The sequence below is a fragment of the Chrysemys picta genome, chromosome 1 (assembly GCF_011386835.1).
Source record: "Chrysemys picta bellii isolate R12L10 chromosome 1, ASM1138683v2, whole genome shotgun sequence".
Lineage (NCBI taxonomy): Eukaryota > Metazoa > Chordata > Testudines > Emydidae > Chrysemys > Chrysemys picta.
Genome location: NC_088791.1, coordinates 321,709,838 through 321,780,216, shown reverse-complemented (window position 1 = coordinate 321,780,216; position 70,379 = coordinate 321,709,838). Strand labels below are relative to the sequence as shown.

At 41.7% G+C, this 70,379-nt stretch overlaps 4 protein-coding genes across 4 annotated transcripts in view; all 4 read right to left on the bottom strand.

Moving 5' to 3' along the window:
* Nucleotides 1-9,889: 9,889 nt before the first annotated feature.
* On the bottom strand, nt 9,890-20,312 carry LOC101931498 (stromelysin-1). The gene is made up of 11 exons (XM_065583112.1): nt 20,229-20,312; nt 19,566-19,694; nt 19,162-19,406; nt 18,695-18,843; nt 18,476-18,601; nt 16,009-16,170; nt 14,917-15,061; nt 13,689-13,822; nt 12,917-13,076; nt 10,413-10,516; nt 9,890-10,221 (listed from the first exon to the last, which is right to left on the bottom strand). The coding sequence occupies exons 1-11, from the start codon at nt 20,310-20,312 to the stop codon at nt 10,118-10,120; spliced, it is 1,542 nt and encodes a 513-aa protein (XP_065439184.1). The 3' UTR covers nt 9,890-10,117.
* A 9,904-nt stretch (nt 20,313-30,216) lies between these two features.
* On the bottom strand, nt 30,217-39,431 carry LOC101949502 (matrix metalloproteinase-18-like). The gene is made up of 10 exons (XM_024099585.3): nt 39,212-39,431; nt 37,957-38,201; nt 37,297-37,445; nt 37,076-37,201; nt 36,350-36,511; nt 35,785-35,902; nt 34,866-34,999; nt 32,566-32,725; nt 30,783-30,886; nt 30,217-30,545 (listed from the first exon to the last, which is right to left on the bottom strand). The coding sequence occupies exons 1-10, from the start codon at nt 39,314-39,316 to the stop codon at nt 30,445-30,447; spliced, it is 1,404 nt and encodes a 467-aa protein (XP_023955353.2). The 5' UTR covers nt 39,317-39,431; the 3' UTR covers nt 30,217-30,444.
* An 8,709-nt stretch (nt 39,432-48,140) lies between these two features.
* On the bottom strand, nt 48,141-56,545 carry LOC101931780 (stromelysin-1-like). The gene is made up of 10 exons (XM_024099592.3): nt 56,277-56,545; nt 54,977-55,221; nt 54,716-54,864; nt 53,586-53,711; nt 52,949-53,110; nt 52,605-52,761; nt 50,743-50,876; nt 49,923-50,082; nt 49,069-49,169; nt 48,141-48,468 (listed from the first exon to the last, which is right to left on the bottom strand). The coding sequence occupies exons 1-10, from the start codon at nt 56,373-56,375 to the stop codon at nt 48,368-48,370; spliced, it is 1,434 nt and encodes a 477-aa protein (XP_023955360.1). The 5' UTR covers nt 56,376-56,545; the 3' UTR covers nt 48,141-48,367.
* Nucleotides 56,546-66,377: 9,832 nt separating this feature from the next.
* Nucleotides 66,378-70,379, bottom strand: part of LOC101932067 (stromelysin-1) — a 5,430-nt gene continuing 1,428 nt past the window's right edge. The window contains exons 4-7 of the mRNA XM_065583036.1: nt 70,320-70,379; nt 68,685-68,846; nt 67,702-67,846; nt 66,378-66,609 (exon numbers count right to left, since the gene is read on the bottom strand). The exon at nt 70,320-70,379 is cut by the window's right edge and continues 66 nt beyond it. Coding sequence (XP_065439108.1) covers nt 66,378-66,609; nt 67,702-67,846; nt 68,685-68,846; nt 70,320-70,379 — 599 coding nt within the window. The remainder of the gene's footprint in view (nt 66,610-67,701; nt 67,847-68,684; nt 68,847-70,319) is intronic.

Here is a 70,379-nt window from a genome sequence, read left to right as displayed (position 1 = left end):
CAAAGCATTCATGAATGGCATATTGGCCAATACTGGCTCAACCAGACACAGTCCTTCTATAGCGGAGAATATACAGTGTGAATCCCTGGCCCAACTCATGTCAGTGACAAAACATCCGTTAACTTCAGTGGGGCTAGGATTTCATCCTTAATGGTGAGTACATTTGAAAATCAAAATGGTTACTCAATTCATGTTCTAGTTTTTATTTTTCTTGTTTCTATGATGAATGTAGACATAATTTAACATTGCCATTAACAGATGCATTTGATTGTCAGCACAAACACAATAGACAAAGGAAAATTACTATTTTATCTTGAGTTTTTAAAAGCTTTTTGGTTGTTGCAAGTTAGTGTTTGAATGGACAAAGATGCAAAATAAGACCAATCTTTTTAACAGTGAGGGTGTGTTATCCCTGGAACAGTTCACCAAGGACAGTGGTCAATGCACCATCAGCTGGAGTCTTTAATTCAGTGACTGGATGTCTTTATCAAAGCTATGGCCTAGTTCAGCCACAAGTTATTGCACTTAATAGTGCTCAGTTACGTAATAGGAAACATAATTCCCTTCACTGCAGCATAAACTGGGTAAAATGTTATGGTCTGTGTTATGTAGGAAGTCAAACTAGATGATCACAAAAAGAAGAACAGGAGTACTTGTGGCACCTTAGAGACTAACAAATTTATTAGAGCATAAGCTTTTGTGGACTACAGCCCACTTCTTCGGATGCATATGCACTGTGCACTGTAGTCCACAAAAGCTTATGCTCTAATAAATTTGTTAGTCTCTAAGGTGCCACAAGTACTCCTGTTCTTCTTTTTGCGGATACAGACTAACACGGCTGCTACTCTGATAGATAATCACAGTGGTTTTGCATCCATGGATCGTATTAGCCCTTTTGGCCAAAACGTTGCACTGGGAGCTCATGTTCAGTTGACTATCCACTCCCATTTCCCCAAATCTTTTTTAAAGTCACTGCTTTCTAGGATAAAGTCCTAGGAATATAGACTACATTCTTTGTTCCAACATGTATATCTTTACATTTAGCCATATTAAAACACATGTTGTTTGCTTGCTCCCTGCTTACCAAGCGAACCAGATCGCTGAATCAGTGACTGGTCCCCTTCATTATTTGCCACTCTACCAATATTGGTGTCACCTGCAAACTTATAATATATGGAGATATCCTATCTCCTAGAACTGGAAGGGACCCCGAAAAGTCATCGAGTCCAGCCCCCTGACTTCACTAGCAGGACCAAGTACTGATTTTGCCCCAGATCCCTAAGTGGCCCCCTCAAGGATTGAACTCACAACCCTAGGTTTAGCAGGATGATTCTATGTTTTCTTCCAGGTCATTGATAAAAAAAAAGTTAAACCGCATAGGACCAAGACCCCGCTAGCAACACACCTGCTCAGTGATAATTCCCCATTTACAATTACATTATGAGACTGATCAAGTAGCCAGTTTTTAATCTATGCCATGCTAATTTTATCATTCTACTTTGTTAATCAAAATGTTACGTGGTACCAAGTCAAATGCCTTAGAGTTGTCTAGAGAGACAAGGTGGGTGAGGTAATATCTTTTATTGGGTCAACTTCTGATGGTGAGAGACACAAGCTTTTGAGTTTACACAGAGCTCTTCTTCGGGACTGGGAAATGTACTCAGAGTGTAACAGCTAAATATAAGGTGGAACAAATTTTTTAATGTAAGTAGTTAACATGTATTTGAGGGACCATTCAAGGTGAAGAGGCCTGTTAACACCTCTCTAGTCATAGGGGGAAAAGGGAGGGAAAAAAGCTGGGTGGGGGGCGCTAGTGTGTTACAGATTGTTGTAATAAGCTATAAATCCAGTGTCTCTATTCAGTCCATGATTTTTAGTGTCAGCCAAAGTAACGACAGACTCATCTTTTGAAGGTGCTGTGCAGGTTTCCTTTGAGGATGAGGACTGATAGGTCAGATACAGAGTGATTGCTTTGTGAAAAGTGTTCACGCACAGGTGGTAGGTGTTTTTTGCTTTAATCATTTTCCTGTGTGAGTTCATTTGGGAGTGTAGTGATTGTTTGCTTTCACCCACTTAGTTGCTATTGGGGCATTTAGTGCACTAGCTGAGGCATGTGTAGGACCCCTGGATCTTAAAAAGTGTGCTGTGGGGGAGTGGTGTTGATCATTGTAGAAGTGGAGATATGTCTGCAGGTTTTGCATCTGTTGTTCTGGTGCCACTTTGTGCTGGTGTGTCCTGCTCTGTGGGGATCTTGATGACGAGCTTGGAGAGGTTGGAGGGCTGTTTGAAGGCCAGACGTGGGAGTTCAGACAAGATTTCCTTCAGGATGTGGTCTCCATGGAGTACGGGTTGTAACTGTTTGATGATACCCATTTGGGTTCCAGGCCTTGTCTATACTGCCACTTTACAGCGCTGAAACTTTCTCGCTCAGGGGAGTGAAAAAATACCCCCCCGAGCGATGCAAGTTTAAGCGCTGTAAAGTGGCAATGTAGATACTGCACCAGTGCTGGGCGCCGTACCCCTAGTACTGGTAGCTACTCCTCTCATGGGGGTGGGTTTTTTACAGCATTGGGAGAGCTCTCTCCCAGGACTGGTTCTGTAACTTCAGAGCCATGTTAAAGCGTTACCGTGCTTTATCTTTGGTAGTGAAGACATACCCCAAGTGTGGGGTGATTGGTGACAACTAGGGGTGTGCAGGTGCAGAGGCTAAGTATATTACATCAACACAATTATCTTTATCTACTAAACTAGCAATCCCATCAAAGGGAGGTATCAAATTAGTTTGATAGTAGCTATTTTCCATAAACCCATGTTGATTGGCGTTAATTATATTACACTCCTTTAATTCTTTATTAACGTAGTCCCATATCAGCCGCTCCATAAGCTTGTCTGGTATCAATGTCAGACTGAGAGGACTATGATTATCCAGATCATTCCATTTATCCTTTTTAAATATTGGCACTTCTTGAGCTTTCTTTTAGTCTTCTGAAACTGTTAGTGTTCCAAGACTTATTGAAAATCAACATTCATGGTCCAGTGATCACCTCAACCAGTTCTTTTAAAACTCAAGTTATCTGGGCCCACTGATTTAAAATGTTTAACTTTAGTAAGTGCTGTTTAACATTCTCCTGGGACACTAGTGAATGGAAAGAGTGTTATTATATGTTAAGACTACATTGTCTGTTTTTTTCCAAATATAGAACATACATTTTGATTGAACACTTCTGCCTTTTCTGCATTAGTATTGATAATTCTACCCATCTAGTAAGGGGCCAATACCATTGTTAGGATTCCTGTAAATTTACCATACATTGTACATGTCTTGTGTCCCTTTGCTTCTTTTATCAATTTTCTATAATTCCTACCTTCTGATTTATATTCATTAATATCAACTTCTCCTTTTTTCCTTTGTTATATATATATATAATTTTTATAGCTACCTTCACTTCCCCTTTAAACCACGTTGTATGTTTTTTACCAATCGTCCTTCTTCCTCACTTATGGGATTTTGGTTTTTGGACATCTAGTACAGTGTTCTTAATCAATCCCCAATTATCTTTCTCATTTTTGTGATTAAATTCTTCTTCCGAGCTGATCTGGCTCATAATTGTTTTCAGCTTTCTGAAATTGGCCCTTTTAAAGCACTGGAGATATATATTTACTGGTCTGGACTTTATTCTATTTGCATATTATAAATGTGATCAAGTCCTTAGCATTTGTACCTAAGATACCATTCGTTTTTAGTTCTATGAATCAATTCCTCTTTATCTATCAAGATGAAATCTAATATAGGTCGCTTATTACTTGTGCTAAAAGAGAATCTCCTTTAACTGTTAGAAGTATATGGGCTATGACACACAAAGCTGAGCAGTTTTGATTGCATCCATAGAGAGAATGGTAAACATGCACACTAGCCAATTCACCGCAATATATAGCACATGTTTAGTGGCATAATAATGCCATCTGTTGGTAACTGGACAGAGGAATTGGGGATAATAATCTGAACTTCTTTTTAACCCCCAGAAAAGGTTCTGATAAAAACATTATGCACACTTATGACTCAGTATAATTAGGAATTATTGTTTGCTTTAAAATGTGCAGTAAAGCTTTAGATGTCTTTTTTCTATATGTAAGTAAAATAATTTAAGCAAAACTTTATTTATCTTTAAAAGAACTGTTTCACCTGCCTTTAAAGAATATTATTTTTCTACAGGCAGCGATGACAGTGTAAAAGACTGGCTAGCCAGTGTGCTACTTAAGGCATCATAAGGCAAATTAAGGATACAGTTATTGGTGATGTGGGTTTTGTTTGCTCAGAGGTCCCTATTACCTCATTCTCAAGAATGTTGAACATGAAATCTTACCTCCAATACTTGTTAGACACAAAGTAGTATGTTTTTCTATTAATTGCATTATGAAGAGCTGCATCAATTTTCTTCACACCCTTTGAGAAGCCCAAATCACGGATTTTCTTTGGTTATCCAGACAGTATAGCATCTCCTCTGACAACCCAGAATTCATTTCCTATCAAGAAAAGTTGTTGAAAACATTTTGCCAGGAACTTCTGTTGGGAATTATATTCCTGTGGCTACAGTAAACAATGGACCATCGCCTTCTGTTGTATTTTAAACACACCTGGCAAAATCCATCCCTCATGTAACTCTTCTGAATGCTAAGGATGAATTTGGGCTACTATTTTTAATTTAGACAAATAGTTCTACAGAAAAAAGTGCCATTTCACATTTCCTTGGATAGAGCTTGATTTGTTAGGGAAATTTAGCTTCATTAACATTAATCAAATAAGTGACATGCATTTTGATGCCGAGTGTGGTTTTTGTTAGCAATTTAATTGCAAAACAATACCAGTAAATTGGATTAGATCAGAGTTCATGAAATCCCATTAAAAGAGTACAAGGTTTAGTTTCCTTAGCTACACCTCTACCCCAATATAATGTGACTCGATATAACACGAATTCGGATATAACATGATAAAGCAGCACTCCGGGGGGGGGGGGGGGGGGCAGATCAAAGCAAGTTCGATATAATTGACTTCACCTATAACACGGTTTCACCTATAACACGGTAAGATTTTTTAGCTCCCGAGGACAGCGTTATATCGGGGTAGAGGTGTATTTTCAAAGCAGGTAAATTCCATTTGTGACACATGTAAGAAGAACGTAGAGAAATTCAGATGCTTACCTTTAAAAAGAAATGTCTCCTCTTTGTCCGTAATTTCATAGGCAGCATCCAAGCCAGATGGCAGAGGTGACTAGAATGAAGATATTAAATTAAAGTGAACTTCTCTGCTTGTAGGGTGTTTGCGCCAGAAGTACCTGATCCAGATACAGTACAACTTGCTTATTAATTCAAATCTTTATACATAACAATATGTGAGATTCTAACCATGGCAATAAGAGTTTACAACTTCTACAGCCCAGAGAGTATTGTATATTGGCACACATACAAATTCCATTGTTCCCAAATCATGTCTTCTATGCATTTACTTAGATTTTTGACTTTTGAATCACTTAGAGCTAAAACCTGCCTTTACCACTGAGGTTAGAGAGGGTTCCCTGGCATGGAACAAATGCAGTTCTGCTACACGAAAGGGAAATGGGACTCAGTTCTGCAGCACACTACTGAGAAAGGGAGGTGGTAGAGTTGGGTGAGACCAGAGGATTCCCCAAGATCTACTCCACATACCTGTGCTAGGCTCTGGGCTGAGGATTTTCCCCTGAGAGAGTTTATCGCTGGATAAATCTCTGGATTTCAGGGAAAGCAGATTTCACAATACTTATTTGCCTGTTCTTCTGCCATTAGTATATTTTGAATGTCAGAATACAACATTATAAACTCCTTTAGACTGTGAAGTCTTTAGGCAGAAGCAATCTACACTTTTGTGCAGCACTGAACAAGAAGATTACTTGTGTGTAAGGCTGATTATGAAGTTCCCCTTGATATCAATAAAATAATAATATTAGACAGAACAAACGATAAAATATAACCATGGTAATTGGTTTCATTATCTGAAATCATCATTGCAAAGGGTGTGCATGTAGTCTTGGAATTTGGGATGGCAAATTTTCAAAGTTTAGAAGGCTGCATTTAAAGATGGGTAAATGGCTAACTTCAGTGTCCCAAGTACTGGGTTCAGAGTCCAAAACTGAGTTCTCCATCATTCTTGTTGCTCTTCTCTGGACCCTCTCCAATTTCTTCACATCTTTCTTGAAATGCGGTGCCCAGAACTGGACATAGTACTCCAGCTGAGGCCTAACCAGCGCAGAGTTGAGAGGAAGAAAGACTTCTCGTGTCTTGCTCACAACACACCTGTTAATACATCCCAGAATCACGTTTGCTTTTTTTGCAACAGCATCACACTGTTGACTAATATTTAGCTTGTGGTCCACTATAACCCCTAGATCCCTTTCTGCCATACTCCTTCCTAGACAGTCTCTTCCCATTCTGTATGTGTGAAACTGATTTTTCCTTCCTAAGTGCAGCACTTCGCATTTGTCTTTGTTAAACTTCATCCTGTTTACCTCAGACCATTTCTCCATTTTGTCCAGAACATTTTGAATTATGATCCTGTCCTCCAAAGCAGTCGCAATCCCTCCCAGTTTTCTATCATCCACAAAGGGTATGACTAGCCCTTGGTGAATCCATGTTGACTGTTCCTTATCACCTTCCTTTCCTCCAAGTGCTTCAAAATGGATTCCTGGAGGACCTGCTCCATGATTTTACCGGGGACTGAAGTGAAGCTGACTGTTTTGCAGCTCCCCCACACACCCTGAGGCACACCCCCACCTTCACGGCAGCTCCCCATCCTCCCGGGCCCGGGGAGCCGTGCGGTAGCTCCCGACCCCAGCTGACCTCTGCTATGCCCCTTCCCCGAGCACACCGTTGCTGCTCCACTTCTCCCACCTCCCATGCTTGCAGCGCCAATCAGCTGTTTGGCACCGCAAGCCTGGGAGGGGAGGAGAAATAGAGCGGGGGCGGCGTGCTCAGGGAGGAGGCGGAGCAGAGGTGAGCTGGGGTGGGGAGCTGCCGCATGGCTCCCCAGGCCAGGGGGGTGGGGAGCTGCCGCGGGGGGGAAATTGGGGGCACCGCTTTTTGGCGACCCCAAATCTTGGTGCCCTAGGCAACCACCTAATTCGCCTTAATGGTAGCACTGGCCCTGCCCCATATCGCCACGATTTTTCAGAGATAATGGCCAATGGCTCTGCAATCACATCAGCCAACTCCCTCAGCACCCTTGGATGCATTAGATCTGAACCCATGGACATGTGCACGTCCAGCTTTTCTAAATAGTCCTTAACCTGTTCTTTCACCACTGAGGGCTGCTCACCTCCTCCCCATACTGTGTTGCCCAGTGCAGCAGTCTGGGAGCTGACATTGACTGTGAAGACCGAGGCAAAAAAAGCATTGAGTACTTCAGCTTTTTCCACGTCATCTGTCACTAAGTTGCCACCCCCATTCACTAAGGGTCTCACACTTTCCCTGACCTTCTTGTTGCTAATATACCTGTAGAAACCCTTCTTGTTATCCTTCACATCCTTTGCTAGCTGCAACTCCAGTTGTGCCTTGGCCTTCCTGAATACACCCCTGCATGCGCTAGCAATATTTTTATACTCCTTCCTAATCATCTGTCCAAATTTCCACTTCTTGTAAGCTTCCTTTTTGAGTTTAAGCTCACTGAAGATTTCACTGTTAAGCCAAGCTGGTTGCTTGCCATATTTGCTGTTCTTTCTGCACTTCAGGATGGTTTGTTCCTGTACCCACAATAAGGCTTCCTTAAAATACAGCCAGCTCTCCTGGACTCCTTTCCCCCTCATATTACCTTTCCAGGGGAACCTGCCCATCACTTCCCTAAGGGAGTCAAAGTCTGATTTTCTGAATTCCAGGGTCCATATTTTGCTACTCTCCTTTCTTCCTTTTGTGAGGATCCTGACCATCTCATGGTCACCGCTGCCACCCATTTCTACTTCCCCTAAAAAGCAACAGAGGGTCCTGTGGCACCTTTAAGACTAACAGAAGTATTGGGAGCATAAGCTTTCGTGGGTAAGAACCTCACTTCTTCAGATGCAAGTGAAGAAGTGAGGTTCTTACCCACGAAAGCTTATGCTCCCAATACTTCTGTTAGTCTTAAAGGTGCCACAGGACCCTCTGTTGCTTTTTACAGATTCAGACTAACACGGCTACCCCTCTGATACTTCCCCTACCAATTCTTCCCTTTTTTTTTTAGCAGCACGTCAAGAGGAGCATGGCCCTAGTCGGTTCCTGCAGTAGTTACCCAGGAAGTTGTCCCCAAAACTTCCTGGATTATCTGTGCATTGCTGTATTGCTCTCCCAGCAGATGTCAGGGTGATTGAAGTCCCCCATTAGTACCAGGGCCTGTGATCTGGAAACTTCAGTTAGTTCTCTGAAGAAAGCCTCATCTACATCATACTTCTGATTGGGTGGTCTATAGCACATGCCCACCACACATTCTCACAGTGCGTGTTTATTCAGGGCCTGATACTACTCTGAATGCAGTCATTAGGTTTGCACATGACTTTTGTCATCAGTGAGAGCAGAGTTGGATGCACACTACATAGACAAGATTTTCAAATGTGACTGGTGATTGTGGGTACCTTGGATTTTGGGTACTCAATTTAAGACATCACCTGATTTGGGTAAGTGCTCAGTGCTCTATCTATGAACAATTTCCACCTGGTGCTATCATAGCTATATCCAGTTCCAGTCACCAACAATAGAATCCTAGAATCATAGGACTGGAAGGGACCTCAAGAGGTCATCTAGTCCAGTCCCCTGCACTCATGGCAGGACTAAGTCTTATCTAGACAATCCCTGACAGGTTTTTGTCCAACCCAATGACAGAGATTCCGCAGCCTCCCTAGGCAATTTATTCCAGTGCCTAACTAACCTGACAGTTAGGAAGTTTGTCCTAATGTCCAATCTAAACTGCCCTTGCTGTAATTTAAGCCCATTGCTTCTTATCCTATACACAGAGGTTAATGAGAACAATTTATGTCCCTCCTCCTTGTGACAACCTTTTATGTACTAGAAAACTGTCCCCTCTCAGTCTTTTCTTTTCCAGACTAAACAAACCCAATTTTTTCAGTTTTCCCTCATAGCTCAGACTGACCTGAGCTGCATTCAGATTAGAGGCCTGAAGGATATATTCCATTGTCACTCCCCTGAGCCACCAAATCTCCCACTTTTGCCATCCGACACCCCCATCGTTCGCAATACCTTTATCTAGGGTTATGTCAGTCCCTTCTACTTCATTACAAAAGACACAAAGAAATTATAACAGTTCAGGTAGTGCGTGATGATAGGATCAGTTGTTTAGAATAATATTGTAATGAATGGGGGGGGGGGGTGACTGCCCTCTACTGGATGGAATCAGAACTACTCAACTGCGTGTCATAGGCCCTGTGCAAAATAGCTCACATAGTCGAGATGTGCTTTAGGAGTAAACATACCAGAGCACGGTGAACTTCCACATGATCACAGTGTCCGGCATAACGCTGACTGTCAAGGTCCTAGATGGTCATAGCTGTCTTAGAACTATCAACTCTTATGAAGCAGAGAGTTAACGTCTAGTTCTGTGCTTCTATCTTCTTCTTCTAATGTCTTTCCCCTTGCTTCTACCCTGGAGCTGCCCACTTCTGCCTCCCGCTCTGCCTCTCCTTTACAGCTAGTGCAGTCTCTTAAAGTCATCATATTGTCTGAAAGGCTGAGCTGGGAGTTCAGCCTGCAGGGCAATTAAATTAAATTCACTGGCCCCTTCTCTAGTGCTGCTGACCAGAAAGACCAGGAGTCTGGACCAAAAGAACCCAAGACTGTTATATACACAAACATAAAATAGCTTTATTGCTGAGTGACACATTAATAAATAGCCTAAATACAATACTAAGATAAGTTAAAACTATATACAATACATTTAACATTTCTCGGTTATTTAAAATAATATTTATCAGGGATCACAGCTCTTATGTGACTCAGACATAAAGTAAAAGATAAATAACACTGATTAGAAACAAAACATTGATGAAAAGCCATCTCTAGTGCATACAAAATTGGGTTCTGTTTCTTTTGCTTTGTGTGTCTGCTCTTATTTGCAGTCAAACCAACTATTTCTCTGCATTTCACGAATAACTTTCTTGGACTTGGTGTCTATCTCATACTGCTTTGAGCCATGGAAAAAATAGAAATTTCCTAGAAATACAAACAAAATGAATAATTACTTTGTACAAATGTATATTCATTCTCTTTCCACAAACAATGCTGCAACTTAAAATGTGTACACATAAAGAAACACCCTTACAAATGTCTGTAATGATTCTTGAATCTATGGAAATGCACATTTTCCAGCATATTCAACTATCAAAGTATTTTTTTCTATTTACCTTTTTCTTGAAAAGCAGCATCAACCTTATTGCCAATTCTTGGAAAGTCAACTGATATGCGTCTTGGATAACCCTTTTCCATGGATTTGGTGACTTCATCATAACTGAATGAAGAAATGAGATGAAAATAATACATAAGCATGTGATATTTAATATTGACTCCAACTGATCTTTACAACAAGTAAGTCCTGCCCTTAGCTAAAACTCACTAACCATGAGCTACTGTAAACTCATTGAATTGTATAAATTCTTACTATATGAATACTTTCACCTTTACTAATCTATGCACAGTTGTCCGTAGCTATTCTGACTAAATAGTTTGTTTTTCCTATTGATAGCTGTAGGAGGAGCGGTGTGGGGCCCAAGTGTGTAACATTGACATCTGGGCCCTCATCCTGCAAAGACATTTCTGTACCTGATTTGCTTTGTGCTTATGAGCTGTCAATGGGACTAGTCACCTGAGTGAAGCTAAGCATACGCATAAGACTTTGCAGGATGGGGCCTTGGTGAGCACTTAGTTATGTGATAGTCTCACCCAAGAAGAAACAGGGGTGTGTTTTTTTGTGAGGGGGAGTGGTTACAAAACCTGTCCATTTGTAGAAATATTTTCTTAATTTAATTTTAGAAAATGATTGAGTAAAGTTCCCCATTGCACGGGACAGCAGCAGTGCTGTAAAGGCCAGCCTTGCCCCAGCCCTGATCGGGTAGGGGTTGAAATAAGAGGAGGATCTGGTCTTTCCACCCTCACACAGCTATTGGTGGCTATACAGCTGATAGGAAATCCCACCTGCTACTGTAACACCAACAGGCCCCAGTCATCGGAATCAAACCTGGGACTTCTGGAGCTAAATGCATGAGCCTCTACTACATGAGCTAAAAGCCATATGGCCATTAGCTAAGGCTATAGAGCAAACTCATTAATCTCTCTCTAAGTGGTCTCGTTGCTACTTGATGTGACAGAACACCACACCCAGGAGGTGTGTGGGTTACACTACCAGCTCTCCTACCACTGGAGGCGGGGCATACCACTTGGGGGAGGCAGCTCATGGTAGGCATGAGCTGCAGGGACACCGCAGGCACAAATAGAGAACGAAGTCAGGGCCGGGAGATGGGCACAGGGAGCTGTCTAAACATGGGGTCCCTACAGGCCTGCATCACACACAAGAATCAGCCAGTGCTGAAAAGGAGGGGGGTACCTTCAACTTGGACTAAGGACAGAGACTGGAAGGGCAGTTGAGATTTTTACTGATGGATTTATGATGCACTCCTATTAACTGTTCTTTGCAATGACACCGGGGCTCAGCCTATGCTAATTAAGGTGCTGGGATGGAACTCTGCAGTAGTGCATTGGTCACAAGAACGAGAAAACAAAAATGAGTAGACAAAAAAGTGAAAGTGACGTGTCTATTCCCATTGACCCAAGTGAGAGAAAGGCAAGAAAAACAGATTTAAATGGCTGTGCTAAGCTCTGTACAAACCTGTAACACAAAGCCAGTCCCTGTCCAAATTACACTATTATACTATAATGAACTGGCCACTGTGTTGGTGTACCCTACCTTCTGCTGGGTAGAATTGGATATGTTCACCTATGTTATAGGAACATACTACAGTAAAAGCTGTGTTATTTGGCCTTGTACCAGCCGGAAAGATCTATAAACTGACATTTCTAATCTTCACCGGAAGTCCAGTTTATAGTCCAGTTGGCATGGGCCAGCAGGCTCCATACCTGGCTCCGCGTGGTTCCCTTGAAGCAGAGACATATCCCTGCTTCTCCTAGGTGGAGGAACAGCCACGAGGGGTTCGGCGTGCGGGAGAGGGGAGGGACATGGGCTCTGGGAGGGAGTGTGGGTTCAGGAGGGGGCTCCGGGCAGGGGGTTGGGACATGGGAGGGGGTTCAGGGTGACGGATCCAGGATGCGCTCACCTTCGGGGGCTTGCTGCAAGCAGCGACCTGGTCCTATTGTTCCTAGGTAGAGGCGCGGCTAGGTGGCTCTGTGTGCTGCCTCCTCTCGCATGTGCCACCCCCGCAGTTCCCATTGGCCATGGTTCCTGGCCAATGGGAGCTGCGGAGCCAGTGCTCGGGGTAGGGTGGGGGCAGAGCACGGAGCTGCCTAGCTGTGCCTCCCCCCAGGAACAGCAGGGACAGGTTACTGCTCGTAGGGAGCTGCCCATACCCCCTCCCGCACCCAAACTCCTTCCCTCTTAGTTAAACGGAATTTTTCACTTACCGGCACCCACCGTTCTCCCGCCATGCCCGATAAAAAAGCTTTTACTGTACTAGCAGCGAATGGAAAATGTTCTTTAACTCGAGTGTTTTAAGGAAAAGGAAGATCTGAGTTCTATCTTTGTTGTCATTGAAATTCTGCTTAATAATGGGGTGTGCAATATACCAGTCATGAAATCCTACTCAAGGGAGCCACAGATTTGTCATAATTCCAAATGTAAAGGCTTAATAAGGCTTTAAATAAACTGCATGGATTATTTGCTGGGAGAATTTAATCTTACCTCCAATACTTGTTACCTACAAAGAAGTACGTTTTTTTTGTATTCTCATCATAAACAGCAGCATCAATTGTCTTAACGTATCTTGGAAAGCCCAGGGTGTGGATGTTCCTAGGAAAACCTGGATGTACAGAGTATCCACTGAGAACCCAGTATTGGTTGCCTGTCAAGAAAAACAAGATAGAAAAGCTTGAGAGGTACTTCTGATGAGCTTAAGCAGTATTTAATTACAGTCGTGGAGCTTCCCCAAGGAAACTTTTCTGTTCCCTGAGGGATGTATTCCATTGATAGCATTGAATTTGAAGACACTCCTTTCTTGCAAGGCAGCTGGAATGTTTAAGGTTTCAGGACACTTGGATTTTTTGCTTTATAAATTCATTAGAGTAGTTAAAAAAAACATTTCCCCCCCATGGGAGCTGGGATTGTTCAGCACCTCTGGAAATCAGGCCACTTAGTTAGGTGCCTAAATATGAATTTAGCTGACTAAATGTAAACACTCCATTTTAAACACTTTAGCTCAGATATATAACTGATCCTCTCACCTGCCTTAAGCACATCGTTTAACTTCACTCTCAGTTTTCCTCTCAGTTATGAAATAGGCACAATATTTTATTTCACAGGACTGTTGTGAGGTTTAATTAGTTAATGACTGTGAAACTGCACTTTGAAGTGAAAAGTTATGTAAGTGCTAGGTGGTGGTGGTTATTATTAATAATAATAATTGCTTCTTCATTTCCACATGTAAGAAGAATGTCTAGGAATTCAGTAGAAATACCTTTAAAAAGAAACACTTGATCCTTTTTGTCAATTTCATAAGCAGCTTCAAAGCCAGAAGGTAGGGTTGGCCAGAAGGAAGAAATTAAATCATGCTCAATACCTGGGAAATAAGGGCTCTTGCGCCAGATGTACCTGATTGAAAAGAGAAGTTGCTTGTTTATATAATCATATTTTATCATTAATTTACGAGATCGTCAATAGGAAAATTTAATAAAAATTCCTACTACATGAGCTGTATATTTGTTCCTTAGTTGCAGGTGGTGGGACATACCCCCAACCCACAGATCATGTCCCTTTGGAGATGCAATGCCCATTTCCTAGTGCCCTCTTCAGCGCTACAGCGAAATCCCGTCCTATTTCTTTGCACTGTGGTTCTTCCACCATGCCCTTTTACCTCACCCTTTCCCTCCCATTCCTTTGGTCCCCAGTAAGGCACAGGGAAGAGCTGAAACCTATCTGTAACGCTGTGTCAGGAGGAATCCTTTTGCCCACCATGTAAATGCAGCCATCTCTTCGGTGCAATGTATCAGCTCTTTGACAATGCACAGCAACACTAAACTGCACCTTTTAGGAGGGACATTTAAGAATAATTTCTTCCATTGAATCTTCACGAAGTATTTATGCAGGCAGAATGTCCTTCCCTGAGTTGGTATTTGGCCAAAACCCTGGGGATGCCACTTTTATTCCATCTTGCAAGAAGTGCATTGGGATCTTTAAATGACCCGTTAAAGGGTTAAGTATCAGATCTCATTGAAAAGATGGCGCCTCTAACAGCAGGGTGTCGCCAAGCACTGCAGCTGGAGCCTTGATTCAATGCTGTCTGGAGGCTAAGAATGCCACCTACTGAATCACCAACAACACTTTCGATAGCCCCATAGTTTTCCCTTTAGATCTGCCATCCGCAGCCTGACACCAGTCTGTCAAGAACAATGCTTCATGTGATATGGCTGCAGGCCAAAGTACAATGCTCTGATTGCACAATTGCCATGGAAATGTAACAGACCATGCACAGGATGACTAAGGATGATTTAAAATATTAATATTTACTCACCTGTCAGAAAGCCCAGTTACTTTGCCCAGGTTACAAGGGCAAGTAGAAATTTGTGAGGTTGTGTTGACTATACATTTGGAAGGAAATCCCCCCTCTTGAACTAATTGTCAAAGCATTGCCATTACAAGTGTAGTTTAAGCAAAACTTGATGTTGACAAAACAGAAATAAATTTACCTGTCTTTAAAGAATATTATTTCCCCACGCAGGGTGGTGATGGCATCAAAAGTCATGTGAGGGTCACAGATGCCTGTTGTTGATGTTTCTGTTGGGGTTTCTGTGGGTGGTGTGGAAGCTGGTGGCTCAGTAGAGGCTGGGGGTCCTTAGGGAAGAGGTAAAAGCAGAATTGGAAAGTCAATTAGTATTGCTATTACAGCACTTGGAGAACAGCAATATTGGGCCAAATTCTCCGTTGGTTTGAAACAGTGTTTTCCCATTCTATCTAGGTAATTATATGGCCACCACTGCCATATTATCTGAATGCTTCACAATCTTTAATGTAAAAAGAAGAACAGGAGGACTTGTGGCACCTTAGAGACTAACAAATTTATTAGAGCATAAGCTTTCGTGGACTACAGCCCACTACTCTGAAATCTTTAATGTATTTACCCTCACAATATCCCTGTGGGATAGGACAATGCTATTATCCCCGTTTTACGGATGAGGGAACTGAGAGGATTAGTGACACAGAAGCTCTATGGCAGAGCAAGGAATTGAACCTGGGTTTCTGGAGTCCTAGCCTAGTGCCTTCACCACTGCCTCTCTGAACTCCTCCTTGATATTAATGGAGCTGTGCCAATTCACGTCTGCTTAGGAGCTGGCACAAGACTGTCACAAAGTTTCATACAGAAACATATTTAAACCTTTCGGATTAGTGAAGCCCAGGAAGCACTCACCTCTGCAGGGGAGGCAGGGGGTGACTAATATGCACGAAGGGGTCGCACTATGTGCTCCTCCTCATAGTTAGCCAGCTGAGCTAGCTCGTGCAGATGGAGTTAGAGTGAGCCATGGCCTTACCTGCTTCTCATCCCTTTGGCTATGATTAGCACCCAAGAGGACACAAGAGGGAACACAGTCCCTGTGTAAAGGTATGAGCAAGGACTGCAATTACAGCCAGCCCCTGTACACTGCTCTAAGGACGGAGGCGCCTTACCCCCTTCACACCCCACACAGGTAGGCCACAGTATGGCTCTTGGTTACACATTCTCATCAGATTGTTTGTAACCTGTATGAGAGAGACTTTAAAAAAAGGTGATGCTTCCTCCTTACCATATAGGGTTTGAATGCCATCAACATCGTCCTGAGGGAGCCTGTAGTTTCTGGTCTCTGTCTGCAGATAGGCTGGATACATCAAGGAGCCAAGGACATTTGAATGACCAAGACCCAATGAGTGGCCAAACTCATGAGCAGCAACAAGGAACAAGTTGAATCCTAAAAATATAAAAAGCGTAGAATGCATGTAGATTAAATAAATGTCCCCGTAAAACAATAGGAAAGGACGGGTGAGGTCCCAGAGGAGCGGAGAAGGGGGAACATAGTACCTATCTTTAAAAAAGGGAAACAACGGAAATGTCTACACTGCATTGTAAACCTGGCTCTGTGTGACCTGGGATTCTGAACACAATGTTTCCAAGCCCATGCTTAAGCATCCATACTGCATTGTAAATCTGGGTTCCCAATTGCTGGACCCAGGCCTCACAGCTGTATTAGCACATCCATATGGCACTACACACACCTTCTGACTCTGGTCTGCAGCTTGAGCTGTGTCCACCCTGCAAAATGACAGGGCTTGGATCCAGCTCACAGTGGGACTCAGGCTCTGAACCACTACCACCCCATCCCCAACACCCCTCCAACCACTTCCCCCCCACACACAGCACCAGGTCCTTAGTGCTTGCTGATCTATGTCAGATGATTTGTACATGGACAGAAGGGGGGCTTTGACGCAAACCTGAATAAGATCCCCGGCTTAGTATGCAGCATTGACGTACGCAAAGAGGACCCAGGGAATTATAGACCAGTCAGTCTAACTTCGAGTCATGGAAAGATACTGAAAAAATTCTTAAACAAACACTTTGTAAGCACCTAGAGAATAAGAAGGTTATAGGGTATAGCCAACATGGATTTGTGAAGAACAAATCATGCCAAACCAATCTCATTTCTTTCTTTGACAGAATTACTGGCCTAAGTATAGGAGGGAAGCAGTAGACGTGATATATCTTGATTTCAGAAAGACGTTTGACATAGTCCCACATGTCATTCACATCAACAAACTAGGGAAATCTGGTCTAGATTAAATTACAATAAGGTGGGTGCACAACTGGTTGAAAAACCATAATCAAAAGTAGTTACAAATGGTTCACTGTCACTGCATCTAGTGGGTTTGTCCTGAGTCTGGTACAATTCAATATTTTCATTAATTATTTGGATAATAGAGTGGAGAGTGTGCTTTTAAAATTTCTGGAGGAAAGCTTAGAATTCAAAATTACCTTTATAAATTGAAGAACTGGTTTAAAATCATCAAGATGAAATTCAATAAAGACAAGTGCAAATTACTACACTTAGGAAGGAAAAATCAAATGACAACTGCAAAATGGAGAATAACTGGCTAGGCAGTAGTACTGCAGAAAAGGTTCTGGGGTTATAGTGGATCACAAACGGAACATCAGCCAGCAATGTGATGTAGTGGTAAAAAAGATGAATATGTTTCTGGGATATATTAACAGGAGTGTCATATGTAAGACTCAAGAGGGAATTGTGCTTCTTGTGAGGCATCAGCTGGAATACTGTGTCCAGTTTTGGGTGCCACACTTTAAGAAAGATGTAGACAAATCTGAAAGCATCCAGAGCAGGGAAACCAAAACGGTAATAGGTTTACAAAACATGATCTATGAGGAAGGGTTAAAAAAAGCTGGGCATGTTTAGTCTTGAAAAAAGACTGTGAAAAGAATTAGTTTTTGATTATGTATTGGTTATTACATTTTTATTATTACAAATATGAGGCCAGCCAACATTAAAGCATCTGTTCATACTGCAGAAATATCCCTCCTTACATATAACCAAGGTTTTGTTAATATTGATGAATTCAGAGGCCAGGAGCGGCTATTATGATTGTCTCGACTGACTTTCTGAATAACACAGGCCATGGAATTTCACTCCGTAATTCCTGCATTGAGCCCCATAGCTTGTGATTCCATAATATAACCCACGATAAAGCACACTAGACAGAAGCACCCAACGTGAACCACAAATACACTCATCCACTGAACACACATTGTTTTCCCTGCACAAGGTTATTAAAAGTTATCATCACTTTATTACTTTATTTTGCTTTAAAAGTGGTGAGTTCAGTATTTTACAACTGCTAAGAGCCTCACCCTGAGGGCACAATTCTATGCCGTACACTAGTAATGCCCATTGTCTAACTCAGTCAAACCAGTCCACATCCATGGTAATTCCAGTCACTCCACGGGAGCCACAGTTGAAGTCATTGCATTGACTTCAGCGGAATTACTATGGATTGTCATGGGTGTCACTGAGCTCAGAATCTGAACCACTGATTTCAAGGCGAATTCTGCTGAGAAGTACAGCAGGTTCAGACCCTTTATAAGTAGTTATTACTAAGATGCGTTACTTTTGTGTCCCCATCTCTTTCCAGTGTCAAAATGAGCTAATAGCTCTTAAAATCAAATACTGCACAGCAGAGAATGCTAATGAAATAGTAAGGAATACCTACCTTTAAAATCTTTTGTCCAGTATTCATCCTCATCAAAGTGGGCATCTCCACCAATACCTTCGCCCGGTGCAAAGGCATGAGCGAGAGTTCCACCCGGTCCATCAAAGGAAAAGAAGTCACCATGAACTAGAAAAGGATACATAAAAGTATGATTCTTCTTAATCAGGACTGTAAGTAAAGGAGTCAATACTTATCCTTGACACATGGGGATTCTCTTACATCCAGCCACAAAGGAGATCATTATATCTGCGTTGCCTTCATAAACTCTGGTGAATTTCAGTGGGGTCACGCTGCTCCAGACGTTCCAAGCCTTCTCAATCGCTTCATCTACATCAGCTGGTTCCATGTCCGGTGTATAGTTCAAAATCCTTTAAATGCATAATAAGGAAATAAATTTAGGCAATTAAAAATGCAACTAACAGGACATGTACTTATAGTTAAACATTTTGCTTCCTTGTTGTCTGTATATTACTATTTGTATGTCTTGTCTTTTTAGACAATATGCTCCTTGATACACAATATATGTCTACCTCTGTGTTTGTTTAGTGCCTACAACAATAGGGCTTTGATCCTGATTCAGGCTCCTAGGTGCTACCATAATGATAAGAATAAATAATAATAAACATATAAAACTAATTCTTTCTGTAATTCCCAGAGGCACTCAAGGAAACACATTGAAATATTACCTATATTTCAGATCTGTTTTTGTCCATCTAGGAGACCGTGGAAAGGTGCTGAACTGACCGACATCAGGTATTCCACACCTGGGCTGCTTCATCACCTTCAGAGTACTGGAATCCAGTTCCCCAGTCACTTTCAGCCCAAAGAATTTCTGCATTTCTTGGATTTTGTCAGTTATGGGTTTGCTGTTCTTTATTTTAAAGATAGGTTCTGCCTCTGTTTTAAGTTTATAGTACTTTTCCAGATATTTCTGACGGGAAAAAAATACCCACATTTTATGACATTCATGTTTCTTTTAAAATGTATAGAATAATCTTAATAATTATATAGTTATTGCTGTGATCTTAATATGATAAAAGACTAATTCTTCCTATCAGCTTTATGCATATATACTGTCTACAGTCATTACCTCAGCAAATTGCATGTCTTCTTCATTTTTCTTCTCTGTTTCCGGAAGTAGTGGTAAAGCATAAGAAAATGCTACACAAAGTAAGATCTGGAATGAAAGACTCTTCATTTTCAAGATCGCTTCTTTTTCCTGTCACTAGTTTAACAAAATCTCTCAGTCTCTAACTTTTCTATGCATGTCTCTTCAGTGTCCTGGTATATATATCACTTGGCTGCTCTGTAAAATCAACAGTGGCATGACTCACAGTTTATAACATCCTCTGATTTTCCACAAAACATACACAATGCTACTTTTAGGAGAAGTATGACACACTACAGGTGACCTCGTCTGAAACCCCCTGATTTTGCAATGTTGTCAGAGGATGTCCAGGATACTTTCTTGTTCCTTTCCTTCCCATTTTCCCCCCTTTCCTTCGTAAATTAGGCAAACATTTTCAGACTTGAGTTCAACACCAAAAGTTATATCTAGGTTTCTGCATAAAAGTAGTCTGATTTTTCAGAGGTGCTAAAGGGCTGCAGTGTGAGAAACAATATTATGTTAGCAAATGTTAGAGTTGTCTTAATCTAGTAAGTTGTTCCAATTTGTTGTCAGTAGTTGTCTTGTTTTATAAGCTAAAATTGTAATATGAAATTATTTTGCTTTAAAATAATTTTGTTTTGTTACAAGTATAGTCTGCTTGTTAAAAGATTGTTTAACTGTTCCCTTTGCTGTTCCCTTTAATTGCTTGTTAGAAAATTGTTTAGCCATTCTTTGTGTGTGTGAGGATGCAAGTGTGTGAGTAAATAAGAAGAGATGCCAGCAGCAGATGGGCATAATCACCCAGGGAGTGAAGAAATGAAGACGTCAATATTATCTTGTCCTGTTGGCCAAAAAGTGCAGATTAACAACCCTAAAGTACAAAAGTATATGCCTCAAAACAAGAACAAAATGCCAGATAAGAAGGTGAAAGATGGTTATGTATACAACCAGTTCTGTGATAAACAATGCAAGCATGACACAAAAGCAAGACCCATAGACTTGCTTGAGAACTAACTATTATAAAAGATGGGTGAGAACAACAGAGCTTTGGGTTTGTTCTGCATTAACAACAGAGCATCAGACGTGTCCGACTTGAGGCACAGCTCCCTCCTTGTGTACAGTCTAGCTGGCCACTAGGCTGACTCGAGCAACGATAAGGACTGGGAACTATAACACAGGCTGCAGAATCTTTGTGGTGTGTGTGTGTATGTAGAAACATATACTGATTTTGATACTTGTTTAGTGTTTTAAATAAACGTGTTGTATTGCCTTGTCCCCTGAAAAAGATTCTGTGAGTTTTTATAAGCATAACAGCAGTTCCCACTAAGGTGCTCAGAGCAGGATTTTCTCCTGCGCACGGTACAATATCTGCAGAAGTTATTCCTTGACCTCTTTATGCCCTACAAGATTGACCTAGGCCTGAGGACAGGGCCTCTGTGCATCTTGAAAAGTCAGTAGGCTCCCTTCCCTCAGTCTCAGTTGTTGCTATTGATTTCAGCAATATAGGCTGCCATGCCAGTTAAGCTGCCTGTGCATACATGGTCCTTAGCATACAGCCTGGGGCAGATGTGCCTGGAGTTTGAGGGAGAGGAATCCTCTCTTGGAGTATGTTTACACAGCATTTTGGAGCGAGCCTCCCTGCCTGCATCAAGTGACTCGAGCTAGCAGGCCTTGCACTAGCACTCCAAAAACAGCACTTTGAAATTGCAGCTTAGGGATCCAAAGTCTGCAGATCCCAAGTTCCAGTCCAAGCAGCCACTTCAAAGCACAGTCTGTACAGTGAGCCCCACGAGCCCAAGACTTTTGACCAGGTTGGGCAGCTTGCTCCATAATGCTATCTGAACATACCCTATGGGGGATTCATTTAACCAAAAGGCTGGAGTAGATTCTGCTGCCCCCTTTTGTGGCAATAGTGAATTTTTGGCCCTGTCTCCTGGTCCACCCATATCTCTCCCCTCCACTCCCCCCACAGTGACATGTACGGGGCCTCAGTAGAGCACCCCAGAACTACACTGGCCCTCTGCCCAGGGAGTCTCCACATCTATGGAGGAAGGGACAGGATTTGCCCTCTGATGAGCTGAGTGAACAAATCTATGTATGCTCAGTATGTGGTTTTCAAATGTGCCTAACTAGGTCAAATCAAGACCAGTTTCCTTTGGAACAAGGCCTTGCACTGTTCCTCAAGCCAGATGTCAAGTTGCAGATCTCAGCCACTGTGGTACTAGGATTGTTTTTAAAAGGCTGTAAGAAATTTGCTATTGCTGAAAAACTATTTTCTTTCTTGCTTGCTCTCTCCTTTCTTTTCTCCCCCCCCCCCCATTCAAAAATGGCTAAGTTGTTTGTCAGATCAAATTTCCACTCCCACCCTCTCCTTCCCAAACCATATTTGTGCACAAACCAACTATGGGAAATGTCAGCTTCCAACAGTGAATATTTCAGAAAGATGCAAGCAACTAACGACAGGATTAAAATAGAAATAGTTGTGCAACCTTAAATCTGGAGCAACATGATTAGCACCCCACTATAAATAATTATATCCCCTCTGCAAGGACCAAGCATATCTAATAATGGGTGTTGCCACAATAGGTTCTGGGGAAGGTATGAGTATCCATATCATAACCTTATCCCAGTTTGATTGCTAATCCATGGGCCCTACCATAGGACTTCATGAGGGAGAGTAGGACTTTGACCTCACTTTCTTCCTGCCTCTCCACAATGCTTGAAATGCTGTATCTTATTCAATGACATTTGACACATGGGACCATAATGTTCTTATCTGTAAACTTCAGTCCCTAGGATTGGCAACTGAGCATGTTAGTAACTAAAAAAATTACAGACCAGATTGTGCTTAGCTCTTGCCCAGAGCTCTCAGAAGGTTGAGGTAGGCTAATGAATAAGTGAGTTCTGCAAGTTGTTAGAGAGCAGTTCCCACATTTCTAAGTAATGGTACAGGAACCATGGCAGGGGTATCCAGGAGGCATTGTGACTCAAATCGTCCCACTGAGGCACAGTTCCTTCTTTGCTTGCCCCTTGCTCTGGGGGTAGACAGGGAGAGCTAAGTAATCTGCTACTGGCCTATGCCCGTAACACCATTACAATTGACTGCACTGCTGTGTGTATGTGTGTGGGTGGGGGGAGACCAGGAGCCACCCTCCTGCTCCGGATGGGAGATGTACAGAGTTTAAAACATATATTTGTATAATACAGAAGTGAAAAAGCAGAAATCCCTACAGCATCAGTGACAGGCTCTCAGGAAGCAGTGCCCACTTCTACAGAAGGGACTTTCAGCGATCTAGCTTAGTTACTTATATTCATCGCTAGAGTGACTGAGCACCTCACAATCATTAATATATTCATCTTCACAGCACCGCTCTGAGGTAGAGAAGTGCTATTATCCTAATTTTATAGATGGGGAACTGAAGCTCAGAGAGGCTAAGTGACTTCTCAAGGTCTGTAGCAGAGCTAGGAATTAAACCCGGGTCTCCTGAGTCTTCAGGCTAATGTCCTAACTGCTGGACCATCCTTCCAGTATTATGGATCACCACTAGTGCAACATATTTCTCCAGTCCAACTCACATAGTTGTCTGAGGTCTCAAAATGTTGCTTTTAATTAAATTTCAACAGTACTAAATTTTTCTGCAGATAAACAAAGTCCCAGGGTTAGCTGGAAATTTTGTGATTTCTTAACTACAGATATTTGAAATTCTACCCAGAAGTAGAATTTGGCACTTTGGCAATATTGGGTTATGGAGAGAAGGAAAGGAAAGATAAATTAACACAGTTGGAAACAATCACACTCACAATCACACTCATATCTTGACTTTAGTAAGGCTTTTGATATTACCTCGCATAACATTCTCAAACAAACTAGGAAAATACAACCCAGCTACTATACAGAGGGTTCATAACTGATTGGAAAACTGTTCCCAGAGAGTAATCAGTGATTCACAATCAAGCTGGAAGCACATATCAAGTGGGGTCCTTCAGGGAACAGTTCTGGGTCCAGTTCTGTTCAATATCTTCATCAATTATTTAGATAATGACATAGAGAATACACTTATAAAAACTTATCACACAGAGAGCCACGCTGAAGAATCAAGGCCTTGGCAGGCCTAAGGATGGAAGAAGTAGCTAGGTCTTTTCACTCTATTGGAGCAGGTGGTGGCCTATATGAGAACAGGTTCCCATTGCTTTAGTGCTGTTACTACTTACTGGGTACGGGGTGAAATCACACAGGCTTTGAATGACCAGAAACTCTGAATGTCCACCTGGCAAGACAGACCCATCCTGCCATTATGCAGCCAGATTCCAAAGACCCTGCAGATGACTGAGGTGTCCAGAAGGACAGGGACAATCTTATTTATTGGAACCTATGGGGACCCCACCAGTTCTCACAGCTCTCTCTACACGCAGTCTCCCTCTACCCTATATAATGGTGTCTTCCTGCCGGAAAGATGGACTATTGCCTTCTTCTGTATCTTCTTTGGAGCAAGAACTGTGCTTCCCTCTGAAGAGGAATGCTAAGCAGGACCACTGCCTGCCTATAATCCTAAGGGATGGAGATAATCTACTCTCTCCACTGTACTGCAGCCAGGAGGGACATGGATCACCCCACCACCACCAACAGCCATTGTTGCTGGCCATCTGAGAGAGAACATACTAAATGCAGCCACTCCATCTGAGGAAATTAATTAAAATGGCTTTAACTATTTGTCCTGCTGACTGCCTAGGGTAGACTCATCCAGTCAGGAAAACAGGGCCAATATCATGCGGCAACAATGAAGACCAGCTAACCCAGTGCAAAATTTGAAAAAGCAGTCTGAAATTTTGTTTCTAGTGCCCAGAAATTTTCAAGTTTCTGAAAAATGGCTTCCCATTTGATAAAGGTTCCATAAAATTCAAACACAGATACATCTTAATAAAACAGTCTGATATCAAAGAGACTACAGCTGGACAAATCATCCACTTTAAGTAAATTACCTGATGAATTTAACCCTTTTTGTGTGTGTGTGTGTGTTTGAGAATTTTGTGTGAACAAATTCTGATTTCTGCAAATATCTTAGCTATTCACAAATATGACCCGAATGGGTGGAATTAACATGTGCCAGGCTATGGCTTGCTTGAAAACCCTTCATTTTAACTACCCATTCCTTGTCATGTGAGACTGGTCTGCTGTCACATGGCATCATTTTGGCTTCCTAATTGGTTGACCGAGACTTTAGAAAAGGAATAAAAATTAACAAATTGTGAATAACAAGCAGTGAATAATGAAAAGAGGACCATCTTGGATACACATGTGAATGTGGGCATTTGTATGAAGAACAGACATTCATATGAACAAAAGCTGCTCATGTGAATGTTCCTGAATAGCGTTTACTCATGTAAGGGTCTAAATGTACTGAATGAATGCTTCCCTGACAGCTAGCTGGGAGGGGGAGAGAATTTGGGTGTGTTTATAAAAATACAGTTTGCTCCTGCTCTACTGAGATATCCAGCAGATAGAGCAGTGTTTTGCTCAAAGTAATCAACTTTGGCTGGTGTTGGGTTACAAATCACTTTAGTACTGAATGCAGGGGTCGTGAAATGCAGTTACCAATGTTGTAATTATTATAGGAATACAGGGAAGCAGGACTGTGCTTAACCTGTCCAAAATGAGGGGCGCCACCCTTAGCTGAAAGGACCTTGTGTAGCCAGGGGCTTGAATGCCAGAGCCCCTGTAAAAATAATAGTGGGGACAGGTGTCTCAACCAGGAGGATTGCAAACCCACCCCAAGAGTTCCCCATAGAATATTAGGGTTGGAAGAGACCTCAGGCGGTCATCTAGTCCAATCCCCTGCTCAAAGCAGGACCAATACCCACACCCTGGTCTGGTTTAACCTGTTCCTCTCCACTGATCAAAGAAAGAGCTACCAAGGCTTCATTAGGAGCCTCTTTTGGTTATTTTAAATGCTCAATCAGAGCCAAAATCACTTGATATGGGGCAGTGTTTCTGCCCAGCCTGCAAAGAGCTGAAAATCATTAAGAGAGTGATGTTCAGTGGTCACAGCAGAAAGGCAGGTGGTAGCAGAAGGTGACTGACAGTCAGCTGGCGAATGAGTGGCTGGAGAGGTGCAGCGAGCGGCTAGCAGGGCGGCTGGTGGGGAGGCATAGGGAGTAAGGTGCCTCCTTATCTCCACCCAGGGTGGGAGGTGAACTCTGCAGATGCACCTCTGAACTCTGTGTCTGCACTGACCAAGGTCTCTCGCACCAACAGAAGTTGTTCCAATAAAAGGTACTAAGTTACCCACCGTGTCTCTCTAATTTCTTAAATAGTCATCATTAAAAAAACAGTTGAAGAACGAGTGAGGATTTTGTTTCTCTACCCACACACAGATAGGATGAAGAACAAAGCCATGACTTTTAGCTTCTATTATTATACACGCTTTAAAGTAGCCAAAGAATATTTGTTAGGGTGATTTTTGTGGCTGAAAAAAGCCGACTCACTTTCTGTCTGTATTTTTGGTGGTACTGTGACTATCCCAAAATTCAGCCTCAAATTACTATTGTTCTGAATTCCAGCTAAATTCTGACACCCAGCTTTAGGTAAATACATTTTTCAGTACCTGTTTGAAAGTGAATGGTAAGGAGGCAACACAGCTTAGTCCCTGTGTCTTTTCCTGATGGCAAGTCAGCATGGTTTGTTCTGTTCCCTTTTGGTCTCTCCTCACATCACCAACTATTTCTTCTCCCCTTCTCCTTATGGTTTATTAAGGACAGCTCCCCTATTGTGCGGTTCCCCTGTCTCATTCAGGCACTTCTTCCTCCCTTCTCACGGTTATTGCTGTACCACTCCCTTCCCCAATGTCAGATTGCTCCCTACTTGTGAGCCAGGCAGACTGAAAGGAAGCTGTGTGGGATGGGACTGAGACTATTTGAAATGGAAAGATGGCCTATGATAAAACCAATGATGTGGAAGTCAAGATCTGGGTTCCATATGGCCAACTGCCATAAACTTCCTGCATCACCATGGGCCACTCACTCTGTCTTTCTATGCCTTGATTCCCATGTATAAAAGGGGGTTAATAATACTTCCTTTCTCTTGCAAGCATTTGCGGACAGGAATTGTCTTTTACTATGGATTTGTTCTGTCTCAGTGTTAGCTGGAGCCTCTCAATGCCATTCTAATAGTAAATAGTGATATTAATGTTTTGTATTTATTCAAATTCCAGTGGGCATATAGGCCAGGTTCCATTGTAATGATACATAAAAAATGATCTACGTGACTGTCAGTGGCTGATCTCAATTATTAGGGATGAATTCGCAGCACTGTCTTGTAAAATCAGTTTCCTCTCCTCAAGTGACATCAACAGTAACAAAGATTAAAGCAGTTCCATATTTGTATTTAGTGGACGTGTATAAACAAATTACTTGAGCCAAATTTCATTTCCCAGCAGAAATTTTAATCAGGAGGTTCTTTTCCCCAAATATGTGATCTTAAGTAGTGTTATAATTTGTTATGATTATGTCATGACTCTTAAAACCAGAGATAGGCCTAAGCCAAACACCCCACAACTTTGAGGAATGGGGAAAGGAAATCTAGATCCAAATTTTGAAACTTGAGACCTTTCAAGAGAGCTTTTCTGTGAAAAGATCCTGTCATTCATTTCAGAAGATCAGTTTATTGGAGCTAGGTATTGACTTTAGGCACAACCTGGAGAAATGGGTGGTGCAGAAAAGCAACAGGAGTTGCCTCTGAGACATAATTCATTTGCTGCTTCCTTCTTGCTCTGCTGGCCTCTTCCAGTTTCAAACTGTGCCACCCTCCCATCAAACCAGTTCAACTTTTCTGGCCACCAGCTCTGGGGTGCAGCCAAGTCACTGCCCACCTTCTCCAGCAGCAGTGGGGCGTAAGTAAACATGCAGCACCCATTTAATTTTATATACATGAATCTGGGCAGCCTGTATAGATGGGTAAGGTGAGTTCTTACTTCCCCTCACTGGTTTACAGTCCATCTGGAAAGTGGGGATAGGCTTCTTCCATGGCCCATTGTGTTCGTTGATGGGCCATCAACTTAAACATTCCCTTCACAATGTGCTGGTTAGACTGGATGTAAATACCTTGTGGGTGTCACCAGGAGCAAACACAGTTGAAATACAGTTACATAGTCAATATTCAGAACTCCAGATACAAAAATGACACATGCATACAAATAGGATAATCACATTAATCAAAGTTGGGAGCAGCTGGGCTGAATTTCTGAGCCCTGATGCTCCCCATGGGGCAGAATCCCTGAGCCCATGGGCAGAGTTGGGAGACACAGGGGTGTTGCCCCTCCCCCCCCCCAAGGAACAGTGCAAGAGCAGGCAGTCCTGGGGCAGCTACACACACCTCTCTCCACCTCCTTCTCTCCCCGCCCCCTGGCCAGGTCAGAGGCAGGAAGCTGGAGCCGGAGCCGGGCAGTGCGGGGCAGCTGCTGATTTGGCTGTTGCCATGGAACAGGCAGAAGCGATGTTCCCTCATCTCTTGCTGCTGCTGGAGGGGGTTGAAGCTGCTCCTCAGCTCCCAGCCCTCTTTGCTCAATCTTCCTTCATAGGTCATTTTTTCGAGACCTTTAATCATTTTTATTGCTCTTCTCTGGAATTTCTTCTTCCTGAAATGCTTTTTCCTCAGAAAGAAAAAAGTTGAGAACCCTGTGCTAGAGGATTTCTCAGCCGGTGTAGGGCTGGCTGGAGTACAGGGGTATGCCAAGGTGGCAGAGGCATTCCTGACCAGTGGAGTGGCAACTTCAGAGCCACTATTCACTGGTGATCCTTGCAGCATCTAAATAGGAAGAATTGCTGCATGTCATTTAATTCAGTACGGATTAAATTAATGTAATTGTAATGGCTCAAACATTGAATCTATCTCTCCTTGTAAGTATTCTCACACTTCTTATCAAACTGTCTGTACTGGGCTATCTTGATTATCAAAAGTTTTTTTTTCTCTTACTTAATTGGCCTCTCAGAGTTGGTAAGACAACTGCCACCTGTTCATGCTCTCTGTATGTGTGTATATATATCTCCTCAATATATGTTCCATTCTATATGCATCCGAAGAAGTGGGCTGTAGTCCACGAAAGCTTATGCTCTAATAAATTTGTTAGTCTCTAAGGTGCCACAAGTACTCCTGTTCTTTTTGCGGATACGGACTAACATGGCTGCTACTCTGAAACCTATGAATAAAATATGACCATGTAGATCACTGTAGCTACCACTGTTATACAATTGCAATAAATCTTGTACAAAGTATGCCATGTAAGGTGTCAATGGAAAAGTTATTTGCAGTATACTGCAAATACGGTGAGCGTTCCCTCAAATGCTGAATGGCTGTTCATTTTCACTAGGGCTGGTCAAAAACTTCCATCTAAACTATTTTTCAATGGAAAACTGGCCTTTCAATTACATAAAATCTTTCATGGAAAGTGATTTGTCACAGTAAATGGCTTTTGGCTACACGTTCAGAGTTTTTTGACCAAAAAAAAAAAAGAGAGAGAGAGAGAGAGAAGAAATTTGCACTGGGAAAAAGCTCCTATTTTCCAATCAACTCTGATTTCAACCCTTTGTTGTTTATTATTTGCTAGGAGGAACAGCTATTCTTTGTATAAATACTCAGACCCCATGCAAAGAAAAGTATGCATTTAAACAAGAATATTAACTATTTATTCATCTACTATTCATTACTCTCCCATTTTAGAAATTAGTTTTGAGGGCAACTATAGCATAGAAAAATCATCTGCACCCCAGTATTGTAGAAATAGGCTCTGGGCCACTAGGTTTGCCTGAATTTACTATTTTCATGGCTTTTCTGTGGGATCTTCTTCTCCTATTGCTTTATGTCTGTCCATTGCTTAGATCCATCACTGTTCTGCTCTCCAACTGTATCAAGTTTAAGCTACCTGTTCTCCCTTTCATGGCTCTGGACATCTCTGTTTCACCTTAACTGGTAAATGAATGGATGAATGTGTAATATGTAGGTGGCTATAAAGCATCAGGCTCTCCAGCTATTTTGCCATTTTGTTTTCTATTTTTAAAATGTGGATTCTCTTAGGCAGGGACGGGTTTTTGTCGCCCCACACAGCCCCCCCTCACCCCTCCAAAAGTGAGCGAGCGGGAGTGAGGGACCCTCCGCCGAATTGCCACCGAATAGCTGGACGTGCCGCCCCCATCTGGAGTGGCCGCCCCAAGCACCTGCTTGCTAAGCTGCTGCCTGGAGCCGGCCCTGCTCTTAGGAATTAATTCTGGGCCATAAATGTTCCAGAATGTAGAAGGAGTAATGCAGCTCCACTGTATGACAAAAAGGATGACATGAAGCGTCAGAGAAGCAGTGCTCAGCAGTTGGCCATAGAGAGAAATTTGGGGCTGGGAAGGGGAGAGGTGTGAGTATGACTAATGGATTGAAGAGAGAGGGGATATTTTGGCTCCACAGAAATTTTCCAGTGGGCCATGGATGGTAGAGAGCGGTGTGGCTGCTCCATTTTCTGCTTTTGAGTTGAGGGAAGATTTTTATCCCCTAAGACTCCATGTAATTTCCTTGGGCACAGCCCATTTACTCAGCCTGTGCTTGGGAGCAGAGTGTAGCTCTTGAGCAGTGGCAATGATCACAAGACACAGGAAGTGGTAGGACAAATATAAAATAATTTATGGGTAATCGGAAGTCCAGCCCATAATAAATCAATAAATTACATAATGACAGTACTGTAACATTCTAAAGTTATTCAGACAGAACTCCCAGAGGATCAAGCCAGAGAACAGTACAATTTTTTTGATTTTTTAAGATCTATTAATAGCTTAATACTGCATATAAAACAGTTGTAACACGCAAGAAGGAAATCAATGGAATTAATCAGCAATTAAACCAGCTATTGCTTTTCATGACACGGACAACTCTCTTGACGTTAGGATCAAACTGGAACTGTCTTGTTCCTATGAAGAAATAGATGTATCCTAGAAATAAAAATAAATTGAATCGTTATATTTCATAGGTGAAATGTTTTCCAACAAATATTTCTATAAAGCAAAATATAACATTGACAGTATCTACATATTCATTTGTGTTAATTTCTGATCTTACTACAGTAGTGAAAATATGACTAATGATTGTCTTTTAAAAGATTTCTTCAACCTAGAGAAACACAAATATTCTAGCATAGTAAACTGTTTTTAAAAATTTGTTTTACTTACTACCATCCTGGAAAGCAGCATCAATATTTTTGCTAATTCCTCGGAACTCATTGATTATGTTCTTTGGATAACCCTGATCCATGGACTGCCTGTTTTCATCATATCTGCATAGAAGAAATATATTTATAATGTATGGTATATAAATGACATTTAAAAAGTTGAAAACAAACCCTGACACATAAATGAGACTATTCTTGGTAGAAAATCCATTAAGAATGAGCTAAACAAACTGAACCCTTAAAATCCTTGCTATTCTGTTTTCAGATTTGCATACAAAACTTCCATTGAGCTTTCACCTCAGGAGTGCATGTGTGCATATGTATAGGAGTTCTGGCTGAATGGGTAGGGACAGGCAGGAACTGCATGTCTGGTAAAGATAAGCGAGAGACTGAGCTTGTGAATTTACTTGACAATTTTGCAAGGCTGCCCCAAATGAATAAAACTCTTCTTGCCTATATACATCTTTGGCCACCCCATCCTAGCCAATCAGTGCTTCTTGGGAAAGTGAAGCACCAGCACTGGGAAGCAGAAGGCCTGTATATGTAATTCTGAAATCATATTTGTCTTAGTGTCAACTGCCTAGCAGATATATTATTTATTAAGTAAAAGTCATGTGTATCTTTGAGGGGTTTACTGTTATATTATGCAGGGGCGGCACCAGCTCCCAGTGGAGGAGCTGAGGTGGGCCAGACAGAACATTGCCACAAGGCCCTGCCCCCTCCGTGGCACTTCCCCGGGGCCAGGTCAGAGGCCTGAAGCCAGAGCTGGGCAGTACAGGGTGCTGGCTGCTCGCACCTGGTAAGAGCTGCCAAGGCAGGGGGACCCAGCTCGGGGGCCAGCAGAGCCCTCGGGGAGCAGCAACTGTGGGGGGCTGGGAACAGAAGCCCAGGCCAGAGCGGTTCAGCCTGGGCTACTGTGGGTAGTCCTGGATCCTGCACCTGCCCTGTGCAATGTGCCCCAGCAGGCAGGGATGGGCTGGGGACTGCTCTCAGGCACCCCAGTACCCCTCCAGGGCTTACTTCACCGCTGCTGCTGGAGCTGGGCACCCAGCCAGCAACTGCCACTCTCTGCACTGTGCCTTCAGAGCTGGATGGCTGGAGAGCAGCAGCAGCTACAGGGTGGCTGCCGGAGGGCAAAGGCAAATTTTGGAGTGGCTATAGCCCCTGCAACACATCTCCGTCCAATGCCCCTGATATTGTGATTCCAAGAACTCCATTCTACTGAATTCTAAACTGTTTTCAGATGAGAAGCCGAAGAGCCATTGCAATGTGATGCAGGTGTTAGTTCAGTGGAGTAGTTTATTGCAAAAGATTGCTGAGCTACTATGAAATATAAAGAAACGTAACCACAAACTACTGCATAATCACACATCATAAACCCATCTGACTGTTCACACTGAAGGAACAAAAATCCAGTATATTAATACTTCTTTTAGCTTGAAGTTTGAGAGACACAGGGGTACAATTTCAGAACATTACATCCTTTGGGTAATTCTTAAAGAATTTACTAGATAATAGTGTTTCTACAGGTTTTGTGTCTCTTGCTCTAGAATATAATTAATCCCTACCACAGATTTCTACAGGATGGTTTGAAAAAACCTATAGAAAGTTTAGTATTTTCTGGCAGACTCCCTAGATTTTAAAACTAACTTCCATCAAACCCTATTCAGTTTTGTGGAATCCAATTGGTTTAATCTCTATTACATTTTATTTTATGTTTCCATATTAATCCTCCAAGCCTAAAGAGAGAATATACCTTAAGTCTGTTGAATATGAAATCTTACCTCCAGTACTTGCCACCTACAAAGAAGTATGTTTTCCCTGAATTCTCATCATTGAAAGCTGCATTAATTCTCTTAACATTTTTTGGGAAGCCCAAGTCATAGATGCTTTTTGGGTGGTTATACACTAAGTCATACCCACTGAGGACCCAATATTTGTTCTCTGCAAAGAAAAAATAGAATTAAATGTTTCACCAGCGGCTTCTGCTCATACTAAACAACATCAGATCATTGCTTCTGGCTTAGTACTTTCATTAAAATGATGATAACAAAGCAACTTAATTTTCAAGAGACAGGTATAGCTGAGTAGTGATTCTGAGATTTCGTCCTCCCCTTTACTTTCAGTAAATTAAGGAATGGCGCTGATCTTTGTATTTTAAACATAGCATAAATCCTAGGGGAGATGTCCTTCAGGTTCAGGAATTAGACCTTGGAGCAATGAGTCCAAGAAGAACCCTTCCCATACACTTATACACGTTATACATTTTGGGAGAAGACTCCTTGAATTTTACAAATTGTTAAGTAATCCACCAAGAGCAGTTTATTGGGATGCAGAAGATTAACAATACTTTGGATGTCTTCGGATACTTTGGTAATGGAGGTGTATACATGTCTAAATAGATGTATATACAGAAACTTAACTATTAATAAGTGCATAAGTGATTAAGTGATCTTATGTATCTTTTCTCTCTCTCCCTCTCCCCACTTAAGTGTATCATTATGAAAGCTGGTTGAACTATTTCAAACAGACAGCTATTCTCATCAACAAATGGCCTTTTTACTAAAATAAAACTTTTCACAAACAAGTGTCAGCATTATCAACATTTTGGGTTGGGAATGGGGATTGTGGAAAATTTTGTATCCCTTTTGATATTCTTATCAAAATTTGTAACAAAAATATTATTGAAATGCTTCTTAAAATGTTTGCTTACCGAAAGTGGTCTCTTTTGAACACTTCCAAAGAAAAACAGTTTGACATTTTTCACATAAATAGGTTTTCATTTTTTAACCACCTGTAGTATTACCCTCACCTGTACATCCTGTCTTCGCCTGGATTCTAAGAGCTCTGGAGGTCTTTTGTTCCCTATGTTCTGTAAGGTGCCTAGCAGACCTTTGGATGTGGCATCAATAATTAACCAATACCCTGCTGAATGCTTTTCAAAACAGCTGCTAGTTCTTTGACTTAATACTGAAATTAGCCTGGAGATAACGAGGTTAGTTCAATCAGGGAGGCTGAGGCTGAAGCCAGCAGTGACTCCAGGCACCAGCGCTCCAAGTGCGTGCCTGGGGCGGCAAGCCGCGGGGGGGGCGCCCTGCTGGTCCCTGCAAGGGCGGCAGTCAGGCAGACTTCGGCGGCACACCTGCGGGAGGTCCGCCAGTCCTGTGGATTTGGCAGCAATTCGGCAGCAGGTACGCCAAAGCCGCCTTCCTGCCATGCTTGGGGCGGCAAAAAAGCTAGAGCCGCCCCTGGCTGAAGCTCAGCAGTTTCTCCTTAAAATCTGCTATTGTGTGGCCAGGAAGGTTGAGCTGTAGGAGAACACTTCCACCTTCCTGGCCACACCATAGCAGATTTTAAGGTAGTCATCCTACAGCAAAAAAACGTCAGGACCAGACTTCAAAGAGAAACTACTGAGCTTCAGTTCATTTGCAAATCAACTGAGGATTAAACAAAGACTGTGAATGGCTAGCCAACTACAAAAGCAGTTTCTTCTCCCTTGGTGTTCACACCTCAGCTGCTAGAAGAGGGCCTCACCCTTCCTGATTGAACTAACCTCGTTATCTCCAGACTGATTCTTGCCTGAATATTTATACCTGCCTCTGGAAATTTCCATTACACGCGTCTGACGAAGTGGGTATTCACCCATGAAAACTTATGCTCCAATACAACTGTTAGTCTATAAGGTGCCACAGGACTCTTTGTTGCTTTTTACAGATCCAGACTAACACGGCTACCCCTCTGATACTGAGAATTAGTGTATTAATTCAAGGCTGCTAGTGATCTAGTCCACAGCACATTTTGAATTTAGCCAAAGTGCTTCTTAATCGACACATGCTATTTCCTATGATAAAACTAGATTTGAAGGAAAAGTGAAGCCATTTTCATAGCTTGCTTTTCAGAACATTTACATTAAATAGATAAGCAACCTTTAATTTCATTATTCACACATTTTGGGGGCTTTTGTAATTTGAACATTTGAGTTGTTTCGTGCAGTGTCATCTAAGGAGAATTGCACAGTCTGTGGAGCAAAGTATTCCCAGTAAATTCATATATCAGAAGAACTAACATTGTCAGATTCCGTTACCTTTAAAAAGAAAAACTTGATCCCTTTCAACATTTTCATAAGCAGCTTGAATTCCAGATGGCAGATTTGGCCAGAATAAAGAAATGAAATTGAGTTCGACCTCTGTCATCTGAGGATGCTTGCGCCAGAAATACCTGGTTTAAATAAATTTGGCAAATTATAAACTGTTCCGAAACTGCCATAAAGGTAATACGAAGGTGAAATGTGTCTGATTCTGTCTCTCTTTAGTGTTTGATCTACAGTGAGGAAAAGAGTGTGCTATGAGTGTTACCTACTAGAGCTAATCCTTTAGTAGTTTTGGTGCCGGAGGTCACAGGTTCTATCCCTGCTAATGACGTACACTGTGGCGGGGTCACGACAAAGTAGTGCCCAGTGTGTCACATAAACATACCATTGCAAAACATGAGTTTGCAGCTGCCCTCTTTTTAATTGAATCTAGACTGATAACAAACCTATCATTCCACTGATTACAGTGGCAAAGTACTTGGAATAGAATCTGAGGGGGGAGTCCTGAATCACTTTCACCAGCCTTAGCCGGTAGACCGCTGACATTTAAGCTCCTCTCTTATGATCAGAGCTGTGTATAGCAGAATCTGGGTTATAGTTCCCATTGAAAACAATTAGAATTCCTTAGAAACTACAGTACAATGGTTGGTACCCTTTAGCCATCTCACCATTTGATGCAGCCACTTTGGAAACAGCTAAAGCATTTTGTCATGCCTGAGAGAAATGTTAGGTAAAGCTAGGCAACCATCATCAGAGAATTTGGGCCACCTTTTGTATGTGATTTTTATTGTTAGCGCTACATTTCTAAGTGAGAGTTTCCCCTGAGATCTCCTGGGAATTAAATGATCTGAAATATTGTTTCCTTTTGAGTACTGTAGTTCAAAGAAATAACTCAGAAGTTCTTTGTTGTTACCTGCCCTTAAAGAACAGCAGTTCTCCACGCATGGTAGCGACAGCATCAAAAGTCAATCTGGGGTCACAAGTTACTGGTGTTGTGGGTCCAGTTGGTTGAACGGGGTTATCTGAATGTCCTACATGAAGATTAAAGAAAAATTGGCATTATATAATATGGAGAAATACAGCTGAAAACCAATGTTATGAAGGACTTGTTGCGCACACAAAATCTTCTCATGAAAAATTCGGGGGAGGTGGTCATTAATCAGGGTACTGCCAGGTAACGTCTGGTTTGTAGAGCTCCTAAACTCAGCACAGGTGAGGCTTAGCTTCTACAAAACTACTGAAGTGTGCAAAAATGGGCATGCAGAGGAGCTGAACTTCAGTGAAACCACCTTCAGGGCCATTTCCCACCTCTAGTTAACAGGAGCTCAGCAAAACTGGAATTGCTCTGTGCAGCAACACTAGAATGTTTCTAGAATTAGAAGAATGTTTCTTAAAATATACATTTTTTATTGATTAAGCAGCATTCTGCATAAAAGTGAAATTAACCCAGCATATGACTAAATGTTTATTTTTCTTACCATAGACCTTTTGAATGCCGTTAATGTCATCCTGAGGAAGGCGAAATTCGTTAGGCTCAGTGTAGGAATAGGTGGGGTACATCAGAGCACCAGGATCAGTAGAATGAGACAGACCCAGTGCATGGCCAAGTTCATGGGCTGCGACAAGGAACAAGTTGTATCCTGAGGAATTAAAAAAAAATGTATATTTAAAATAGGTGAACTGTGTTTGACTCTATAGTACAGCTGACTAAATAGGAAATACCTATACATGCCGGCCCAAAGCATATTAGAGACACTTGAGATTCTTTCAGTAATTCTGCAAACATTATAATATAAAGAAATGTAGAAGGAGAACATGCCTAATGCCACACAAAATGGCCAGCGAGAGAGGAGGAGGCAGAATCTTCCCAGAGAAATTTTAGCCCTGTGATTAGGGCATTCACTCAGGAGGTGAAAGATGCAGTTTCAATTCCCTCCTCTGCCTGATGAGAAGGGATTTGAACATGGGCTTCCCACCTCTGAACCACTGGACTGTAGAGTCACACTCCCGCTCCCTCTTGCCCAATTAATATTTAATTATTTATACACAATGGATCAGCTTCAATAGGGGAGATTGAAAGAGAGTCACATCAGAATATCCTATAGCCCAGTCTTTTGTGGGTCCGAGCCTAAGTTACAACTTCACATGAGCAAAGATTGCACAATCTGATCCTGTATAAACAGGGGTAGTAATGAATCTCCTACCATTTGAGCCTTTTGTCCAATATTCCGCCTCATCAAAGTGAACATCTCCACCAATACCATTGCCAGGCTGAAAGGCATGAGCCAGGAATCCATCAGGTCCATCAAAGGGAGAATTGTCACGATGATCTAAAAAAAAAAAAAGGATAATTAACTTAATTCTTATTGCCAAGCACTTCTACAACTGATGAAGGCTAATGTTTGTATTAGTATAATGTTCTTACCTCCAATTTCAAAAGACATCATTATATCTGCATTGCCATCGTAGATCCTTTTGAATGTTAGTGGTGACACATCGCTCCAAACTTTAAACGCCTTTTGGATTGCTTTGTCCACATCTGCTGGATGCATATCTGGTGTGTAGTTCACAATCCTTTAAAATAACCCAAAAGTAATGACAGGTTTCAGAGTAGCAGCCATGTTAGTCTGTATCCACAAAAAGAATAGTAGTACTTGTGGCACCTTAGAGACTAACAAATTTATTTGAGCATAAGCTTTCATAGGCTAAAGCTTATGCTCAAATACATTTGTTAGTCTCTAAGGTACCACAAGTACTCCTGGTCTCCATAAAGTAATGTACACGTTTTGGTATCTACACTTGTAGTTCAGGTAGAATATATTGTTTTAGGCCAAAATATTTCAAATTTGAAGCCTAAAGTTAGACACCTTAAAGCCAGATTTTGGCAGCATATTAAGTGACTTGATTTTCAAATTCTGAGCATTTACAACTCCCACAGACTTTAACGATGGTTTCATCCTCCCTTTAAAAACAGAACACTTATCTAGGTGCCTAAATATGGAATTAAGTGCCTAACTTTCGGTAAATCATATGAAAATTTTGGCCTTAACTCTTTTGCTCAATAAATTCTGTAGACAAATGTTACCTGTATGTCAGATCCTTTCTTTCCCATTTTGGATTTCCATCAAGGAGGACATACTGAGCAATATCAGGTACACCACACCTGGGCTTCTTCATCACCTCCAGAGTATCAACATCTGGTTTCCCAGTCACTTTCAGCCCAAAAAATGCCTGCATTTCTTTGAGTTTTTCAGTTAGAGGCTCAATGTTTTTACTCTTAAAGCGAGACTGCTTGTCTGTCTCAAGCTTGTAGAAATTTCGTAGATAATTCTGACAAAAACAAGAACAGTGCTTTGGGTCACTTGTATTCATTAAGTCATGCAGAACAGTTTAAACATTTACAAAATTACACCCATGTGCCTGGGGTCCATGTTTTCGAGGAGTCAAGACAGGTCACTTTCTGCAGGGATTTATTTAAACAGTAAGAGATAATACAGTACAGTTTTCTTACTGACCTCTAGAATTCCTGTTTTACAATGAAAGCTTTTGCAACATGTATCTTTAAAAATCTAAAATTTACTCTTCAGTTATTTACTCTAAATTTGTATATTGCAACCTCTCCCCACAGCCCTTTCTCTCACGAGTAATCCAGTTGACTTCTCTGGGGCTGCTCAAATCAGTAAAGGCTAATAGCATCTGTCCCTCAGCCACTACTCAGTTACGATTTCCAATGAAACCAATGGAGGATGCTGGATGCTCAGCACTTTTGAAGCCATCTAATTATCAACCAAATATGGATTTAGGAGCCTAACATTAGTTAACCATTTAAAAAAAATAAAAAGTGTTATAACATCTTAACAAGGATTATATCATTTAGTTTTTGTTCTGCTGCTCCATTAAGGCTCTGATTCAGCAAGATACTTAAACATGTGCCTCATTTTAAGTACTCCCGTTGAAGACAATGAGACTATTTATGAGCTTAAAATTAGGCACAGAGTTAAGTACCTTGCTGAATTGGGGCCTACGTTTTTATAGAACAACACAATCTGGTTGCTAGATAACATAATTAATGCCATGTGTCTGTAGTATTTTATTACTTTATTATATCACTTCTGACAGTCATAATCATAATTCAGACAAAAGTAAGCTGGTGCCAAGAGGAAATATTTCCCTTAAAACTTCTGCAACTTGATACCTCTTGAACATCAGGACTGTTTCTAAAAAATAAGAAATACAACTGCAGTTTGAAAATTATAAAATAAAATTTTGCAAAATTGATAAGAAGCCAATTCTTCCTGCCATTTAATTTATAGTGTTTGAAATTCATAGCAAATATTTACCTCCACAAGCTGGATGTTTTTGTCTTCATCTTCTGTTTCTGGAGCCACAGGTAAAGCAGAGGAGGATGCTACATATAATAACAGCAGAAGCAGAAGGGTCTTCATTCTTATCGTCACTTCTGTGCCTTGTAACACTAACACTGCTTACTCTAAAGCTGCTACATACATATCTCTCAGAGAGCCCTGCTTATATAGCAGCTGTGGACATCAGCTGTAAACTGACTCATTGTGTATAACTTCCTCTGAATAGCAAGCACAATGATACATAACAATAATTTCATCATCAAGGGGTGACACAACTAACAGAACTCCCTCCCCCCATTTTCACAATTATATAATATTAATAAGAAAGAGGTTTTCAAATGAAAGGATATGGTGGATCCAAATTCCTTTCCTTCCTCTATTAGATTATGACCCATCCAAGTGGTCCCACTTTTTCAGAAAATTCAGAAAAACATTATGGTAGCCATAGTTATGAAAATAAACACATCAACCTCCATCTAGAAGATCACCTAAGTACAAGCTTAATCTTAAACTTGAAAGCAACCCGATTGACCTCAATAAAACACCGGCAACTATATTATACTCCCCAAAGTCTTTAGTTCTTTGGGACAGGGACAATCAAAATTTACCCAGCCAGGGCTTGATTCTGATCTCACTGCAGTGTAATATTCCAATCCTGCATTTAGAGCAGACCGATGTGCTTGTGTGGAGTCCCAGTGCACTCAATTCCTGCTCCAGTAAAGCACTTAAGCAGGTGCTAAACCTTAAGTAGTCGAATGGTCTCATTGACTTCAAGAGGAGTGCTTCAAGTTACGCAATTGTGTACATATTTGACTGTCCTCATTGCAGGATCGAGTCCTAAATTAGGAATAACTCTACTGATTAAACCGTTGTAACGCATTGTAAGTGAAAGCAAAATAAAGCATCCCCATCCCTTGGCCTTTGTCAGAACTAATCTTTTTTTAAATCAAAAGTGACAGCTATCTAATCAAACTAAATCTCTCTGTATCTTTTTTCATTCTAACCACTGTAGACTAATACATTTTCTGTGAGGTAAACTGTGAGAAACTGGCACAGGAAGTTTCAGAAAAAGGGAAGGAATAAATTAATGCCAACATTTACAATTATTAGCAAAATAACACATCATGACGGATCTCCTTTTCAGCCATGCATATCTTCAGTCTCAAGATTCATCATTCAAAGAAACACAATTTTTGATTATTCTTGTTTCATCATCATTTTCAGGAATGAACAAACAGTGGCACGTATATTGGACACAACTCCAATGACATTGCATTACGTTATGTGTTCAAAGTTGTCATGCTCTTATTCATCGACTTGGGGCTGAAAAGCCGTCTTTGTTTATCTAGTCTAGTCCTGTTTGTGAAAGAGACAATTTTCCATAAACACTTCTCCTTCTTGTGTTTTATACAGGCTATTGTTGTATTTTTAGTTTTGCTCAGCTACCCCCTAAGTAACTCACTGGTTTGCCTTCTTCCTTTCTTTTATCATTTTTGCCTTCTTCCTTTCTTTTATCATTTTGCCTTTATTTGGTTTTTGAAGGAAAATTAACACATTTAAAAACACACATACATGCAGCACAAAGGATAGACAAAGATTAATGAAAAATAATGCCAGTTATTAACTTACAGGGTATTAGCAAAACACAACGATGCATCGTAGATTGCATGGAAAGACCCACACACATGACAGTTTTGGCACAAGATGCCTGTGTAAACATCAGCTCAGGCCAGATTTTAAAATATTATGACCAAAAGGATAATGACCAATGCAAAGGGAGAGAAGGAGACATGTATATTTTCCACAAGGTGTGATTTTTTTCATACAATTTTCACAGCTCACTTAAATGTTTCCGGTAGCGCTATAGATTCTGAATATGTCACCCTCACTCACAATGAGCAGCATTTGACCATACAGGTAGTCTCACTGGGTCATTACTAGTGTAGTAAGGTACTGCTGAGGATGATTAAGAGTGGCAGAGTTGGACCCATAATGAATAGCTCATGTAACCAGAATAACTAGAGGGGATTTACATTTTTCATTTCCTAAGGATTCTCAAATATTACAATCAAGAACTTTCCACCAGTAACTCTTATTCCATATGCCACATTTATATCCTATTATATCTGCATACCTTTTCATATGAATGACTTTCACAGACTCTGCCATATGCAGGACATTACACCATGCCACAAAATGCTACACATACATATCCGAGGTTGTAGAAAATGTTATATAATTACAATGCAGTATTTGAGAAACAGGTTGTGATCATGAAAGACTGTGTTTTGATGCATACATACCCTGGACAGATTTGTGCTTGCTAATTATGGAACTTGTCTTCCAACTTGCTCTTGTTCAAGTCCCATTCTCAACTGGGCAGAAAGTAGGGCTGGCCCGAAAACAGGAATTCTATTTTGTGAAATGTTTTGAAGTTTTGAAATAGGTGGAATAAAACAGACCTTTCAAAATTAAAAACACAACAAAAGAAAAGGAGGGGGGGACCTACCCAAGAACAGCCAATGGACTGATATTTAAGGCACTCCCTAGAGATGTGGGAGACACAGGTTCAAGTCTATGCACTACCCAGTTCAAAGTAGGGTCTTGAACCCACATCAGAGGTGAATGCCCCAACCTCTGGACTATTGCCTCTTCTGGAGTGGGGCGTTCTCTCTCTCACTGAAACTGATACATTTCCACACAAAGTTTGGCTTCAACGAATCAGCATTTTCCACTGATCAAAAAATTTCATCAAAACATTTCTGACCATCCCTAGCAGAGTTTCACTTAGTCTGTCCCCAGGCAGTTCAGAGTCCCCTCTCCATATTTAACGTTGACCCTACTCTAGACATACATTTCTTCACTTATAAAGTGGCACCTCTGTTATGCATATCTAGGGCACAGCTCTTTAACTGGACCCATTCTTGCTGCATTAGCTTCTTATTCCTGATACTTTAGGACCCCAGCTACATTGGAATTCAAAATTGTGTTTAAATCTGCAGGCTACTTTCCTTTGTTCCTTATTTGTAACTGATAAAATCTTTAAATGTTCTAGTGATTTTCATCCCCGAAGGGCTGGACCCAGGGCCTCTTCGTCTCAGGGGATCCTCCCCTCCCCGCCCTCACCCCGACAAAACAAGTCAGGAGAAATTCCTAAAGCGCAGCCACATTGGGGTTTCCTCCTACTGCAGGTTTTCCTTCATGAGGGGGCAATTTGGCCAGTAGTTTTTCCATTTATACCATTTTTAGTACTATGAAAATTAAGAACACTAATTTGCAATTCAAAGAGCTGGTTTTAACAATTTCAGCATTTGCTGTAGCAAGAGTTATATTCAGTTTTACCTTTCCACCAGTAGGTGGCACTAGCAAGTTCTGTATTTGTTCTAAGAGGACAATTTATACATTTTTGTGCAAACATCTTGCACTGCCATTTGTACCCTACAGTGGTCTGCTTTTAATCTCCTCTGAAGCAATAAAAATTAACATCTTCATGTAAAATAATGTTATGCTGAAACAAGCTCTTTTGCTAATGAGTCACTTTTTTATGCACAAAGTTGAACACAGAAGCCATACACTGCTATTGTCTATCAGTGTTGAATCAGTTATTATCATGCTTTCTTAAATCACTAGAAAATTCACATTGGGGTCCTGCACATTTTGATACTAACTTGAGAAAAAGGAGGCCTCCCCATGAAATGTGTCTATTTAAGAGTTGATACAAGCTCCTGGTGTGTGTTATTGTAAATGAGATGATAGCTAATGTTGGACAATTTCTTTAACCCCAAATAGTATACATTCTGCTTTAGGAGAATTATCAGTCAATCAGATAAAACAAACAAAATGCCCAGTTTTGCCAAAAAAGTCATGACTTCTGTGATGTCGGCTCAGGCCAGCCGCAAAGATAGGTGCCTCATATTCCCTCAATTCAGAGAAGTGAGGAGAGGGCAGGGGAGGAGGGAAATAGGAGCATAATGGGTCAGAGAGAAGGACAGAGAGGAGGGAAGGGAGAAAAATGAGAGGAAGAAGGACTGCGGCAGAAGGGTCTATATTCACTCCCAGTGTCTCATTTTCAGCTGAGGGAAATATGGTTACTCTATGGCACATAGAGCAAAGTACAACTTGTTACATGCTGAATCAGTATAGTCTGTTGTATTAAAACAGTAACACTCCGACAGGTGATAGATGGGGCCATCTCCTGAGTTACACCGCAATGACTTGCACAGTCTCAGACGTAACGTCATCAACTGAAATCAGTTGGACTCTATTTTAAGGATAGGCAGAGGAGTGCCACCTTTAGAAATCAACAAGCTGTTTCCTGAATACACAAACTATATGGGGCTGATTAATCATTCTTGCAGACACTCCTCTCTGTGTTAACCTGGTCTGCTGAATCCCAGGCTGGAATTTACTCAAGGGAAGACAGGTGGGGATCCCCTGGTGGAGTTTCCATCAGAGTCACGCACTTTGTTTGCCACTACGCTTCGCAGATATCCCCAGATTTGTATACATTCCAGGGAATCGACAGGAAATATGAGCCACATTCTCTATCTATTACTCCCTCTGGAATACCCACTGCATCGAAAAGAAGATCACTGCCATCTCTCTGAGATCTGGGTAACCTTCTGTGAGCCTGCGTCTACACTTACTGACGTGATATCTCCTCTCCTTATATCGCTAACCCAAAATCATCCCCAAACAACCACAGTAGGGGCCACTTCACTCCTCCCATCCCTCCTCCACTCCATTCAACTCTAATGTCCTGACAGCTTCTCTAGTAAACATATTTGCACCTTTCCCTATCACATCCCCAAAGCCCTTCCTGACCTGGTCTGCAAAGCTGAACTTTTATGTATTGTTTAGGAAAATGTAAAACATTGTAAAATGTTGACATTTAACTTGTTGTCGTTAGGCTCCAGAGTTAATCTCTATTGAGCCAAATGACAGCAATATCTTATCTTTTAGCGCTATTGCTTCTGTCCATAATTATATTCAGACAGGGTTATTATATTATATTATATTCTGCACTGGGTTCCATCTGGAAGGTCTTCTTCAGCCAGCAGCATGGCCAGAAAAGGAATTTTAATTAAAACTTAAATCCTATAGACAGTGAAGCGGCCACCAAAGCATTCATGAATGGCATATTGGCCAATACTGGCTCAACCAGATACATTCCTTCTATAGGGGAGAATATACAGTGTGAATCCCTGGCCCAACTCGTGTCAGTGACAAAACATCCGTTAACTTCAGTGGGGCTAGGATTTCATCCTTAATGGTGAGTACTTTTGAAAATCAAAATGGTTATTCAATTCATGTTCTAGTTTTTATTTTTCTTGTTTCTATGATGAATGTAGACATAATTTAACATTGCCATTAACAGATGCATTTGATTGTCAGCACAAACACAATAGACAAAGGAAAATTACTATTTTATCTTGAGTTTTTAAAAGCTTTTTGGTTGTTGCAAGTTAGTGTTTGAATGGACAAAGGTGCAAAATAAGACCAACCTTTTTAACAGTGAGGGTGTGTTATCCCTGGAACAGTTTACCAAGGAAAGTGGTCAATGCACCATCAGCTGGAGTCTTTAATTCAGTGACTGGATGTCTTTATCAAAGCTAAGGCCTACTTCAGCCACAAATTATTGCACTTAATAGTGCTCAGTTACGTAGTAGGAAACATAATTCCCTTCACTGCAGCATAAACTGGGTAAAATGTTATGGCCTGTGTTATGTAGGAAGTCAAACTAGATGATCACAGTGGTTTTGCACCCATGGATCGCATTAGCCCTTTTGGCCAAAATGTTGCACTGGGAGCTCATGTTCAGTTGACTATCCACCCCCAATTCCCCAAATCTTTTTTAAAGTCATTGCTTTCTAGGATAAAGTTCTAGGAATATAGACTACATTCTTTGTTCCAACATGTATATCTTTACATTTAGCCATATTAAAACACACGTTGTTTGCTTGCTCCCTGCTTACCAAGCGAACCAGATCACTCTGAATCAGTGACTGGTCCCCTTCATAATTTACCACTCTACCAATATTGGTGTCATCTACAAACTTAATCAGGGATGATTCCGTTTTCTTCCAGGTCATTGATAAAAAAAAGTTAAATAGCATAGGACCAAGACCCCACTAGCAACACACCTGCTCAGTGATAATTCCCCATTTACAATTACATTTTGAGACTGATCAAGTAGCCAGCTTTTAATCCATGCTGTGTTAATTTTATCATTCTACTTTGTTAATCAAAATATCATGTGGTACCAAGTCAAATCCTTAGAGTTGTCTAGAGAGACAAGGTGGGTGAGGTAATATCTTTTATTGGGTCAACTTCTGTTGGTGAGAGACACAAGATTTTGAGTTTACACAGAGCTCTTCTTCAGGTCTGGGAAATGTACTCAGAGCGTAACAGCTAAATATAAGGAGGAACAAATTATTTAATGTAAGTGGTTAACACATATTTGAGGGACCATTCAAGGTGAAGTGGCCTTCTAACCAGGGCCGGCTCCAGGGTTTTTGCCGCCCCAAGCAGCAAAAAAAAAAAAAAAAAAAGCCGTGATCGCAATCAGCTCTACCGCTGGCGCTTCAGTCTTCGGCGGCAATTTGGTGGCTGGTCCTTCGCTCCGAGAGGGAGTGAGGGACCCGCTGCTGAAGAGCCGGAAGTGCCGCCCCTCTCCGTTGGCCGCCCCAAGCACCTGGTTGCTGGGCTGGTGCCTGGAGCCGGCCCTGCTGTTAACACCTCTCTAGTCATAGGGGGAAAAGGGAGGGAGAAGAGCTGGGTGGTGGTGGTGGTGGTGGGGGGGGGCGCTAGTGTGTTACAGATTGTTGTAATAAGCTATAAATCCAGTGTCTCTATTCAGTCCATGATTTTTAGTGTCAGACAAAGTAACGACAGGCTCATCTTTTGAAGGTGCTGTGCAGGTTTCCTTTGAGGATGAGGACTGATAGGTCAGATACAGAGTGATTGCTTTGTGCAAAGTGTTCACGCACAGGTGGTAGGTGTTTTTTGCTTTAATCATTTTCCTGTGTGAGTTCATTTGGGAGTGTAGTGATTGTTTGCTTTCACCCACATAGTTGCCATTGGGGCATTTAGTGCACTAGCTGAGGCATGTGTAGGACCCCTGGATCTTAAAAAGTGTGTTGTGGGGGGGTGTTGATCATTGTAAAGTGGAGATATGTCTGCAGGTTTTGCATCTGTTGTTCTGGTGCCACTTTGTGCTGGTGTGTCCTGCTCTGTGGGGATCTTGATGACAAGCTTGGAGAGGTTGGAGGGCTATTTGAAAGCCAGACATGGGCGTTCAGGCAAGATTTCCTTCAGGATGTGGTCTCCATGGAGTACGGGTTGTAACTGTTTGATGATACCCATTTGGGTTCCAGGCCTTGTCTACACTGCCGCTTTACAGCACTGAAACTTTCTCGCTCAGGGGAGTGAAAAAATGCCCCCCTGAGCGATGCAAGTTTAAGCGCTGTAAAGTGGCAATGTAGATACTGCACCAGTGCTGGGAGCAGTACTCCTAGTACTGGTAGCTACTCCCCTCGTGGGGGTGTTTTTTTTACAGCATTGGGAGAGCTCTCTCCCAGGGCTGAGGCTGTGACTTCAGAGCCATGTTAAAGCGCTACCACGCTTTATCTTTGGTAGTGAAGACATACCCCAAGTGTGGGGTGATTGGTGACAACTAGGGGTGTGCAGGTGCAGAGGCTAAGTATATTACATCAACACAATTACCTTTATCGACTAAACTAGTAATCCCATCTAAGTGAGGTATCAAATTAGTTTGATAGTAGCTATTTTCCATAAACCCATGTTGATTGGCGTTAATTATATTACACTCCTTTAATTCTTTATTAACGTAGTCCCATATCAGCCGCTCCATCAGCTTGTCTGGGATCAATGTCAGACTGAGAGGACTATGATTATCCAGATCATCTCATTTATCCTTTTTAAATATTGGCATTTTTTGAGCTTTCCTTTAGTCTTCTGAAACTGTTAGTGTTCCAAGACTTATTGAAAATCAACATTCATGGTCCAGTGATCACCTCAACCAGTTCTTTTAAAACTCAAGTTATCTGGGCCCACTGATTTAAAATGTTTAACTTTAGTAGGTGCTGTTTAACATTCTCCTGGGATACTAGTGTAATGGAAAGAGTGTTATTATATGTTAGGACTACATTGTCTGTTTTTTTCCAAACATAGAACATAAATTTTGATTGAACACTTCTGCCTTTTCTGCATTAGTACTGATAATTCTACCCATCTAGTAATGGGCCAATACCATTGTTAGGATTCCTTTAGTTCCTAATATATTTTTAAAAACTCCTTATTGTCCTTAATTTTGCTGGCCATAGATCACTTCTTGTGTCCCTTTGCTTCTTTTATCTATAATTCCTACCTTATGATTTATATTCATTAATATCAACTTCCCCTTTTTTCCATTTGTTATATATATAATTTTTATAGCTACCTTCACTTCCCCTCTAAACCACGTTGTATGTTTTTTACCAATCATCCTTCTTCCTCACTTATGGGATTTTGGTTTTTGGACATCTAGTACAGTGTTCTTAATCAATCCCCAATTATCTTTCTCATTTTTGTGATTACATTCTTCCTCCGAGCTGATCCGGCTCATAATTGTTTTCAGCCTTCTGAAATTGGCCCTTTTAAAGCATTGGAGATATATATATATTACTGGTCTGGACATTATTCTATTTACATATTATAAATGTGATCAAGTCCTCAGCATTTGTACCTAAGATACCATTCATTTTTAGTTCTATGAATCAGTTCCTCTTTGTCTGTCAAGATGAAATCTAATATAGAATTCCTGTGTTGGATTCAACAGTTTTTGAGTTTGGAAATTATCATCTTTTGCAAGTAAATACATCATCTGGCAAGTAAATACGAAATCTCTAGATATGATACATATTTATTTACATATACACATATTCATGCTAAGTATTGCATTTCTGTTATTTACAGAACTGCAGATTGTACCATAGCTATAGTCTGACCAGTGAACGTACACTGAAATCTGTAGAATCCTGACTACATGTTTTAGAAATTAATGAAAAGTAATCCCTGGTGTATTTACAGTATTGTTTACTTCTTTTATACATCATCCAGGACTTCATGTTCTTAGCATGGAAACCAGAAGTTAGTCTTTAGGACACGAGTAACTTTCTTGGTAATTGGATCAAACTCAAACTGCCGTGATCCACGAAAGAAATATATGAACCCTAGGAATAAAAACAAGTTGAATTACTATATTGCACATATAAATATTAAGCTGTTACAATAAAGGTTGCAAAGGGCTAGAAAAGACTATCTGAGTCACCCACTCTAGCACTTTGCAGAACAGCTCTATCTAAATAATATCCTATCTGACATAGGGGAAAAAACAAACTATTCCTGATCATTAATCTCAACACAGTAACTTTACAGTCTTAGGGCCAGACTGTGATATCCTTATTCATGTTGAGCAATACCTTACTTCACAAGTGTTTCTATTGACTACAGTGGAACTACTTATGGTGTAAGGACAAGACAACATGAGTAAGGGTATCCCAATATGTCCCTTAGTACTGATCTTTTCATAGCCTTGTGCAAACATTAATTGATTATCAATACACCTCAGGATGTACTTTTATCCCTATTGTACAGGTAGGGAAACTGAAGCACAGAAAGGTTAAGTGACTTGTCCAAGCCACAGAGGAAGTACCGGAGCCAGGATTAGCATGCAGATGTTTCTGGCTCTCAGTCCTAGGCACCCCATTTAACCATGTCTCTTATCACTTCTGAACCATTTAATGCTTCCTTACCTGAGAGTTTCCACTTACTTTTATGCTGGAAAACAGCATCAATCTTCCCATTAATTCCTGGAAATTCATCTTTTATCAGCTTTGGCTTCTTGTCCATGGACTGTCTTCTTTCATCATAACTGAGGAAAGTAAAAATAATATGAAGACAATTAAAAAAAGCCAAATGCCACGTAAGCCAGCCCCACTCTTTACAGAGGGCCTGTTAACAGTGAACTAAGTGTAACCCACACACCTTCTGGGTGTGGTGTTCTAGCCCCTCTCGTGGCACCAAGACCACCTTAAGAGAGAGCGATAAAGTGAGTCTGCTCTACAGCCTTAGCTAACAGCCAGTTGGCTTTTAGTTCATGTGGTAGAGGCTCATGCACTAAGCTCCAGAGATGCCCGGTTTGATCCCGCCCACCGACAACTGGGGGTCTGTTGGCGTTACATAAGCTCACTGAACACTTAGCTATTCTTAAACCAGATCCATAGATGGCATAGATGTTTGCTTTAAAATGTGCAGTAAAGCTTTAGATGTCTTTTTTCTATATGTAAGTAAAATAATTTAAGCAAAACTTTATGTATCTTTAAAAGAACTGTTTCACCTGCCTTTAAAGAATATTATTTTTCTACAGGCAGCGATGACAGTGTAAGAGACTGGCTAGTCAGTGTGCTACTAAGGCATCATAAAGCAAATTAATGATACAGTTATTGGTGATAAAAACAATAAGGAGTCTGGTGGCACCTTAAAAACTAACAGATTTATTTGGGCATAAGCTTTCGTGAGTTAAAACCTCACTTCTTCGGATGCAGTGAGTATTGGTGATGTGGGTTTTGTTTGCTCAGAGGTCCCTATTACCTCATACTCAAGAATGTTAAACATGAAATCTTACCTCCAGTACTTGTTAGACACAAAGTAGTATGTTTTTTTTTTAATTGCATTATGAAGAGCTGCATCAATTTTCTTCACACCCTTTGAGAAGCCCAAATCATGGATTTTCTTTGGGTATCCAGACAGTATAGCATCTCCTCTGACAACCCAGAATTCATTTCCTATCAAGAAAAGTTGTTGAAAACATTTTGCCAGGAACTTCTGTTGAGAATTATATTCCAGTGGCTACAGTAAACAATGGACTTCTGTTGTATTTTAAACACACCTGGCAAAATCCATCCCTCATGTAACTCTTCTGAATGCTAAGGATGAATTTGGGCTACTATTTTTAATTTAGACAAATAGTTCTACAGAAAAAAAGTGCCATTTCACATTTCCTTGGATAGAGCTTGATTTGTTAGGGAAATTTAGCTTTCTTAACATTAATCAAATAAGTGAGATGCATTTTGATGCCGAATGTGGTTTTTGTTAGCAATTTAATTGCAAAACAATACCAGTAAATTGGATTAGATCAGAGTTCATGAAATCTCATTAAAAGAGTACAAGGTTCAATTTCCTTAACTACACCTCTACCTCGATATAACGCGACCCGATATAACATGAATTCAGATATAACACGGTAAAGCAGCGCTCCGGGGGGGCAGGGCTGTGCGCTCCAGCGGATCAAAGCAAGTTCGATATAACGCGGTTTCACCTACAACACGGTAAGATTTTTTAGCTCCCGAGGACAGCGTTATATCGAGGTAGAAGTGTATTTTCAAAGCAAGTAAATTCCATTTGTGTCACATGTAAGAAGAACGTAGAGAAATTCAGATGCTTACCTTTAAAAAGAAATGTCTCATCTTTGTCTGTAATTTCATAGGCAGCATCCAAGCCAGATGGCAGAGGTGACCAGAATGAAGATATTAAATTAAAGTCAACTTCTCTGCTTGTAGGGTGTTTGCGCCAGAAGTACCTGATCCAGATACAGTACAACTTGCTTATTAATTCAAATCTTTATACATAACAATATGTGAGATTCTAACCATGGCAATAAGAGTTTACAACTTCTACAGCCCAGAGAGTATTGTATATTGGCGCACATACAAATACCATTGCCCCCAAATCATGTCTTCTATGCATTTACTTAGATTTTTGGCTTTTGAATCACTTAGAGCTAAAACCTGCCTTTACCACTGAGGTTAGAGAGGGTTCCCTGGCATGGAACAAATGCAGTTCTGCTACACGAAAAGGAAATGGGACTCAGTTCTGCAGCACACCACTGAGAAAGGGAGGTGGTAGAGTTGGGTGAGACGAGAGGATTCCTCAAGATCTACTCCACATACCTGTGCTAGGCTCTGGGCTGAGGATTTTCCCCTGAGAGAGTTTATCGCTGGATAAATTCTGGATTTCAGGGAAAGCAGATTTCACAATACTTATTTGCCTGTTCTTCTGCCATTACTATATTTTGAATGTCAGAATTCAACATTATAAACTCCTTTAGACTGTGAAGTCTTTAGGCAGAAGCAATCTACACCTTTGTGCAGCACTGAACAAATGATAAAATATAACGATGGTAATTGGTTTCATTATCCGAAATCATCATTGCAAAGGGTGTGCATGTAGACTTGGTATTTGGGATGGCAAATTTTCAAAGTTTAGAAGGCTGCAGTTAAAGATGGGTAAATGGTTAACTTCAGTGTCCCAAGTAATGGGTTCAGAGTCCAAAACTGAGTTCTCCTGAATTCTGAATGTTGGGACTTGTTCTAATTTATCCATGTCTTTTAAGGCACCCTTTCTAACTCTCTCTCTGTCTTCTCTGCATCCCATTCCTCTTCCTCTGCCTCCCTTTTCTTAATGCAACCAGATCTGTCTCTTTACCCACCAATACTTACCTCTATTCTTTTCCTACCATACCATATCCCAGGTCTCCACTAGGACCTCCTTTTATCCCACTTTCCTCTTTTTGGGTCCTCAGAACCCACAATCTATTCTCTTTAAGCCCTTGAGAGCAACCTAGTATTAGTGGGAATACAATAGGACTCTCTGTTGCTACTATTAGTGATTTTCCATGGAGGAATGCTTCAGCTTTAGCACACTTACTGCTCGTCTCTGGTCAGTTGTTTTAATCAATAAATTGTCCTGGGAATACTGCAGAACCCAAGTACCCAAATAAAACTTGCCAGTGTTAGATACCATGATAGAATCCAGCATATAGAGGTCACAATGAAGAAGTCAGAATTTGTCAACAGTTACCACAATCTTATCTAAATTTGACAAGTTTTCTCCTATGATTAGACTGGGAAATAAGTGTGGCAAGTGTGTGTTGCTGTTATTATTATTATTATTATTAGGGTTTATCATTTGCATTGTGGTAGTACCAAGGACCCCACCTATGTATCCTGTTGTGCTAGGTACTGCATAAATAACCAGAACAGAAAGATGGCCCCTGACCCAAAGAGCTTACAGTCTAAGAAAATATCCCTTAATGATCACTTCTGTGCAGGTAAGTAGGAGGTCTGTTGGCACTTGGGAAGAAAGATTGGTGATATTTATCTGAACCTTTTTTGAACTTAATAAAAGGTATTGGTTTGACTAACATGCTGGACAAAATTTGGAATGTTTCTTATTTTTCCAAACTATTGTGCCATCAAAGGAAGATTTAAGCAAAAGATATGATGTTGCTTTAAGACAGTCAACTTACTTGTCTTTAAAGAACATTATTTCTCCACGGAAAGTGGTGACAGCATCGAAAGTCAGATTAGGGTCACAAGTGTTTGGTGGTAGCGGTTCTGTTGGCTCCAGGGGTTCTATGGAGACAGTAGATTCTGTTGGATCTTCAGGGGGGTTAGATGAAGGTCCTAGGGAAAACAGTTTAGAGAAGAAATTAAAACTAGGATTTGATATTATAAAATTCAGATAACTTCAGTGGATCTGTCATTTTTATTCAAGCTATAGTTAATATAATCATTCAACATGGATTTCATTAAAAGTTATTTGAACTTGTTAGAGGCCATAAACATTGAGCAATTAATAATGTTTGATTACCATAGAGGTATTGAATGCCATTAATATCATCCTGATGAAGACGGAAAGTCTTGGCATCAAAGTGTCTATAAACTGGGTACATCAGTGAATCAGGGTGTCTAGAATGGAAGAGTCCCAGTGAATGGCCAAACTCATGCGCAGCCACGAAAAACAAGTTGGCACCTAAAAACAGCAAACAAAATGTATAAAAGAAAGGTAAGTCTTTTCATGTTCTTGCCCATCAATGTGAAATACAAGCCACCCAATTACACTCAATACAACAGAGGTTTTTAGTGCTTATAGTAAACTCAGATGTAGTTGAAATAAAACTAAGTACAATGAAAATACATTGAAGTGCATCAAAAGTACAAAGGTGCAGTGCTTGTAGGCCTGATCCAGCACCCAACAACTCCAGCAGAGATCAGTGTGGGTGCAGGAGTCCAGATGTTGTGATGCCTTTGGAAAACTGGGGCCTGAGGAAGCTAATTATGTGGGATGGTTTTCAAAAGTGCTGAAATCCTGTTGGTTTTTCAACACTTCTGAAAATCAGCTACTCACTTAGGTATCTAACTATGGTTTTAGGAGTCAAAATTTAGGTGCCTCGTTTTGAAAATCCTACCGAGCCCAGGTATGAAATATTAAGAGTTGTTTTACATACCCTGTGAGCCTTTGGTCCAGTCTTCATCCTCATCAAAGTGAGCATCTCCACCAATACCATTGCCAGGTGCATAGGCATGAGCAACCGTCCCACCAGGACCATCAAAGGGATTGAAATCGTTGTGAACTAAGAATGGAATAAGATGCAATAGAACTCTTTGTGCATTTGCAACACTCCAAATTCTTCTGACATGCAATTTTGACAACCCCATTATTTGTCAATTTTTACTGAAAAGCGGAAAATTTTGACTTTCTAGTAGATCTGCAGACACTAAACAATTGGAAGTGAAACAAAAATCTGTCAAAATGGAAGAGATCATGAAGCAGTCAGTGGGAATTGAGTAAGGATTGGAGATGGGCATGAATGCAGGTACAATGGCTTGGTGGGAGGAGAAATGCAAAGGAAAGGAAACTAAATAAAAATAATGGCGAGCTGTTGTACAACTTGTATTTATATAGTCGAACCACAAGACAAGCATGTGAGAAACCAAAATAATCACATGACCTTTTATTGTTCCCTCCACCATCCTCCACTACTTTCTGTTCTCTTTACTCACTGCATCATGTCTAATTATGATCCTGCTACCTCCTATGCACATAGAAGAGAGCTTTGGTGGGAGAAATCTCCCTGAGGATCCACCCACATCATCCCAGTTGGGGGTGGAGTTTGCCCTCCTCCACCACAGAAAAGCCCCCAAGGGGGAGCCAGCCCCAAGCACAGAGCTCTGTGGCCCTTATTTAGCAAAGCACTTTAACCTGTGCTTACCTTTAAGCATGTGAGTAGTCCCAGTGACTTACATGGAACTAGTCATGAGTAAAACCCACAAGCCCTGGTTCTGTGCAGATGTCTGCCCAGGCTGAACATTATACACTATGCACAATCCCGTTGAACTACACACAGTGTGTAAAGTTATGTACAGCTATAAATCTTTGCAGTATCAGAACCTTAGATTGTAAATTCTTTCGGGTGGGGACTGTGTTTTTGTGTGTGATTGTATAATGCCTAGCACAATGGGATCCCCATCCTAATACAAATGATAATAATGAATAATAATTTCAGGAAAAATAATTCACAGACCTCTGGCTGGTAATATTTACAATGATTATATATAGATAGATAGATAGATTTACCTCTGGCTGCAAAGGAGATCAATATATCTGCATCACCTCTGTCAACCCGGGTAAATGTCAATGGGATCACATTGCTCCAGACTGTAAAAGCTTTCTTGATGGCTGCATCTACATCAACTTGGGCCATGTCTGGTGTGTAGTTCAAAATCCTTTCAAATATAATATAGAGAAACAGCTGAGTTCTTTACAATATTGATCATCTACTTGGAGCAACTTGTTTCCCTTTAATTCAAGAAAACCCCTCTACTACTGCATAGTTACCTGTATGTTAGAGTTCTTTTCCCCCATTTTGGTTGTCCTGCAAAGGTGGAGAAATCAGCAACATCAGGGACTCCACACCGGGGTTTCTGCATCACCTCCAGAGTGTTAGAATCCAATTTCCCAGTCACCTCCAATCCGATGAATTCCTGCATTTCTTTGATTTTGTTGACTATGGGACTATCGCTTTTCCATCTTAAAACAGGCTTCCCATCTGTCTTAAAGCTGTAGTAATTTTCCAGGTACTTCTGATGAAACAGATATATATTAAGACACTAGGTTCTTTTTTAGATCTTGCAAAATAATATTAAATATTCTGTCATGAGATCTATCCTGGGCTTCTGCTGCTTGTTCCCTCTGTGTCTCAGGAACTCATCTTGTTTAGAAACTTTGTAAAACTGAAATTAGTTCCCATTTTCCATTTATATTAATACCTTGACGTTATCTTGTTGTGTGATAATGTGGCTACAAGAGTTCAGCATGAATGTTTTGCAATTGTACAATAGGATTAATGCTCAGAACACATTCAGAATAAACATTTGCCCTGTAAATGGAACATTTTGTGACAAAACACCTTAGACTTACTGTCTGTTCCAGCACTCCATGCAGTATCTAAAGACAGACAATGACAGATGTTTGAAGAACATGATTGAAAGCATGATTTGCCAATAGCATTACATTTTATCATGTGCAATGATGCAGCCAAAAATGAAGATCCCGATCCTACAACCACCTATGCATGAGAATATCTTTACTCCCCTGAGAAGCCCCAAGTGAGCCAAGAAGATTACTTGTGTGTCAAGTTATTCACATGTTTAAATGTTTGCAGTATCAGACCCTAAACGGGTGCACTGTAATTTTAAATTGTTTCCTGCAAAATAATGTAAAACAAAATAATAATAAGATGCTTCCTGGCAAATGTCTATGGTTCATGATGACAGCGCTGAATTATTCTTCAGAAATATTGCCTCACTTTGAGCATTGCACATCCATTAAAACAGCACCCAAGGCAAGCACTTTCCAAGCTTTTGAAACCAAGAACCCCCTTCAGGAAAATGAAACAAGTCCTATCCACCCTTCCACCCCACCATTTTAGAAGGGCAGCCTTGGGGAACCTTTCACGGCCAGTGTGTCACACCCCTCTAGGAGGGCTTACTTCTATTCTTTGGGAAATGCTGAACCAGACTATTCACCCCATCAGCAAGTATAGGGTCAGATCCCCAGCTGGTGTAAATCAGCATAGCTCCATTAACTTCAATTAACTCCAGCTCAGGATCTGGTCCTGTATGTCTGCAATCATTACCTGAACAAGCTTCGTCTCTTCTTCCACTTTCCTTTTCGGATCTATAGGAAAAGCACAAGATGCGGCCCATAGTAACAGCAGAAACGGAAGGTTCTTCATTCTTTTGCTTCTATGTCTTGTCTTTATGTAGATCTCAATCTCCGCCAGCTACATACAAGTCTCTCACGTATCCCTGTTTATATAGAACTTGTGTGTTTCACAAAGTCAGGTGTAGCCTGACTCACAGTTTAGAACAGCCTCCAATTACCAACAGAAGATATGCAAACACTGGTTTAGTCATGAAAAGCTTGACAGATTTCATGTGAACTGCCTCCCATCCCACTCCGCCCCTTTGCAAATTTTGCAATCGGGCAATATGATTAATGCTCAGGAAATAGCTTGATATTCCTTTCCTTTATAAACTCACTGTTTCTTCAGGTAAGAAAAATGTTATTTTAGCTACTTAAAAAATCCAGCCTTGAGCCTCAGAACATTTATGAATGTCCTTAATTTTAAGCATCTGAACAGGCCCATTAACTTGAAACCTCTGAGGTGCTCAAAGGTAAGCACAGATGTAAGTCTTTGCAGAATTGTGGCCTCTAATAAGAAACAAAATGAAACCTTGGCAGGTTCCAGTTTTTTTGTAGACAACTGAAACAAGTGTCTTCTATGGTCACATGTATTTTGGGAGAAATCTCATTGTTAATGTAGTGCCATAATCTGCTCACCTTACCCATTGGAATAGTCCTTGTGCTGTAAGACACTGAAAAAGCAATGCTGATTATTTGCATCACCTCCAGGTTATGTTTAATAAGGTTCTTAGCTCTATTGGAACCACCCATGTCTCTCTCTGCCCATTGCTCCTGCCTGTACTACCAAGCAACAGTCCCACGCAGCAATTGCAACTTGATTCTCAGGCCTGGTTAAGGTAAACTGAATGCAGGAATTGGGGATGGGGTAAAGGACTGTTGCACCACCACCTTAATTTTGGAGACAGCGAAGGAACAGAACAATAAAAGCTAGAACAGTCCTTAGGAGCTGCTCCATCTTACACTGTGCTGAACATGGTACAGAACAGCGGGAGTGCACTGTGCTCTGACTATATCTCCTCCTTCAACATGTCCCCCCCATAATCTACCACCACACCCCTGGTGCTCCCTTACACTGGGGGCTGTTAGCAGGGTGATATGGGACTGTCCTGCTGGCTCTATCCTAACAGAAACTCCCTTATGCCAGGGCTGATTCCCAAATGGCCAGTTCGGCCTGCTTTGTGGCCCTTGTATACCAGCAAAGCCAGAGTACTGAGCCACCACAGAGCCCAGAATCCGGGCCTAGCTCTTATGCTTTGGATAATATGTTCCCCGCTATTGTCAGGAAGCTTTCTCTCTGCTTCATATGGTGCATGCACCAATCAGCATCAGCATCCTGGATATTGGGCATGAGGCCTTAGAAAGTCCCCTAAAATTCATAAGCTCAAATCTTTAACTAATGGTTTAACACCACCGTCTCCACCTCAGGGTGGAGAATTATCTTTTGTTTCATTCTCCACCATAAATGGCACAGGCTGCCACAGGAAGTAGGCAGAGGGGCCTCCATCCAAAACATAGTGAGAGATGGCAATAGAGGAGATTTCTGAAAGGAGAGGTACATACATTACAGAGACCTTTGCTGAATTATTTCCCTCTGGGACACATCAGTGGAAACCAGCAGAAAGCAGCCCCAGGAGATAGACATTATGATGAAGTCTCGAGTATCTGCTTTCTCCTCCTGGATGGTTGGTTGGTCTTGTTGAAACAGGACACAAGACAGAGATTCAGGAGGAAGCAGACACTTGGTCATGGGGCCTAAATTTTCCACACTCATCATTGTTTGCATTATAGTGCCCATCCACAGAGGCACTGGGAAGGTTTTAGTGAGGTTGTTGTGGTACTTTGATTGGCAGGACTCAGCAATATTATCAAATGTGCCCTGTTGCTAACTTTTGCCCTCTTATTCTGTTCCCTCTTTCCCCCCCATTTCTTGGTGCTGTCCATCACCCACTAAAATCATTCACTTTTCTTAGTATATCATCCCATATAGAAACTTTCATAGCCACAGAGATGTTTTTTGAGGCCTTGCCCATGAAGCGATCGAACCTAGAAGTGACCTCCATAATGAGAATCTCTTGTTCTTCCACAGAGATTTGACTTGCTGATTGCTACACTCTCCTTTCTCAAAGCCTCTTTCTCAGGAATGTCTCATACCATTGTCTGGCCCTTGCTATGCCAGGGTCGATACCCCCACCAGCAGCATTCCCTTGGCCAGAGCCCCTAGTAACAGCACCAGAAGAAGACGACATCCTCCCGTGGGCACAATGCTGAGTAGAAGTCTCAAAATTTGGTCCTTTTCAACTGTGTTCATGCATGCAAGTTGCCAATCAGCATATGTAAATGCTACTTTAAATTGTACAAATACCAACCTGAAAGGCAGAAGATAAGAGTGGGGGTCCCCACACGGCTTGCCTGTGAGGTAATGAGTACGGTTTGTTCTGAAAATGCTTCACAGACCCAGCCCTGTTCTGGCCACAGTGTACTCTGGCAGCAGTGTGGGAGCCACAGGCTAAAGTACAAGAGTGAGGACCTACACACAAGGAACTTTTGAGCTGTAAAACTGCAGCTCTGGCTGTGCCCCTGATGAGTGGCGTCTAACAGAGAGATGTTTACATCTCCCGCCTGTCTGCGTAGTTTACTGCCAAGCCCTGAGGCTAGTGTGTGTAAATATGGAGCCATATGTATGAATTATGTTGCTGAGAATGCCAGCTGCAGAGACAGAGGCATGTACCCCTCTTCTGACAGCTGCATAATGACAGCTCGTATGAATGAGATAGTCTTTGTTTAATGGCAGGGCTTGCTGTCTTGCTTGTGCCTTTTGTGTAGCTCCTGGTGGATCTCCCTTCCTTTCCAGCCTAGAGTGTGTGTTCTTCCCAGAAGCCTAATCTGCCATAATTTCCTCTACGACATTAAGGATGCTGGATCCACTAACATCCCTTCATGCAGGAATCACTTCCAGGCCAGACTTGATTCATTTGAAAATCTCCATGTATGTGTGTCTATCTAGAGAAGGGACTAAACCCTGCCAGTCCGGGCAATGATGGAGCTGAATTTCCAAATCCTCTGAAAATTCATCTCCTATTCAGGCCACGCGAGAGCATTCTTTTCTCCAGCAGGTATGCCCACATGGCACCTCCTCTGAAAATTGCCTGTGAGGAGCATTGTAACTTTTGTTTCTCTTTCCTATGAAGCAACTCAGACTGGCCACTGCTGCATCCTGGACTAGACTGAACAATGATCTTATTGTTTATGGAAAATATCAACTGTGTATATGCATTTGTTACAGTAATATGCAATGAGATACATTCATAGAATCATAGAATCGTAGAAGATTAAGGTTGGAAGAGATCTCAGGAGGTCATCTAGTCCAATCTCCTGCTCAAAGCAGGACCAACCCCAACTAAATCATCCCAGCCAAGGCTTTGTCAAGCAGGGCCTTAAAAACCTCTAAGGATGGAGATTCCACCACCTCCCTGGGTAACCTATTCCAGTGCTTCACCACCCTCCTAGTGAAATAGTGTTTCCTAATATCCAACCTAGACCTGCAACTTGAGACCATTGCTTCTTGTTCTGTCATCTGCCACCACTGAGAACAGCCGAGCTCCATCCTCTTTGGAACCCCCGTTCAGGTAGTTGAAGGCTGCTATCAAATCCCACCTCACTCTTCTCTTCTGAAGACTAAACAAGCCCAATTCCCTCAGCCTCTCCTGGTAAGTCATGTGCTCCAGCCCCCTAATCATTTTCATTGCCCTCCGCTGGACTTTCTCCAATTTGTCCACATCCCTTCTGTAGTGAGGGAACCAAAACTGGATGCAATATTACAGGTGTGGCCTCACCAGTGCCAAATAGAGGGGAGTAATCACTTCCCTCAAGCTGCTGGCAATGCTCCTACTAATACAGCCCAATATGCCATTGACCTTCTTGGCAACGAGGGCACACTGCTGACCCATATCCAGCTTCTTGTCCAATGTAATTCCCAGGTCCTTTTCTGTAGAACTGCTGCTTAGCCAGTCGGTCCCCAGCCTATAGCGGTGCATGGGATTCTTCCGTCCTAAGTGCAGGACTCTGCACTTGTCCTTGTTGAACCTCATCAGATTTCTTTTGGCCCAATCCTCCAATTTGTCTAGGTCACTCTGAACCCTATCCCTACCCTCCAGCATATCTACCTCTCCCCCCAGCTTATTGTCATCTGAGAACTTGCTGAGGGTTCAAGTAATCCCATCATCCAGATCATTGATAAAGATGTTGAACAAAACCGGCCCCAGGACCAACCCCTGGGGCACGCCGCTTAATACCGGCTGCCAACTAGACATCGAACTGTTGATCACTACACATTGAGCCCGACAATTTAGCCAGCTTTCTATCCACCTTATAGTCCATTCATCCAATCCATATTTTTTTAACTTGCTGGCAAGAATACTGTGGGAGATCGTTTCAAAAATTTTGCTAAAGTCAAGATATATCACATCCACCACTTTCCCTATCCACAGAGCCAGTTATCTCATCATAGAAGGCAATCAGGTTAGTCAGGCATGACTTGCCCTTGGTGAATCTATGTTGACTGTTCCTAATCACCTTCCTCTCCTCCAAGTGCTTCAAAATGGATTCCTTGAGGACCTGCTCCATGATTTTGCCGGGGACTGAAGTGAGGCTGACTGTTCTGCAGCTCCCCCCACACCCTGAGGCACCCCCCCAGCCCGCAGCAGCTCCCCACCCCCACCCCCCGGCCCAGGGAGCCGTGTGGCAGCTCCCCACCCCAGCTGACCTCTGCTATGCCGCCTCCCCGAGCACATCATTGCTGCTCCACTTCTCCCACCTCCCAGGCTTGTGGTGCCAATCAGCTGTTTAGCACCGCAAGCCTGGGAGGGGAGGAGAATTAGAGTGGGGGCGGCGTGCTCAGGGAGGAGGCGGAGCAGAGGCTGAGCTGGGGTGTGGAACTGCCGCACGGCTCCCCAGGCCAGGGGGGTGGGGAGCTGCCGCGGGGGGAAATTGGGAGCACCGCTTTTTGGCGCCCCCAAATCTTGGTGCCCTAGGCAACCAGCTAGTTCGCCTTAATGGTAGCACTGGCCCTGCCCCTGATCACCATGATTTTTCAGAGATAATGGCCAATGGCTCTGCAATCACATCAGCCAACTCCCTAAGCATCCTCGGATGCATTAGATCTGGACCCATGGACATGTGCACGTCCAGCTTTTCTAAATAGTCCTTAACCTGTTCTTTCACCACTGAGGGCTGCTCACCTCCTCCCCATACTGTGTTGCCCAGTGCAGCAGTCTGGGAGCTGACCTTGTCTGTGAAGACCAAGGCAAAAAAAGCATTGAGTACTTCAGCTTTTTCCACATCATCTGTCACTATGTTGCCTCCCCCATTCACTAAGGGTCTCACACTTTCCCTGACCTTCTTGTTGCTAACATACCTGTAGGAACCCTTCTTGTTATCCTTCACATCCTTTGCTAGCTGCAACTCCAGTTGTGCCTTGGCCTTCCTGAATACACCCCTGCATGCCCTAGCAATATTTTTATACTCCTTCCTAATCATCTGTCCAAATTTCCACTTCTTGTAAGCTTCCTTTTTGAGTTTAAGCTCACTGAAGATTTCACTGTTAAGCCAAGCTGGTTGCCTGCCATATTTGCTGTTCTTTCTGCACTTCGGGATGGTTTGTTCCTGCGCCCACAATAAGGCTTCTTTAAAATACAGCCAGCTCTCCTGGACTCCTTGCCCCCTCATATTATCTTTCCAGGAGAACTTGCCCATCACTTCCCTAAGGGAGTCAAAGTCTGATTTTCTGAATTCCAGGGTTCATATTTTGCTACTCTCCTTTCGTCCTTTTGTGAGGATCCTGACCATCTCATGGTCACCGCTGCCACCCACTTCCACTTCCCCTACCAATTCTTCCCTTTTTTTTTTAGCAGCAGGTCAAGAGGAGCATGGCCCTAGTCGGTTCCTCCAGTAGTTGCCCAGGAAGTTGTCCCCAACACTCTCCAAAAACTTCCTGGATTGTCTGTGCATTGCTGTATTGCTCTCCCAGCAAATGTCAGGGTGATTGAAGTCCCCCATTAGTACCAGGGCCTGTGATCTGGAAACTTCAGTTAGTTGTCTGAAGAAAGCCTCATCTACATCATCCTTCTGATTGGGTGGTCTATAGCACACGCCCACCACACATTCTCACAGTGCGTGTTTATTCAGGGCCTGATACTACTCTGAATGCAGGCATTAGGTTTGCACATGACTTTTGTCATCAGTGAGAGCAGGGTTGGGTGCACACTACATAGACAAGATTTTCAAATGTGACTGGTGATTGTGGGTGCCTTGGATTTTGGGTACTCAATTTAAGACATCACCTGATTTGGGTAAGTGCTCAGTGCTCTATCTATGAACAATTTCCACCTGGTGCTATCATAGCTATATCCAGTTCCAGTCACCAACAATAGAATCCTAGAATCATAGGACTGGAAGGGACCTCGAGAGGTCATCTAGTCCAGTCCCCTGCACTCACAGCAGGACTAAGTCTTATCTAGACAATCCCTGACAGATGTTTATCCAACCTGTTCTTAAAAATCTCCAATGACGGAGATTCCGCAACCTCCCTAGGCAATTTATTCCAGTGCCTAACTAACCTGACAGTTAGGAGGTTTGTCCTAATGTCCAATCTAAACTGCCCTTGCTGTAATTTAAGCCCATTGCTTCTTATCCTATACACAAAGGTTAATGAGAACAATTTATGTCCCTCCTCCTTGTGACAACCTTTTATGTACTAGAAAACTGTTCCCTCTCAGTCTTTTCTTTTCCAGACTAAACAAACCCAGTTTTTTCAGTTTTCCCTCATAGCTCAGATTGACCTGAGCTGCATTCAGATTAGAGGACTGAAGGATATATCCCACTGTCACTCCCCTGAGCCACCAAATCTCCCACTTTTGCCATCCGACACCCCCATCTTTTGCAATACCTTTATCTAGGGTTATGTCAGTCCCTTCTACTTCATTACAAAAGACACAAAGAAATTATAACAGTTCAGGTAGTGCGTGATGATAGGATCAGTTGTTTAGAATAATATTGTAATGAATAGGGGGTGTGACTGCCCTCTACTGGATGGAATCAGAACTACTCAACTGCGTGTCATAGGCCCTGTGCAAAATAGCTCACATAGTCGAGATGTGCTTTAGGAGTAAGCATACCAGAGCACGGTGAACTTCCACATGATCACAGTGTCCAGCATAACGTTGACTGTCAAGGTCCTAGATGGTCATAGCTGTCTTAGAACTATCAACTCTTATGAAGCAGAGAGTTAACGTCTAGTTCTGTGCTTCTATCTTCTTCTTCTAATGTCTTTCCCCTTGCTTCTACCCTGGAGCTGCCCACTTCTGCCTCCCGCTCTGCCTCTCCTTTACAGCTAGTGCAGTCTCTTAAAGTCATCATATTGTCTGAAAGGCTGAGCTGGGAGTTCAGCCTGCAGGGCAATTAAATTAAATTCACTGGCCCCTTCTCTAGTGCTGCTGACCAGAAAGACAAGGAGTCTGGACCAAAAGAACCCAAGACTGTTATATACACAAACATAAAATAGCTTTATTGCTGAGTGACACATTAATAAATAGCCTAAATACAATACTAAGATAAGTTAAAACTATATACAATACATTTAACATTTCTCGGTTATTTAAAATAATATTTATCAGGGATCACAGCTCTTATGTGACTCAGACGTAAAGTAAAAGATAAATAACACTGATTAGAAACAAAACATTGATGAAAAGCCATCTCTAGTGCATACAAAATTGGATTCTGTTTCTTTTGCCTTGTGTGTCTGCTCTTATTTGCAGTCAAACCAACTATTTCTCTGCATTTCACGAATAACTTTCTTGGACTTGGTGTCTATCTCATACTGCTTTGAGCCATGGAAAAAATAGAAATTTCCTAGAAATAAAAACAAAATGAATAATTACTTTGTACAAATGTATATTCATTCTCTTTCTACAAACAATGCTGCAACTTAAAATGTGTACACATAAAGAAACACCCTTACTAATGTCTGTAATGAATCTATGGAAATGCATATTTTCCATTATATTCACCTATCAAAGTATTTTTTTCTATTTACCTTTTTCCTGAAAAGCAGCATCAACCTTATTGCCAATTCTTGGAAAGTCAACTGATATGCGTCTTGGATAACCCTTTTCCATGGATTCGGTGACTTCATCATAACTGAATGAAGAAATGAAATGAAAATAATTCATAAGCATGTGATATTTAATATTGACTCCAACTGACCTTTACAACAAGTAAGTCCTGCCCTTAGCTAAAACTCACTAACCATGAGCTACTGTAAACTCATTGAATTGTATAAATCCTTACTATACAAATACTTTCACCTTTACTAATCTATGCACAGTTGTCTGTAGCTATTCTGACTAAATAGTTTGTTTTTCCTATTGATAGCCTGCAAAGACATTTCTGTACCTGACTTGCTTTGTGCTTATGAGTTGTCAATGGGACTAGTCACCTGAGTGAAGCTAAGCATACGCATAAGACCCAAGTGAGAGAAAGGCAAGAAAAACAGATTTAAATGGATGTGCTAAGCTCTGTACAAACCTGTAACACAAAGCCAGTCCCTGTCCAAATTACACTATTATACTATAATGAACTGGCCACTGTGTTGGTGTACCCTACCTTCTGCTGGGTAGAATTGGATATGTTCACCTATGTTATAGGAACATACTACAGTAAAGGCTGTATTATTTGGCCTTGTACCAGCCGGAAAGATCTATAAACTGACATTTCTAATCTTCACCGGAAGTCCAGTTTATAGTCCAGTTGGCACGGGCCAACAGGCTCCATACCTGGCTCCGCGTGCTTCCCTGGAAGCGGAGACATATCCCTCTTCTCCTAGGTGGAGGAACAGCCACGAGGGGTTCGGCGTGCGGGAGAGGGGAGGGGCATGGGCTCTGGGAGGGAGTGTGAGTTCAGGAGGGGGCCTAGCTGTGCCTCCCCCTAGGAACAGCAGGGACAGGTTGCTGCTTGTAGAGAGCTGCCCATACCCCCTCCAACACCCAAACTCCTTCCCTCTTAGTTAACCGGAATTTTTCACTTACCGGCACCCACCGTTCTCCCAACATGCCCGATAAAAAAGCTTTTACTGTACTAGCAGCGAATGGAAAATGTTCTTTAACTCGAGTGTTTTAAAGAAAAGGAAGATCTGAGCTCTATCTTTGTTGTCATTGAAATTCAGCTTAATAATGGGGTGTGCAATATACCAGTCATGAAATCCTGCTCAAGGGAGCCACAGATTTGTCAGAATTCCAAATGTAAAGGCTTAATAAGGCTTTAAATAAGATGCATGGATTATTTGCTGGGAGAATTTAATCTTACCTCCAATACTTGTCACCTACAAAGAAGTACGTTTTTTTTATATTCTCATCATAAACAGCAGCATCAATTGTCTTAACGTATCTTGGAAAGCCCAGGGTGTGGATGTTCCTAGGAAAACCTGGATGTACAGAATATCCACTGACAACCCAGTATTGGTTGCCTGTCAAGAAAAACAAGATAGAAAAGCTTGAGAGGTACTTCTGATGAACTTAAGCAGTATTTAATTACAGTCGTGGAGCTTCCCAAAGGAAACTTTTCTGTTCCCTGAGGGGTGTATTCCATTGATAGCATTGAATTTGAAGACACTCCTTTCTTGCAAGGCAGCTGGAATGTTTAAGGTTTCAGGACACTTGGATTTTTTGCTTTATAAATTCATTAGAGTAGTTAAAAAAAACATTTCCCCCCCATGGGAGCTGGGATTGTTCAGCACCTCTGGAAATCAGGCCACTTAGGTGCCTAAATATGAATTTAGCTGACTAAATGTAAGCACTCCATTTTAAACACTTTAGCTCAGATATATAACTGATCCTCTCACCTGCCTTAAGCACATCATTTAACATCACTCTCAGTTTTCCTCTCAGTTATGAAATAGGCACAATATCTTATTTCACAGGACTGTTGTGAGGTTTAATTAGTTAATGACTGTGAAACTGCACTTTGAAGTGAAAAGTTATGTAAGTGCTAGGTGGTGGTGGTTATTATAAATAATAATAATTGCTTCTTCATTTCCACATGTAAGAAGAATGTCTAGGAATTCAATAGAAATACCTTTAAAAAGAAACACTTGATCCTTTTTGTCAATTTCATAAGCAGCTTCAAAGCCAGAAGGTAGCGTTGGCCAGAAGGAAGAAATTAAATCATGCTCAATACCTGGGAAATAAGGACTCTTGCGCCAGATGTACCTGATTGAAAAGACAAGTTGCTTGTTCATATAATCATATTTTATCATTAATTCACGAGATCGTCAACAGGAAAATGTAATAAAAATTCCTACTACATGAGCTGTACATTTGTTCCTTAGTTGCAGGTGGTGGGACATGCTCCCAACCCACAGATCATGTCCCCTTGGAGATGCAATGCCCATTTCCTAGTGCCCTCTTCAGCGCTACAGAGAAATCCTGACCTATTTCTTTGCACTGTGGTTCTTCCACCATGCCCTTTTACCTCACCCTTTCCCTCCCATTCCTTTGGTCCCCAGTAAGGCACAGGGAAGAGCTGAAACCTATCTGTAACGCTGTGTCAGGAGGAATCCTTTTGCCCACCATGTAAATGCAGCCATCTCTTCGGTGCAATGTATCAGCTCTTTGACAATGCACAGCAACACTAAACTGCACTTTTTAGGAGGGACATTTAAGAATAATTTCTTCCGTTGAATCTTCAAAAAGTATTTATGCAGGCAGAATGTCATTCCCTGAGTTGGTATTTGGCCAAAACCCTGGGGATGCCACTTTTATTCCATCTTGCAAGAAGTGCATTGGGATCTTTAAATGACCCGTTAAAGGGTTAAGTATCAGATCTCATTGAAAAGATGGCGCCTCTAACAGCAGAGTGTCGCCAAGCACTGCAGCTGGAGCCTTGATTCAATGCTGTCTGGAGGCTAAGAATGCCACCTACTGAATCACCAACAACACTTTCGATAGCCCCATAGTTTTCCCTTTAGATCTGCCATCTGCAGCCTGATACCAGTCTGTCAAGAACAATGCTTCATGTGATATGGCTGCAGGCCAAAGTACAATGCTCTGATTGCACAATTGCCATGGAAATGTAACAGACCATGCACAGGATGACTAAGGATGATTTAAAATATTAATATTTACTCACCTGTCAGAAAGCCCAGTTACTTTGCCCAGGTTACATGGGAAGTAGAAATTTATGAGGTTGTGTTGACTATACATTTGGAAGGAAATCCCCCCTCTTGAACTAATTGTCAAAGCATTGCCATTACAAGTGTAGACTAAGCAAAACTTGATGTTGACAAAACAGAAATAATTTACCTGTCTTTAAAGAATATTATTTCCCCACGGAGGGTGGTGATGGCATCAAAAGTCATCTGAGGGTCACAGATGTCTGTGGTTGATGTTTCTGTGGGTGTTTCTGTGGGTGGTGTGGAAGCTGGTGGCTCAGTAGAGGCTGGGGGTCCTTAGGGAAGAGGTTAAAAGCAGAATTGGAAGGTCAGTTAGTATTGCTATTACAGCTCTTGGAGAACAGCAGTACTGGGCCAAATTCTCCATTGGTTTGAAACAGTGTTTTCCCATTCTATCTAGGTAATTATGTGGCCACCACTGCCATATTATCTGAACGTGTCACAATCTTTAATGTATTTATCCACACAACACCCTTGTGAGGTAGGACAATCCCCATTTTACGGATGAGGGAACTGAGAGGATTAGTGACACAGAAGCTCTATGGCAGAGCAAGGAATTGAACCTGGGTTTCTGGAGTCCTAGCCTAGTGCCCTCACCACTGCCTCTCTGAACTCCTCCTTGATATTAATGGAGCTGTGCCAATTCACGTCTGCTTAGGAGCTGGCACAAGACTGTCACAAAGTTTCATACAGAAACATATTTAAACCTTTTGGATTAGTGATGCCCAGGAAGCACTCACCTCTGCAGGGGAGGCAGGGGGTGACTAATATGCACGAAGGGGTCGCACTATGTGCTCCTCCTCATAGTTAGCCAGCTGAGCTAGCTCGTGCAGATGGACTTAGAGTGAGCCATGGCCTTACCTGCTTCTCATCCCTTTGGCTATGATTAGCACCCAAGAGGACACAAGAGGGAACACAGTCCCTGTGTAAAGGTACGAGCAAGGACTGCAATTACAGCCAGCCCCTGTACACTGCTCTAAGGACGGAGGCGCCTTACCCCCTTCACACCCCACACAGTTAGGCCACGGTATGACTCTTGGTTACACATTCTCATCAGATTGTTTGTAACCTGTATGAGAGAGACTTTAAAAAAAAGTGATGCTTCCTCCTTACCATATAGGCTCTGAATGCCATCAACATCGTCCTGAGGGAGCCTGTAGTTTCTGGTATCCATCGGCGTATAAATTGGATACATCAAGGAGCCAAAGTCATTTGAATGATCAAGACCCAATGAGTGGCCAAACTCATGAGCAGCAACAAGAAACAGGTTGTGTCCTAAAAATATAAAAAGCGTAGAATGCACATAGATTAAATAAACGTCCCCATAAAACAATAGGAAAGGACGGGTGAGCGGAGAGGAGGAGGAGAAGGGTGAACATAGTAGTTTAAAAAGGGAAACAAAGGGTATGTCTACACGGCATTGTAAACCTGGCTTTGTGTGACCTGGGATTGTGAACAGAATGTTTCCAAGCCCATGCTTAAGTATCCATATTGCATTGTAAACCTCACAATTGCTGGACCCAGGCCTCACAGACGTATTAGCACATCCATATGGACTACACACACCTTCTGACTCTGGTCTGCAGCTTGAGCTGTGTCCATCTTGCAAAATGACAGGGCTTGGATCCAGGTCACAGTGGGACTCAGGATCTGAACCACCTGGGGTTATAGTGGATCACAAACGGAACATCAGCAACCAATGTGATGTAGTTGCAAAAAACGCTAATATGATTCTAAGGTGTATTAACAGGAGTGTCATATGTAAGACACAAGAGAGAATTGTGCTTCTTGTGAGGCATCAGCTGGAGTAGTGTCCAGTTTTGGGTGCCACACTTTAACAAAGGTGTGGACAAATCAAAAAGCATCCAGAGCAGAGAAACCAAAACGGTAACAGGTTTACAAAGCATGACCCATGAGGAAGGGTTAAAAAAAGCTGGGCATGTTTAGTCTTGAGAAAAGACTGTGAAAATAATTAGTTTTTGACTATGTAGAGGTTATTACATTTTTATTCCTTCAAAGAAACAAATATGAGACCAGCCAAAATTAAAGCATCTGTTCATACTGCAGAAATATCCCTCCTTACGTATAATCAAGGTTTTGTTAATATTGATGAATTCAGAGGCCAGGAGTGGCTATTATGATTGTCTTGACTGACTTTCTGAATAACACAGGCCATTGAATTTCACTCCATAATTCCTGCATTGAGCCCCATAGCTTGTGATCCCATAATATAACCCACAATAAAGCACACTAGACAGAAGCACCCAACATGCACCACAAATACACTCATCCACTGAACACACATTGTTTTCCCTGCACAAGGTTATTAAAAGTTATCATCACTTTATTATTTTATTTTGTTTTCAAAGTGGTGAGTTCAGTATTTTACAACTGCTAAGAACCTCACCCTGAGGGCACAATTCTATGCCGACACTAACTCAGTCAAACCAGTCCACATCCATGGTAATTCCAGTCACTCCACGGGAGCCACAGTTGTAGTCATTGCATTGACTTCAGTGGAATTACTATGGATTGTCATGGGTGTCACTGAGCTCAGAATCTGAACCACTGATTGCAAGGCGAATTCTGCTGAGAAGTACAGCATGTTCAGACCCTTTATAAGTAGTTATTACTAAGCTGCATTACTTTTGTGTCCCCATCTCTTTCCAGTGTAAAAATGAGCTAATAGCTCTTAAAATCAAATACTGTACAGCAGAGAATGCTAATGAAATAGTAAGGAATACCTACCTTTCAAATCTTTTGTCCAGTATTCATCCTCATCAAAGTGGGCATCTCCACCAATACCTT

What these genes read in the sequence shown, in the direction of transcription:
- LOC101931780 (XM_024099592.3), bottom strand. Translation starts at nt 56,375, where the DNA reads ATGAAGAACCTTCCGTTTCTGCTGTTACTATGGGCCGCATCTTGTGCT. An exon ending in AAGAGACGAAGCTTGTTCAG is followed by an intron (nt 55,222 to 56,276) that starts GTAATGATTGCA and finishes CTGTTTCATCAG; the next exon opens with AAGTACCTGGAAAATTACTA. An exon ending in AAAAGAACTCTAACATACAG is followed by an intron (nt 54,865 to 54,976) that starts GTAACTATGCAG and finishes TATATTTGAAAG; the next exon opens with GATTTTGAACTACACACCAG.
- LOC101931498 (XM_065583112.1), bottom strand. Translation starts at nt 20,312, where the DNA reads ATGGCTAAACAATTTTCTAACAAGCAATTAAAGGGAACAGCAAAGGGA. An exon ending in TTAACAAGCAGACTATACTT is followed by an intron (nt 19,695 to 20,228) that starts GTAACAAAACAA and finishes AACTAGTGACAG; the next exon opens with GAAAAAGAAGCGATCTTGAA. An exon ending in AAAACAGATCTGAAATATAG is followed by an intron (nt 18,844 to 19,161) that starts GTAATATTTCAA and finishes ATGCATTTAAAG; the next exon opens with GATTTTGAACTATACACCGG.
- LOC101949502 (XM_024099585.3), bottom strand. Translation starts at nt 39,316, where the DNA reads ATGAAGACCCTTCTGCTTCTGCTGTTATTATATGTAGCATCCTCCTCT. An exon ending in GATGTCTTTTGAAATTGGAG is followed by an intron (nt 37,202 to 37,296) that starts GTAAGAACATTA and finishes TTTTTTTTTTAG; the next exon opens with ATCATCGTGACAATTCTCCC. An exon ending in CTGCTGTTCTTTAAGGGCAG is followed by an intron (nt 35,000 to 35,784) that starts GTAACAACAAAG and finishes TATTTAAACCAG; the next exon opens with GTATTTCTGGCGCAAGCATC.